This window comes from Xiphophorus hellerii, chromosome 15, assembly GCF_003331165.1.
Source record: "Xiphophorus hellerii strain 12219 chromosome 15, Xiphophorus_hellerii-4.1, whole genome shotgun sequence".
Taxonomy (NCBI): Eukaryota; Metazoa; Chordata; class Actinopteri; order Cyprinodontiformes; family Poeciliidae; genus Xiphophorus; species Xiphophorus hellerii.
Genome location: NC_045686.1, coordinates 25,538,708 through 25,610,796, shown reverse-complemented (window position 1 = coordinate 25,610,796; position 72,089 = coordinate 25,538,708). Strand labels below are relative to the sequence as shown.

General features: G+C 39.2%; 1 protein-coding gene and 3 long non-coding RNA genes across 6 annotated transcripts; 2 read left to right on the top strand and 2 right to left on the bottom strand.

Annotated features, from left to right (window-relative positions):
- Positions 1 to 16,316: 16,316 nt before the first annotated feature.
- LOC116734336 (uncharacterized) lies at positions 16,317 to 24,509 on the top strand. The gene is made up of 3 exons (XR_004342209.1): positions 16,317 to 16,328; positions 19,429 to 19,431; positions 24,345 to 24,509. It is a non-coding gene; the product is annotated as an uncharacterized LOC116734336 (long non-coding RNA).
- Positions 24,510 to 36,705: 12,196 nt separating this feature from the next.
- Positions 36,706 to 42,714, bottom strand: LOC116733646 (uncharacterized). 2 transcript variants are annotated; one of them, XR_004342070.1, is made up of 3 exons: positions 42,704 to 42,714; positions 37,282 to 37,447; positions 36,706 to 37,213 (listed from the first exon to the last, which is right to left on the bottom strand). It is a non-coding gene; the product is annotated as an uncharacterized LOC116733646 (long non-coding RNA). The 2 variants fall into 2 exon arrangements; XR_004342069.1 differs by lacking the exon at positions 42,704 to 42,714 and adding an exon at positions 38,804 to 38,987 and having other exon boundaries at positions 37,282 to 37,781.
- A 16,914-nt stretch (positions 42,715 to 59,628) lies between these two features.
- On the bottom strand, positions 59,629 to 64,316 carry LOC116734622 (uncharacterized). Its single transcript, XM_032586110.1, has 3 exons — positions 63,478 to 64,316; positions 62,972 to 63,048; positions 59,629 to 62,815 (listed from the first exon to the last, which is right to left on the bottom strand). The coding sequence occupies exons 2-3, from the start codon at positions 63,037 to 63,039 to the stop codon at positions 59,629 to 59,631; spliced, it is 3,255 nt and encodes a 1,084-aa protein (XP_032442001.1). The 5' UTR covers positions 63,040 to 63,048; positions 63,478 to 64,316.
- Positions 64,317 to 64,326: 10 nt separating this feature from the next.
- LOC116733645 (uncharacterized) lies at positions 64,327 to 66,460 on the top strand. 2 transcript variants are annotated; one of them, XR_004342068.1, is made up of 3 exons: positions 64,327 to 64,460; positions 65,684 to 65,870; positions 65,938 to 66,460. It is a non-coding gene; the product is annotated as an uncharacterized LOC116733645 (long non-coding RNA). The 2 variants fall into 2 exon arrangements; XR_004342067.1 differs by lacking the exon at positions 64,327 to 64,460 and having other exon boundaries at positions 65,634 to 65,870.
- Positions 66,461 to 72,089: the final 5,629 nt, after the last annotated feature.

Genomic DNA, 72,089 nt, shown 5'->3' with positions numbered 1-72,089 from the left:
TTTGCAAAAAAGGAGGACACAGATTCCGCCTAGAACCAGCATTTACCACTCTCAGCTTTAATCATTTCGGAAAGCAGCTGTATCATTGAAGAGCCGTCATGAAAGCACCTGACACAAATTTGCAATCGATGCATGAAAGCATGGAGTGAATTCAAGTTAAAAACAAGTGAATCAAAACTCACCAACAATAACAATAACAGGCTGATTGTCCTGTTATGAAAATTTCTGATGGTGAGTGAATGATTTCAACCTTGTCTGACTTTGCAATGCATTCAGCATTGTGGACCGAAATTGTCTCCATGCACAGATAGAGGTGGGGAAATGGTTTATATACTAATCTCTATAAATACAATAAATGAGTCATGTTTGCATATGTTTTAACTGAATTGCAGAATACCACATTACTCACTATCCACTTTATTGGTGACTGTTGATGTCATAGAGTTTAGTGCACCTGTGGGCGGGTGTGTGCGTGTGTGTTGATAACTGTAGGGACAAAAAGATCCTTCATAGCACCCTCAGTAAATTGCTTAGCACCTGCAGAAAAAAATGTCTGGAGGTGTCACTGGTGAATACATTAAAAAGTTTTGGATTTACTGATTTAATTGGATACTTCCCACTTGAGCTTCTGGTTTTTGACACTTAGAAGGTCACACCTTTCCTTGTCTTTCACCAGGTCTTGTCACGGCAGAATTTTCTTTTTCCTTTATTGGCAGTAACACAACAATGTGCCTGACATCTCTGTGAAATATTGTTGAAGATAACTTTATTAGGAGTTTTTTCTCCTTTTTGTTTGTCCTCCACCTTTCACAATTTGCATGTGGTGACTTGAGTAAGTTTTTACATACACATCTCTCACAATCCCCTTTTCATCACTGTTTACAACAACCATTTGCCAAGTTTTCACTGACCTCTCAGGGCATTTTGGTCTGCAAGCCAAATGATGATTCCAGTGGTCACATGCCACTTCTTTGAATGCCATTTACTTCTGACAAACAAATTTGACCCAGCCAGTTGACTTCACTTTCTCCATAATCTGTTCACTTACATTTGGATGAACTTTAGTCTCTTGAGTAAGGGATGTTTAAAGTCAAAAGCACAATTATCACCTCTTGGACTGGTTCTTCCAAGAAACAGAGAATTTGGTGTTATGTAGATTATGCAGTCTTGTCTTGTTCTTGTATCAATTGGTCTTTCATTAGCCAAACATTCAGGAATGTTTGAGATTCACCCTATGTAAAAACTTCATCCAATCCTACATTGTGCAAAGCTTTTTTGACAATCTTTACAGAGGCTTCTGCTGCCCCAATCTTATGGAGGGAGTCTACGGAATGTATTTTCCAGCTCCATTCAGTTCCATGTTTCAAAGTTTTATGTTAAATTTGTTCTTTCTTTAGTTGTTTTTGCTCCAATAAAGTTTTTTTCCGGCATTTAACCACAACTCTTTTGGATGCTGCTTCAAGGTTATAAATCTTTGGTATGCCAACAAAAATGATTCATTTGACTGATCACTCATAAGATCTGTGTGAATAGCTCGAGATGACATGCAATAGTTGCATGTAATTGCTGTATTTGGTCTCTAATTAGTTTGGGAATGATTAAATGTGTTAAATCAACCAAAAAGTTCTTCTAGAAAAAACGAGCAGTTTGTGTGATGTAACTGGAGGAGAACGGAGCCCAGCAGCTGCGATCTGATTGCTGAGCTCAAAGAGGTTATGTTTGCTCACGCTAACCTCGTGTTATCTATTTTTGTGATTTTTTTAGTTTGGGCACATCCAAATCTGGACCGAGTGATGTGTGTGTTTGAAGTTTAAGTAAAAGTTTAATTACAGAGAAAAACACAAACAAAATCCAGTAAAAGTTAAAAATAAAGACCACCCAAAACTAGAAAAAGTAAAAATCCAATATAATATGAAAGTGGAAAAGAAAATTCAAAATCTGTGTAAAGCCAAAGGATGGAAATAAGCATTTATGGGACGTCCTGACGGGTTGTTGAGGTACATGACACATCTCCTCCTTATGACCTTTGTTGCATGCCATCCCTTCCCTTTCGGTGATCTGGACTGTCACTTCCTGCTGTCGTTGTCCAGCAGAGCGGAAATGCCACCAAAAATCATCTAAAAAACGAAAAGAAATAAAACAACAACTGAGAATTACCCATGACAAGTCAGTGAAGTGCTTCAGAAATGCCTCACATCACACTTTAATTTCATTTCTCCCTCCACCCCGGTCTCCCAGTCCTCGATGGTGCTATGAAGGCAGTCAATAGATTTGCGTGAACAACTGGAAGCGGCTGTCATGTGAAGCGTCGCTTGCTATATTGTTCAAATTAGCAAGGCTCATATCTGATATCCAGGCAGAGGCGGTGGTGTGAAGTCTTGGCATATTAATTGGACTGAGTGCATGCATGTTACCAAGATGACTTTGAGCTGGAGCGCAGAGAGTCATTAGAAGGGGAGCTGTCGGCTAAGTGTGTGTTGATAAAGTGTCAGGGAGGCCTGGAAGCACAGAGCAGGAGGAGAGCTGCAGTGAGTGGAACTGCCACCCCACTTTAATGATCAATGTTCTGAGTAGCTCATCATCATCACATCAGCTTGGCTCAACAGCTTGTAATATAATTGACAATGAAGGAGTTTTTGACATCATGGGTTCAAAAGGAGCATTAGTTTATTCATTTTTACAATCACACCATCAAACAAATGAGTAATTAGACAGATGTTGCTAGTTACAAGCAGATCATCAGTAGCTCTGCTCAGCTCAGGTTCACAGAGCTCTTTAGCTGCATCTGGCTCATTATCTTGCCTTAACAACCAGCACACCCTCCTACACAAAGCCTGAATCTTAGTTTTAAAAAAGCCAAATATCTATGTATATATTCTGCAAAAGGTGTTTCTTATAGTCTTAAAAATTTAGATTTTTTAAAAATTTAACCTTTACTATAACAAGGATATTTTTAAGGAGAAATAATGACAAAATAATATAGCAGAAACTAAAATCAACATTTAGCTTCTTTAGCAGCAAGTTTGTTATATAAACAATAGTCTCCATTTGGATTCGCCTGAAAATGTACGTCCTTATCTGAACCGTCAGCTCCAGCTGATCCAAAACACTGCAGCAAGAGTTCTCATGAAAATTTGAAAATAAGATCATATTTCTCCTATTTTAGCTGCCCTTTATTGGCTCCCTGTTAAATCCAGAATAGAATTTAGAATTCTCTTTCATACATCTGAGGTCTGATTCCTTCATATGTTCCTCACAGAGCACTTAACTTCTAGAAGTAAAATGGGAGACAAATTCGTGAGGCAGACACTCTCTCTTCTAAGATTAGGCTTAAAACTTTCCTTTTTGATGAAGCTCATAGTTAGATTGGCTCAGTTATCCTGTAAGCGTCCCCTCACTTTTTCACATTCTCCTACTACTCTTGGCATAATTTGGAAACTTAGCACACCCTAATAATGCTACAACTGTACAAAACCGCTAGGAGCCTAGAATTTAACAGTGGTACACTTCTCTACCATGACAAACTGGATAAGTTTTACTTTTGGTAAAACAGAACAAATAGAGATGAGTCTGAATGTCACTGTTCAGTCTAATCCATGATCCCAGAAGAAGATGTGAATATTTTGCTGGCAGGTCTAAGATTAGGGAAAAAAAGTGTTAAAATCTCTTGCAAAATATGCTAGCTCCCTCTTGACAAGCCTTAATGAAAACAGATGCCTGGGTAGCCCAGATGGGACCCATCACCTTTCCTCTATTGTCTCCTCAGAAATGTACAGGATCTGCTCACTCTGATCCTGTCCATTATATTCCTGCTGATGGATATGAAGATATCTGTTCTAATGCAAAATGGCTATGGACAAATAGCAGAGTTCTTGCTGAAGCCTGTTCTTCATTGGTTAGAAACGATGTCCCAGTTTATTGTTCGCGAGAGAGAAACATAACATGAGGTAGAGGTGAGCTGATATTAAAGAATGTAACAAATATATAGGACATGTAAGAGATTAGGCAGGCATATAAGTGTAAGAATATCAGGGAGTAAACAACAGTGTGTTGGCCTGATAGTTTAGATTCTAGTGGTGTCAGGTTAATATGCACTCAACAGGATGTGAGGACCCTGGCAGGCTGGCTTTGTCAATGTGAGTAAAAATAGCAACTGGCAATCCAAGAGTTCTGATTTATGAAGCATGTCAATACCCAGACTGCAACAATACACTGACTCAGTCTAGATTGCTGGTCTTACAGGTAGAGAATAAGCACAACCTTCCTGGCAGACCGACACTTTAGCCAGCCCATGAAGGTATTATCTCAGCAGTTAAATGAGACCAGACCAATAGTTAAATTTTTTCAGTATCATTTCTTAACAGAATCTCTGGGTGAAAACAAAACCTTACTGTAATATTCACAGATAATTTCATGTAAAAAGTTGGAGTGATTACTAATCATTACTGACACATCAGTACTGGTGACAAAACCATCTGTTAACTAGTGTGTTTATATGGGAAATAAGGATTCATAAGTGGTAGACCATGGTCCAGATTGAGAGCCAAGATTGGTTGTGATAAAAAGTGTTTAACTGGGCATGTGATAGTTCATTTACAGTAATTATGTTTGAGGTGTGAAGCTTTTTTATATTGTCAAAGTATTTGTGATAACAGCCCAAGGCCTAAGGAAACTAAACGTCTGATAAGGGCCAGGGGCCACCAGGGGTCACTTTAAGTGAAGCTCACTTTTTTATGTGACTATATCAACAAAAACACACAATTTCATTATAAAATTCTGATTTTTTTTTTAGAATAATAATATATATATGATCATGCAGAAATCATTCTTTATATGGGCAGAAAGAAAAAATAAATTGCTCTTGGGGTCCCTAGTGGCTGTGGTAGGTCATGCTTCGCCGGTAATATGAGCTGCAATAGCATCCAAACCTCCAAAGCTCAGATGAAATTTAAGTAAGCAAAACAGTGTTACATAAAATAACTTATCCTTCAGGGACAGAGAAAAGAGGAGTAGCAGAAAAAAAGCCAACATAAAGGTATGTTTGCATGTGTCTTGGAAATGTAATGTTAACCAAAACGATGTGTGGAGCTGCAAATAGAAAATTAGCTTGATAGCGACCTCGAACACTGCAGTTCAACAGCCAAACATTTATGCTAGGGTCTTTGTGTGAAACTTAGTTTTAACTTGAAATGAGTTGATTGTCATGTTTGACCTGTTCTTCTGAGGGTTTTTTTTACTTAATAATGTTTGATAATAATTAAAACTCAACATTTGACATTGTCTAGTAAAATGTTTTTATATCGGACTACATTTATTAATGCTACTGTACTATTACAGTATATTGATGAGCTACTCTAAGCTGTAGCTCACATATCATGAGATAAGAGATATGTAACTTATAAGTTACATATCTTATAAGTTATACGACTTATAAGATATGAGTTATGAAACATCTCCAGGAACACTATTAAAATTATTTGAAGGCACTGAATCATCCCAGCACCGGTCCACGCTCTCAGGACTCACCTAATATAACTTTAATTTTTAGCTTTTGGAATTACACCTATGAGAAATTAATTCAATCATAGTATGTCATGAATATGTGTGTATTCCATCTGAACTTCGTGCATACAATTTTTTTTGTTGGTTTGACTACCTCTAGATGATACATGCATATAGGATACAAAGTCAACAGCGCTGTCAGAGATGCAGTAAGTTTATAGCAGGTGTGCAAATGATCTAATCATCTGATTTTTGATTGTAGCAATCCACATTATTAGCAGAAATAGAGGGACCCAAAAACAAATTTCACTTAGGGCCCCTTGGAGGCTTGGGCTGGCCCTATGATGCCCTCAGTGATGCTGCCATTAGGTAAGTGCCCTGAGAAAAGAGGTTTGATGAAATAAGCCTGCATGCCTGTTTATAACAATAAAATAAGCTTTTAATTGAAGAAAATATGAAATAGTGGTGAACCTGGCGAGGAACGGAAGGCTTACCAGTGTTACTCCACAAGCACATTGACAACATATAGGCAGTCCAATGGGACCCAGGACAACATTTACAGCCACACAGACCTCACAGGCCTCAGTGAAGGGTTAGAGAAGGAATAGAGAACTGGGTAAAATGGCTTCCATGGAGAGTTCAATATACTGTGGACTGAGGGAACAAAATGAAAGTTTCTGAAACGTGTTTCAGAAACATCATACGCACAGTCAAACCTGCAGGTGGTAGCTTGAAGATCTGGACTGCTGTGCTTCCTCAGGATCTGAAGGATTTGCAATAACGTTTGGATCATAAATTCAGATCTTTAACAGAAAATTCTGATGCTGTCAATTTAACAACTGAAGGTAACTACTTCTTTGTTGATTATCTAAAAAATATGTGTACAAAAAAAATGGGTAGGAATCCTTTTATAGTGCTTTATAAATGTGTGCTGTAGTTAAAATAACAAAAATAATTGATCAGTTTAGTTTATTCTACTATTTAGTGAGGTAAGGCACAGACCTTTCTTAATCCCCTACAGCCTTGAAAGATAAACTCAAGGATTCTTATTCTCATGAAAGTGGATAATGTTTAATACTTGATGCAGGTTTTTAAGGCACTTGAAATGTCAATGTTCAGATCAGCCAGGTTTAGTCAACAGTTATCCTATTGCACCTTGCAATGACATCATCTTCATGTTTTAAATGTTATTTTATATTATGTATGTACTGGTACTGTTATTGATGCTTACTTAGCATATATATATATTTATATATATATATATATATATATATATATAAATATATATATATATATATGCTAAGTAAGCATCAATAACAATAAATATACTGTATATATATATATATATATATATATATATATATATATATATATATATATATATATATATATATATATATACTATTCATAGAAACAATGATTCAGGGTATAGCCAGATTGTTCTGGTGCCAAAATTTCAGAACAATAGCAGCTTGTTCAATGCAGAAAGAAGTCTATTGGGAATTTGGATAGAACAACACAGCTGATACTTGCAGCTGCACTAGTCTACATTCTGAATGGTGTTTTAACAATTTTAACCTGCTTGATGGGAGACAACCTTCTGCATATTAAGATTCATTCCCATTTACACACAACAGAAGTTTAAATGGATACAGTAAAGTCTCTTGTCAGCTATTGTTTGTTAACAAAAGATACGAATCTTTTGTTGAAAAATTGTTCTAAAATAAAGAAGAATATGTTCATTTGCCATTCTAAAAGGGACAATAATGTTATGGCACAATAAAGTAACTTCAGTTATTAGAAAAATTATGTATATACAGTATATGTCAGGTTCTGGGTTGTTTTGAATTGTGTCAGGTTTGACACCTATTAAAGACAAGTTGAACAACACAGAAAAGACAAGAGAGTTAGATTCTTTTGTACTCGCGAGGAGAACGGACAGAGATGTGTTTACAGTTACAAATCTCCAACCGCTCTGAAACACATTTGTCCGCTCCTCTCTTTTTATTATCTTCAGAGTCCCTATCACAGAGAGCACTGCAACTCTAAGGGGTGGGGTCAAAGCATTTTAGTTGCAGTGCTAAATGACAATCACTAACTAAACACATGTTATCTTGCATTAGAACACAGAGTAAAAACAGAACAGGTCGTATATCTTCAAGGCGACGATTCGTCAGCTATCTAACAGCTCAAAGGAAGAAGAAGTCCTGGCGAGCAATGAACCCCGTGAGCACGGTTATCACTGCTTCTCTTCAGGGAGGCCCTCTTGTGAAGACGGAGATAAAGTAGATCAAAACATACAGAAACAGTCTTTATGTTTAGGGAAAAGAAAACAATCATGGAACATCAAATATGAAACACTATTGTTATAAAGGAAACAACAAATATATGATAATATATACATTTCACCTAACAAATTGTCTTGGGGGTTTGATCATTGAGTCTGGTTTAATTATTATACTGTGTTCCTTAGACTCTTTCAGTCTTGCTTCTGTTTTACCTTGTTTCAGAACTGTAGTTACTTTAGGTTTATTATGTCTAGTTATTTGTTAATGTTAAATTCATTTTCCTAATTACCCTCACCCCCTCTGCCATTTTCTCTTTCTCTCTCCCTCACTTTCTCTCTGTCCCTCTCTCTCAATTGTACTATCAAACCAATGGTCAGGATGTCATTATTTACACACAACATTTGTGTCTAACATTAGCTTTGTTGTCATTTTAACATTACCTGTAACTTATCACTATGCTGTGTACCATTTTTTTTTTCTCTCCGAAGAGTTTTTGCAGCGCTAGTGGCTCGTTTATTAAATTTTTTTATTTTTCTACAGTAGGCAGACAGGAAGGAGGGTGAGGGGAAGGGGGGAAGACATGCGGCAAAGGTCGTCTGGACCGGGAGTCGAACCCGCGACGTCCTCCAAACGTGGGGCGTTCTAACCCCCTGCGCCACCACAGCACGCCCCTGTGTACCATTTTTTAGTAGAGAGAAGGAACTGATGTCTCAATCAGACAAAGTCTTTTGGAAAATTCCTCTTGATACTGGTACTGGTTGGTGAAGCAGTGGTCTGTATGTGTTCCAAAAATGGACTTTCCCCACTGCTGTGGGAACATTCCTGAGAAAAATACAACGTAACCAGACACTTTGATTAAGTTAGTCTAGATTCGAAGGAACTCAGTGTTTCAACTGTTTTGCAGGTTTCTGGAAGTTTGTTCCAGATTTGTTGTGCATAGAAGCTGAATGATACTTGCCCATGTTTGGATCTAGTTCTGGGGATGCAGAGCAGATCAGAACCATTTAATTCTCATTTCATAATGGACAACTCATATTTTCAACATATTTCTTTTTGGTCTTCATTTACTTGAGAAAAAAATACTTTTTGAAGTCATTTAGCAATGTGATTTGTATTTCATTTTACTTGGCTAATTTGCATTGTGTTTATTTACATAACATGTGAGTAAACATTTGTTGGTGTTGCTTGCAGTTAAATATGCCTGCCCACATGTTGTGCCAGAATGACAGGTGGTCTGCCTGATTTACATTTCATATCTCTCCTCTAAACAACTCTGTTTAATCACACTTCTTAGCATTAAGTTATTTGGAATACATGATGTTTTCCCAGTTTCCTAATAAATAGTATGAAATATTCCTCTTTAAAATGCCTTTGTTCTCTTGTCTTATCCATGAGTGCATGAGTGGTACAAATAGAGAACACACTTAATTCTGTAGAAGTACAGAAACCCAGAATCCCCACCCCATGGTGAGCTGCAGAATGGAGGAGTAGTATCATTCCATGCATTATTCAAGAGAGTAAATTAACCCTGAGTAGACATAGTCTATCAATCAAGGGGACTGCCATAACAGCGCACCGGCTGGGGGCATGCAAGACAGATAGTCTGTGGTGAGGTGAATGATGCTGGTGGCCTGTCAGATAGGTGGTAATGGAGAGGCAGTCTGAAGTCACTTCTAGAATTAGCCACCCACTATTTCAACAGGTGGCCCTGACATGTGGACTGTCTCTGGCAGAGGAGGCAAGTCCAGACCCACAGATGACCAGGAGCAGGGCAGGACTTTAGAAAACTCATTCCTATCTGAAACAGAAAATATGTTGTTTAACCACTGAGGCTTTATTTGCATGTCATTTTGTGCAACACCAAAATGACATGCAAATAAAGACTAAAAAGATAAATAAAGAAGCAAAGGTCAATGTCTTGAAATAAAAGTTTAAGTTTTTCAGTTAACGTCATTACTTTCCAAAAAAAGCCAAGAGATACAGAAAGTGAGAGGAATGACAGTTAATCCAGAAAAGCATCAGGATTTTAGATTTGTTGCGACATGGTTTAAGTTATAGTCCCTGGCATAGGAAAAGGTGATTTTCCCATTAACACAAACTACCACGAGACATCCAGGAATACTCTACTTTGTCTTTCTTTTTAGACTGATCCTGGTTTGTTGATTTCCCTCCTAGCCTTCATTTTCTCCCTGTACATTTTTGCAGAAAATCATGTCTTTGTTTGTGACTGCTGGCAGAACTGACCTGCCCAGTGTCAAGTGGTTTGTTTGTTTTCACTCTTGCTGTTTCCCATTCAGTCAGGGCAGATGGTCGGTCTTTCTGAGTCTGGTTCTGCAGGAGGTTTCTTGCTGCTTTATTGTCCCATTGTTGCAAGTCTCTGTTCAATGAGCACTTGGAGTTCTCTATATGAACAACACAGACTATTCTTTATGCTAATGTGTGCGGTCTAAGTGGAACGGAAATAATTTTTACTTAAAATTCACATTTAAATATTTTGTTATAGCAGAACTGACTTACACAGTAAGAATCTTTACATTTAGGAATGTGAAGCTTAAAAAATTTTTTGTGCACATCTGATGCTATGGCATACACAACTTGTTTTTCTGTTAAACCAGATTGTAGGAGGTTTTTCAACAAGTAAAAGAATTCTGTGCAATGAGCATTGCTACTCTGAACAATACAAATACCCCACATTACCCTCTTGCTATGGCATGCAGATGCTCTGTCTGCACTTGTGACAGACTGAGCCATCTCTGAGGTTGATATTGATAGTCAGACTAGATAATAAAATCTTTAAAATTACCATGTTTAAAATCTTTAAACTTGGTAAACTTAACATTGTTGTGCAGCAAAAATCCACTGTCATAAAAGAAAGTGACCCTGATAATGACAGTCTGTCTTGACACAATAAAACACGGTTATCACAGTACAAACAGACTACACAGAGTAAAACCGGGGCAAATCTCAAGCAAGACACTGCAAATCTTCTCTTCCAACAGTGGTTTAACTCACACTTGAACTTGAAGAATTCCTATAAAAACCTTCCCAAAGAACATATAAATCCCTATGGATTGAAAATGAGGTGTAAAATAACTTTATATGTATGAAGATGAGTACTTTTTACAACATGGTCTATCACCTCATAAAACATAGCCTTTCTATATCGACTATTACAGATTATTAAAACAAACTTTGAAGGTTGATCAGCAGCATGTGTGAGCTGTGAAGAAGATAAAAGGCTAATGTTGTTTAAGGGAACCTATAAACTATATTCTGTGGACTACAGTCATTAAAACAACCAACTGGGTTTTTGTATTGCTATACAGCACAATTTTACTGTCTTACTGGGTCTTATTTGATCTTTTGTGAGAGATTCAGTGATGTATGATCAGGACATTTTACTGTTCAAAGTGGTAGTTTGTGAACATTCATTAGGCTTCTTGTACTATCATCCCTGACCCAACAAACTGAGTAAGAATTTATTGTCCAATGTTTTACTGAATATTTATCTGCTTTTTATTCAACCCTAATGTTGTTGACCAAAGTTATAGACATGAGGGTATTTTCACACCTGATAGTCTGGTAGACTCGGTTCGGTTCGGTTAGAGACCAAAATTGCAACATTTGTTTCATTTTAATTAACTCAACTTTCTATAAGCAAATGAACCAGAGTTCAATTAAACTCAACATTAGAGTTTAAGCAGGGATGGTGTGAACGCACCCCTAGTGTGTTCCAATAAAGAGTTGACTTTTTAGGATTCCCTGATCTCCAGTTTGAGAAAGGAAACCACACCAAACACTGAGCAATTACTGCTTGCACAAAATTTTGACTCTGTACACTGTATGACTCTGTAAACTCATGCATAATCATATCAGTATATGTTTTTTTTAAATCAAGATAATAAAAAACAGCTCAGATGCTACTCTGATCACATTAAAGAAGCTCTATGAACCACTAAAGTATTGGGTTAACTCTCACCCCAGGCAGGTATATTGACGGGTTTCTTAACGTTTTTTAGTCCATCTTCTGTGAAGAATGCCATGAAGTTGTGTGAACTGCAAGATGAACAATGTTGCCAGACATTCCATGGTGCAAAAAGTCTTTTCTTCTTCTCCATGAATGTATTCATATCCTGAGAGATTCAGAAAAATATTTTATTGATTGCACAATAGCCATGTGTGGACAGTTCTTCAGACATTTTTGCACCAACAGTTTTTCTCATAGTGTATATCTCTTTCTCCTTTGTTTCCTTTATGCAGAAGCAGAAGTCAGGAAAGGTGAGCTGGAATGCTCAGTTTGCTGGATTGTAATGCTGTGTGCTGTGGCAAAGATGTATTACTGTCTAGAAGGTGAATGTTGTTTCCAACTAAGACTGCATCTAATATGAAAAAATAACCGAGCTTTCTCACCATTTTACCGTAGTGCAGAAAATGAAGCTGCCCCAAAGGAGCATTAAACTACACTCCTGTGTATGCACCTCATTACAAATTCAAAGTATTATTCAATAGAAAAAAGGCCATTAACGGTGCAGTTTTCTGGGATGTGAACCAAGTCAGATCAAAATTCTGGTATAATAAAATCCCCTCAAGAGTGTTCAGATGGAACCAGTGCTTTTCCCCTTTGATGAGCCAGACGTCCAGGCATAATGTTTTCACTCATGGTGGTTCTGTTTAAACTAGTCTGTGTTAAACACCATATGTGAGGATGTTTGCTGTTAAAACTGCCAGAAAACTGCAGAGGTGTTGATGAATTGCTGGAGAGGTTTCTTGGTGACTCCCATTGAGTGTGCTGGCCAGCTCTCTGCATGTCAGAACAGTGAAATCCTGACTCAGATATGGTTTTTGATGTTACCTTTTTTTCATAAGCAACAGTGAACAGAAACAATATTTCACCCTATTTATTTTCAGTTTTAGACAATTGCATTTTAATGCCATGATAAGATTATTGTGCAATCATATATTTTATTTGGTTAAAATAAAAACTAACAAGCTGTTGATGAAGTATCTCTGTTGTACCTAAATCTATCTCATAACTGTGATTTGCAGAGCCTTACAGGAAAATTTATTCCTCTTGGCTTTCTCCATTTGTCCCATTCAGCCACAAACATTAATAGAGGAGGGATTTTCATGACAGTACAACATACCACAATGAATAATCACAAAGTAAAAATGGAAATGATATATGTCATGTAGTATTGAACATTGATGGTAGACCCAAATGCAAAGTGGCAGAGGCGGTGAGTGTATTTCTAAATTTAATGAAGAATAAATGAAAAAACAAATTACAGAACACAGGGAGCCAGAGCCGAACAAAACCAGGAATCCAGAATAAGACAGCAGGGTTACACAGGGAAGAAACCTGACAAATAATTGAGAGGAACCAGCAAGGAGTCAGAGTAGAAGAAGTGTATGATTACTGGGAGAGTGAATTTCGGAACTAAGGACCTGGGCTGATGAGTTAACGAGTTGCAGGTCTGAGGGGAGAGAATAGAAGGCAGGCTGACAAGAGAGGGAGAGGGACTAGGAAATGAATCTAACAAAGACTAACTAGACATAAGAAACATAATTAAACTAGAGTAACAAAGAATAACTAGAAACCAGAAATAAACATAATGAACTAGAATCACTAAGAAAGGACTGAACTGAAGTAAACCAGAAACAAGACTGATCTAAACAAAGAAAGAGACAAAGGAACACAGAATAATAATGAAAATACAATCAATAAATAAAGCACCTGAACAACTTAAAAAAAACACAGGGTCCTGATAACATGTTCCCTCTAACAGCTTTATGTCCTATTTTAATTGTGTTTCACTTATTTCATAGCAATCACACCAGGATTCAGACACAGTGTTTTCCAGGTAATGTGCAGTGTTGGTTTTCCAGTGTGAGTTTTTAATTTTGTTCTCACTTTGATCAAAGCAGCATCTTCAGATGTACATGTCTCCTTTATGGCTTGTGGTAAACTCCAAATGAGAGTCATGTTGCCAGATGAATATCTAACATACTTTGTGAACAAATAACCAATGATTTCTCAACTTTATTTAGTTTGTTACATCTGACTGGTAGGAATGCACGATATATTCTGTACATGTGGATATGATAGGAATTTAACCTACCATAAAGATCTGTAGTCTACCTGCTAACTATAGTAATGCTTGTTGATGATGTAATCGGATAGCGTCAAAACAGAGCAACCCGTGTGCAGCATGGTGGAGAGCGCAAGGGAAGAACTTGTTAAAAGGGCAGGTGCAAAAACATTGATTAACAGACCTGGTCTGGGTTTAACCTCTTGGTCTTAGCGCAACGTGCACGAGGAGAGTATCAGATGTCGCGGTCAGACATGTACATGTGTGACTCATGAACTTTTCTTAACATTTCACTTCTCAATTTATGTGGTACTGCCAACCTTGAGTTCTTGAATACGAGTCCATCATATTCATGAACCGTACATTCAATTCTTCTATAAATGTCCAGTATGGTTCAATTTTATCTGGAATCTCTCTGGGTTTATCAGGCCAATCTTTTTTAATGGAATTTGTGACCAGTTTTAACTCATCACCCTCTATGGTTGCTTCTTTGAACCTCAACTTTTCTTCTCATACCGGGAGTTGTTGACTTACACAATTGACCTCCAGCTCATCGTCATGAAAAACTTCTTTACTGAATTATCTACTCAGAGCCTCAGCAACATGCATTTCCTTTCCTAATTTGTACTTGTTGATGGCGTACTGTCTTGACTTCAAGACTGTATTTTTGCAGTCTCATGAGCATTCTTTGTAATATTGCTGGAGCACTGAGGGGTGATTTCTTAAATATCTCTTTCTACATGAACATGTCTTCATTATAGATACTGATGGAATTTTTCACAATCAAACACAATTGCAAACATTTCTTTCAGAAATTCTTCAGTCTTCGACTGGCCCTGCATGATGAGCTAAATCTGCTGCACTGTGTAACTCTGCTTGATACAGAGAGAAAAACAGGGAGATTTAATTAATTTGGCTTTGGTGGCTCTTCCATTTCAAGTCTATTGAGTTTTTAATAAGTGCTACAGAGACTGTTCAAGTTTCCAGAGCTTTATGGGAGTTTTCCTGATATATGCGTGGCCTCGCACTGCAACTCTGCCTGAAAGCATTTGATATGGCGCAGTTTGATGCAATGTGTCAACGCAAAAAATAAAATAACATACAATTTTTAAAAAATTAAACAAGCATACTGCACGACTACGAAGTGAGTACCTTCATGGGCTGAACAACTGGTCCAATAATGTACATCTAACCGTGAGCACATCCTTAAACTTTATTAGTGCAGACGCAGAGGCCAACGTGCGAAGGCGCCAGCAGAGCGATTGGTGCAGTCTCCCTGTTCAGTGCAGCAACTACAAAAATTATAAACCCATCTTTCAGGAACAATTCTACTCTGCCGGTAAAATGCCACAGCGCAGCAGAGGCGCTGGCAGTCCGGCCTATTTGTTTTTGTGTTTTTTTAAATAAAAATAAAAGCAAACAGTGTTTAGCCTTGTTAGGAGGGGGTGGGGGGAGCAACTAAAGCCTGGCGGCTCTCCAGTCTTATAATACACCGGGGGAAACCCTGGTATTGCAATAATCCTGTGAACTGTTAAGGAAAATCATTATTTTGGTGCTAAAAATACACTTAGTCTTACAACATGTGTAAAGGTATATTGAGCACACACATATTTGAAGAACGGGCTTTGTGTGACCCTTCGGGAAAGGCCCGAAGGAGACAAGCAGACGCCTTCCACTGTCTGTTTAAGAGCACACAAAAGCCATAAAATTAGCATCTCCATGGAAACGGCGCTGGAATGTGGGGGAACAGACTCTTTGACGCCTCTGCCCCAGATGGAGATGATCACGGAGTGGTCCCCCCCCCCCTTTTGCTTGGACAAAAAACAGACACCTTTGCCATAATGAGGGGAGTTTCCAAGTTCTCTGAGTGCTGAGGGAGTTTCTAATAGGTCAGCACGAGGAACGCCTTCTTTGCATATATTAAATAGGGAAACACCTCTTTAGTTTATAATTCCAGGTCAGCACCCGAGTTTTTGAGTTTTTTCCATCTTTTTCTCCACGTGGGCGCCTTTGTCTGTCTCTGTGTTTCGTGTTGTCTGTTTCCCCTTGTTGTGATAAAATGTATATCTCTGTACCTCTGCAGCTTTGTTAACTGATACATGCGTGGCTTTGTATGAATTAAACTCTGTGATCTGTGACGTCAACACGCCTTGTTGTAGTTTCGCTTTACAGCTGCCCCGCTGCTCGCCGAGAGGACCCGGCTTTTAAGGAAGATACGAGCCAAACGTTTTGTTCAAAGTTTTAATAAATATTTCTTCCTTTACAGAACCTATAAATTGACCACACCTTCTAGACCAGGGGTCTCAAACTCCAGTCCTCGAGGGCCGCAGTCCTGCAACTTTTAGATGTGCCTCTGCTGCACCACACCTGAATACAATAATTAGGTCATTAGCAAGGCTCTGGAGAACTGATCTACACAAGGAGGAGGTAGTTAAGCCATTTTATTCCAGTGTTTTGTACCTATGGCACATCTAAAAACTCTAGGTCTGCGGCCCTCGAGGACTGGAGTTTGAGACCCCTGTTCTAGACCTTCTAAATGTCTAGCTATGTACCTCTGGAACACTTCAGGTGCTGATGATAATCCAAATGGAAGTCTTAATTGAGTCTTAATTTGTATCTCCCAAAATGGAGTACTGAATGTACACAGGTATATCCATGGTTATGATGCAAAACTGAAAAAAGTCCAGCATTTGGCATTTTAGCAACCACTTCTTCAGTGGTGCATAGTGGTTAATGTTATCTATTGATGGCTTTATTCAGGCTTTCTGGGTCAATGCAGATACTTTATTGGGTTTCTTTACAGTAACCAAAGCCAATTTGTTGGCTTTATCTGGTTATCACACCCAAGTTGTCCATTATTTTTAGTTTTGCTTACATTTTCAGGGAGCATGGACTACTGTAGTGTTGTCTGACTTTGTCTGAATATGGTATACTCTTGGTATGCAACCTAATCCAGAAAAAATCCTCATATTCACTCAGAATGTCATCCTGTTTTTCAAGTGCATGTAATCTCCAAACAAGTCCCATTGTTTCACTTGACAAAAAAATGGGACTCCAAGAATAGCAGGTGCAATATTTTTTATGACCTCAAATTTTAGATCATACTTTTTATCTTTACTGACATGTCAACATATTTTTTCCTTTTGCTTCATAAGCAGCAAACTTAGCGTGAGATATGCTCACCTTTTTTACAGTCTCAGCTTTCTAGGTCTTTCATGCAGTCAGCTCCAGTATTCAACCTGACTTTCAAAACTTTCTTGTAGACAATCAGATCTTCATGTAATTTTTCTGCCTTGGTAACTGTTATGTTATTTTGTGACACTGAGTGAATGGAGCCAATGAAGAATTCCTTCTCTTCAGTTTCTGTATTTTTATATGCTGCACTTCCTGGTTGTTTGTGTGCTTATGTGATTTGTACATTCTTGCATAGTAATTTTTCCCACAGCAAGCTTTATACACTTGTCCATAATCAGGACATTTTCTTGGATCATACCTGTAACCACATCCAGTGCAGCTTCCTTGATTCTTCACATTTACACTCTGTGCTGTGGCTCCACTGTCTGTCATACTGTTTTTTTCTTTGTGACTTTATGAACAGGGATTTCAACCTCCTCATGTAAACTTTTTATCTGAGTCTGACTACACTCACTGGCTCCGCAAATGTCTTTTGTTTTATCCAGACTGAGCTCAGATTCCCTCCATAAACATCCTTTAAAATAATCAGAGATTCCACATATAATTCTATTTCATATCAGTGACCCAGTAAGTGGCTTAAACTCGCAGTCTTTGGTTTTATTCTTTAAATCAATCACATATGAATTAATAGTCTCTGATTTACCTTGCACTCAAGTGAAGAACAGGTGCCTCAAATACATCATATTTTTCCTTGATTCACAATATTTGCGGAAAAACTCTTCATTGTAGTCATAAGCGTCCTCATCAAAATCAGAAGATGTTGTATACCTTGACTGATCCATCTCTCACTACATGCAGAAACATGTCTCTCTTTTTTTTTTTTTACTGCATCTGACTCTTTCTCAATTTGGCTAGTAACAAGGTACAGTTCAAATCTATTGATCCAGACTGTGAGAGATTTCCTTCTAGTCTTAATGAGGTCAGAGGCTTCATCTATGAGGGGCCGTTTAGGACAAAATTTACGTTTTGTCTCTCACACACTACCAAAAAGTCTCGCATACTCCAAAAAAGTAGCCACGCACACTCCAAAAAATTACGTTTTGTCTCTCACACACTACCAAAAAGTCTCGCATACTCCAAAAAAATAGCCTCGCACACTCCAAAAAATTACGTTTTGTCCCTCACACACTACCAAAAACTCACGCATACTCAAAAAAATAGCCTCGCATACTCAAAAAAATTACGTTTTGTCTCTCACACACTACCAAAAACTCTCGCATACTCAAAAAAAGTAGCCACGCACACTCCAAAAAATTACGTTTTGTCTCTCACACACTACCAAAAAGTCTCGCATACTCCAAAAAAGTAGCCACGCACACTCCAAAAAATTACGTTTTGTCTCTCACACACTACCAAAAACTCACGCATACTCAAAAAAATAGCCACGCACACTCAAAAATTACTCACGCACATTCAAAAAATACTCAAATTGCGTATACACACACTACTAAAATGTCACACACACACACACACACAAACGTTAACTTTCTCGCTCACATACACTACTACCAGCTCGCTCACATACACTACTACCAGCTCGCTCACATACACTACTACCAGCTCGCGCACATACACACAAACGTTAACTTTCTCGCTCACATACACTGCTAACAGCTCGCACACACACAGACGTTTATCTCTCACATACACAAGACTAAAGTTGAACACACACACAGTACTAAGACTCGTTTTATGTATGTGTGAGAGCGAGACTTTTTATGAATGTGTGAGAGCGAGACTCTTTTTGAATGTGTGAGAGTTGTCACGGAAGAGGCGGGGCATAATTTTTGGATCAAACTGCGCATGCGTAGATCCTAAACTATAAGTTTCGATTGTTGACTCACTGTATGTTCTATTACTTAGTATATTTGTGCTTTTAAATATATATAGAACGTTTAACTTTCTTGTAGATTAAATGTGCTATAGAAATAAATGAATCTGATTGATTGATTAAAAATAGCAAAATTGCTGTAGTACAATCTGTCCACTGGGTGCCAGATTGTAGCACTGCGGGCAGTCGTTGAATCGTTTAATGCGCCTGTCAAAGTGCTGGTTGCCTCCGGAGAAGATAGAATGGTGTTTAAAATGGCAGCTGCCTGACCAATTCTCTCTCGTTTCGAATTAGAGTTAGCCATGTTCGGTATAGCAAACTCTTTCTTCTTCGGCACTAGTTGGCGCCGGTTAATAATTCCTGTAATACTGGCACCCAGTGGACAGATTGTACTACAGCAATTTTGCTATTTTTAATCAATCAATCAGATTCATTTATTTCTATAGCACATTTAATCTACAAGAAAGTTAAACGTTCTATATATATTTAAAAGCACAAATATACTAAGTAATAGAACATACAGTGAGTCAACAATCGAAACTTATAGTTTAGGATCTACGCATGCGCAGTTTGATTCAAAAATTATGCCCCCGCCTCTTCCGTGACAACTCTCACACATTCATTGATTCATTGATTGTGGGATGTTCCATTTCTAATCCACTATAAGAGTGTTTGTCACACCATTTGGAAGAAGAGAAAAATGGAAGCAGGTGTGGAACCAAACACCTGCTTGGTTCCACACTCCTCCTACAATCATTTCTTGCAGGAGGAGTTTATATAATACATGGCCTGGTAGACATTTGAGTTTGGGCCTCAGAAGGAACAAAATCCTGGAAGAAAAATAATCAAGCTATCAGCTGAAGTCTGAGAAATTTTTCAAATGCTTAGCCACATCCTACAGGGACTTTTTACTGTTTTCTTTGAACAACCTCTTTTTCTTACCAATTTTCCATAAAGGCCAGCTTTGTAAAGCCACCTCATGCCATCCATCCTGTGTTACAGATACACAGGATGGATGCTGTGTATCTGTAGCACCCATCATGAAATGTTTTCATTGGCATTTAGATCAGGGGAACTTGTAGGGTGTTGTGTATCCAACCTCAGCAGCCTATATGGTTCAAGAAAATCATCTCTTTTCACCTCCAAATGTCCTCCTGTACGTGTGTGGCACATTGAGCGGCCATTTTAAAAGAAAAAAAATACACAGAGAATAGGCAACTTTGAGACAGCAAAGATTGCACATCTGATAATGGTTAATTTTGAGATGTGTTGCTGAAATAGGTGTGCTTTTAAAATATTCTATCCAGGAAATTTTTGCAAAAATTCTAGCCATTATTTCCACATGTCTCCATATAAGAGCATCTGCCAAAGACAGATGGTAAAACTGCCCCAAACTGAAGCAGCAAAGGCAGCAACAGGCTGGATCACATTCGTAAACACCCAGTCCTACATCCCCCATAATGGAGCACCTGAGAGTACATTTAATCCACCAAGATTTTTTGCTTTTCACCTGGAATGTGGAAGCTGACCTTCTGCCCGTACAGACAGATCTCGTTGTCAAATGTTTCATATCAGACCTTTTGTGGTTGTAAATGGCTTTTAATTTGAATATAAGCAAAGGTAAATAATGGGGTTGGAATTAATATTTTGTTAAAAGTACTTAAATAAAAATTGCTGCTAAATCTGCAGCCCAACATCTGACACCCAAAGCTGTCACTCACACCGACGGAGAAACATTTTATGTGCTGCAGTTAAGAGTTTGACCCTGGACTGAAGGCGAATCCTGGAGGAAAGCAAAAGTTGTTTTGTAGAGTCCAACAAGATCAGTTCTTATTGGTTGTTTCTAAGTCAAACAGAAGGTTGAGAGGTGATTGAGTCATTTCAGCTACTGCCTCTAAACTTTGGAATTAATTGCCTTTGAAAATCATACAGACTGATTCAGTTCTGTTTTCATGCAAAGATATGTTTTAATTCATTCATCTGACCTCTGAGAACACATAACTAAAAAACATAAATGATAGTGTCCATCAGTTATGCATTCCAACAATTTCCACTAATCTCAAAACTGTTTAATTATTTTCAGTAACTTGTGTTACAATAAATCTGCCATAATTGAAAAAACGTACAGCTACTGGAAGCATAAACACGTATATACATATAAATGCTCCCAGTTGCCTGTGTCACCTAAATACGTTCCACCATATGCTATCTGTCAATCTGAAGTTGAAGCATAAATTTGCTTTTCGTGACAACAGATGCCCACTTTCTTCTGTGGGTGAAAGGCTCTGAAAGTGTCATGTCCCTCAGCCAGTTTCACCAACAGAATTTTAATAGCGGGGAGCAATAGCCACTGACACCCTGAATAAAAAAATTGACATGGCACCATGTCTACACAGCCTTGACAAGCAAGTAAGGTTCCAGCAGGGATTTATATAATTGCCCATAGACAAGAGACAATGACGGAGAGGAAATTCAACTCCTTTCAATGGTATTAAGTGGGACAAATATAAGAAGTTTTCAAATGCAATAGTGAACATTTTTGTTGTGTCCAGCAAAATGGTACATTAATCCTGAGGGTCTTTACAAGGACCATCAACTGTTGACTGATGAAAAAGACAGCTGCAAAAAACAGGAGCAAGACCTATGCCTAGCAAGATTTTTTATCAGAGTATTTGTCCTGATTTTCTCTGACTGGTATTTTAAGGATGTCTCTGTTATTAGGGTGGCTCTAAAGATAATATCAAGAGCTATTGCTGTTGTGTGTGTTGTGTGTCAAAAGTGATCTGGTCTGCTTGGAAAGAAGTGGACCAGATCATTCTTGGTGCAGCAATATGTTTGACTTTGACTCTGCCAGGTTGTTTACTTATTTCATGTGTTACATTATTGCTATGTTTCAGTCTGTGGTGGCTTTCTTGCGGACATATGCTCACTACTCGCTACTGGTGATCAAGTCTGTGATGGCTAATCTTCAGTGTCATTAAAACAGAGTTACATTTCCAATACTGCTTTGTTGAGCATGAGTGATCATGGAAGCATGAAAGCAGGCTGGTCGATCATTACAGTATGTAAATATCTGGTTTCAACTGCTTGATTCACAGGTGTTTCAGTCAAAGATGGACAATCTGTTTGTTAATATTTTCTGTTCTTATTGAAGAAATAGAAAACTGATTGGCAACTATGTGTTTTTCTCATTTAAATGTTACAGTTTCATAGAAACTTCACCATATCAGTACATTTTAAGTTTCCCTGAATATCTTTTAATTAAGAACTGCATATGTAATGTTGCAAATATTGTACGCCATAATTAATTTACTGTTGTCTAGTTAATTCTCAGAGCTAGATGTAAAACTCTTGTCCACATAATGCTTCTGTGACAGAGAGGAGCATGAGTATTGCAGTCTCTAATTCCCATTTTACTTCTATAAATGCTAAGAATAAAACCTTCAGTTTGAAAGCAAAATTTTCTGCTGGGATAATCTTATCAGATGCTTAAGACATGAAGCTTAGCCATCAACAGCTCTCTATATTGAGCAGGGGATTTTTATTCAAGTCTGAAGCATAACGAAAGTCAATAAAGAGAAGCTAAATGGGAGAAATATGGTATCTGTTACCTAGCTAATGTTATTGCACCAATTTAGAGGAACATGCCTCTGGACTGACATGCCCCAATAAAAGCAAAGGTACTTCAAGACTGAAAAACCAGGACTATCTGGGACCTCTTCTCAGAGTCCTTAGAAATAAATTGTTCAGTTTCCTTTTAAATTCCCTCTAAAGTGAACTTCGATTCACATCGTTTCCTAATGCTTCTGTCATAACTATATGCCAGAGACTTCAATGAATTTTACTTGATAGATGAACACAAAGCAATTGTGCCACAGAAGATGACCTATGACTGCCATGCCAGGTGTCTGTTATTACGCAATAGCCAGCCCCGCCCACTCCTCACAACTCTCCTGGGCTGACTACTGACCAGTTCTCTGTCTAACAGGTCCGGAAAATCTCTAAGACCTGGGTTTTACCCTAAAAGAGATCTATAAGAGATAATCTATTCAAACTGGTGGCGAAAGCGATTCGTCTAGCTCTAACTACCTCCGATCCAGAAGTTACAACCCTTTACAGTTAAGAAACAATCAGCTGAGTAGCCCTTGCAGCTGCATAATTCCAATAACCACTTCTGTTAACGGTAGCTCGCTTCCTAAAATATAACTCGCTCTTGGAACCGGCTAGATTAAATTTAGTGACTTAGATATAAGTCCCAGGGTCATTATTTGCACTCACTAAAGGAAATTATGAAGCCACCTATTTACTAGTATCATGTACATTAGTTTTACCTTAATTAAAAGAACTGAAGAATAATCAAATGACTCAATTAATTCCAATGTCCACCAACCTTATTAGAATTTTATAGTATGAATTTATTAAGCAAGCTTAAGCAGGGATATGTGACATACAAATCAATAATTAATTGCATATAATTCAAGAACAGTATAATAAAATCAACATGTATAACCATACTATCCTGTCTCTTTTCCCTAACCTATGTCGCAAATTCTGAGATGGACTTTTATGGAGCAGATTCAACTCACACCCAGTTGATGGTGGATCTTGGCAACAGAAACATCCAGAATTCTTGGTCAGAGTCTTTGTCCTTGTGTGGAAAAATCCTCCTTAGAATAGAAGCAAAGCAGAACGGGTCCAAATCCTTCGAAAACCCAGCTCTTTATCCCTCAGGGACCTTTGTCTTTTCTCCAAGTCTGTTGCAGTGTTTGAGATCGTTGGGTTGAGGCAGGGCCGACGGTCGAATCAGGAACCAGGGCTGGGGCTGTAGGTTCTTGTCCCTTCTTAGCGGCGCGGAGTCTCAGCTTCCCCGTGGTTCTGAGGCGCGGTCCTTTGCTGTTTCCTCAATCTGCTTCTCCGTGCCGACTCGTCTCCAACGCCGCGGACTAAGAACAACTGCTTCCTCTTTTCAGCCCCTTTTTATATTCTTTTTATCCATGTGTGTGTATGGACAACTTGGTTTACTATTTTTTTTTCTGAACTTCTGCTTTGTTTTTCTGGAAAACCCCGCCGGTCCCCAACCTGTTTTGCTGACTCTCATGGAAAGTCCCATCTCTCCCCAACTTGCGACATTTCCTGACAGCAGGACCCATCATGCTGATCTTAACGTTATAAATCTGCTTTGTCTCTTATAGCTCACTCCATTATGTTATAATTCATTAACCATGTTCAACCTATATTAAAACATTTGATTTACTTTTCAAATCATCATAGCTCTGATATTCATTCAGAATTAATCAAAGAATTAATCACATTAATCAAAGAATTAATCACATTAATCAAAGAATTAATCACATTTCATACTTATTATAAACCATCAACCATAATCATTACATTGTTGTTATCATTACAGATCATTATTCAGAAATACATTTCAGAAAGTTATTTAGTGATTACTTATACCCTTATTACCGATTGTATTCATACATATTCAACTTAATTATTATTTTAATCAAACCGCAAGATTGCTTTATTTCTCCTAGGCCTTTATGTACCTTTTCTGCGTGTACCTGGAAAGATCTCACAACCCCATGCCAGTTTTCTTGACACAGGTTCAGTACAAACCACATCATTAAGTATGTGGACAATACGACGGTGGTGGGTCATCAGGGACAACAACAAACTGGTCTACAGAGAGGAGGGGAAACATCTGGTGGACTGTTGTGATGCAAACCATCTAATCCTGAATGTCAGCAAAACAAAAGAAATTATTGTTGATTTCAGGAAAAATCAGCCACACACCCCTTCTCATCAATGATGCTGCAGTCGAGCAGGTCAGAAACATTAGGTTACTGGGGACCCAGATAACTTTGACCTGGTCCCTCCACACCTCTGGTCTGGTGATGAAAGCTCAGCAACATCTGCACTTCGGAAGAGAAGAGCAAATCTTGATGTTTATTTTACTCTGCTGAAAATGATGAGCCAACTCATATCCATTTCTAGTAACTGCACAGTATGTTTAAGTAATAATCTAATATAGAGTATATTGTTCCTAATTTTGTTTGTTTTTATATTTTTGAAATATAAATCTTTGTGTGATCCTAAATGCCAGAGTCCTGCTGTTACACCTGAATTTACCCACTGTGGGAGAATAAATTATATTTCTACTTTATTCTATTCCACTTTGGATAATCTAGAGATCAAAACTTCTGATAGTTCAATGTAAAAGAAAGACATGACAATTTATATGCTTTTGGACAAAGGTGCTCATTACAGACACTTCTTGTAATGAGAATTGCCCAATAACTCCACCTCCTAAAAGTTTTAGGAGCTGTCTCAATGAATTACCAAAGACATCTGTTACTTCAAAAGTCTCTTTTTATTCCCAGCCAATGTGCTTTAATAAGGGCAGAACTTGGAAAACTGTTGTGGTTAGTCTGTGTCGCTGCAGCAGCGAGAAGAGACCAGCAGATGTTGCCAGTCAGTGTTCAATCCTCAGATTGAGCTCACTCCACTGTATGAAAGCGGTGGCAGTGGAACATCAGGCCAATTGTCTGTCCCATCAGTCAGGAGGATGTTCTTCCAGCGATCAGTCAGCAAGCTGGAGGTGGCACAGCCATCATAAGAGACTGACAGAAAACTTGAAAAGCCTGTAATGTCCTCTTCCTCCTGGAGTTTGCTCTGAACACTCAGATATTAAACAGTTCACACCGACAGCTCACTTCTAATCAATAATCTGCAAAGCTGACAGGTCCTTCTGATCTGTCCTAGTTTTTTTTCTTTCTTTTTTGGCAGGATATGATTTTAGGTCTTTTATGAGTTCAACTAAACATATTTTTGCAGCTTTTGGTCCAGGACTTCTATTTGAAACACATGAGGTAATTTATATCTTTTTACTGCAGCTAAAACAATTCATTGTTGTATTTTTGTCTTCTGTGCAACATGCTGATAATAGTAGTACATTCTGGAATTTCAGCTAATTTACTAAACCTGCACTGATGATGACTTTTAAACAACCACCTAATACAGTCAGCAAAGATTAGCAAACAGAAGATCTAAAGTTTAGGAGTCATTAGAAGGTTAAAAACAAACATGTAAAAGATTACTGCTGCCTTTTATTTACCGGAAGTTGCCTGCATTGTAAACAACCATCCTCCACCACGAAGAAAGAAATGCTGATCTGAACGAGGCGGCTGTTAATGTTAATGTTAATGAAATATTTTTCATGTGTGACCAACATGGACTGAACTGCTTCTTCACTTCCTCTATTGCTAAAATTACAGGCAGACTACAATTCTAAAACAGAGCAGAAAGAGATGTCATTGTTTACAATTTCTTCTAATGTTGCTCATTGGCACGGTCAAAAATTGACTGGAGGCAACCTGAGTCAAGGGGAGAAAGCCCAGACTGTGCTGGAAGCAAGAATTTTTTTCCAGTGTAATTGCACAGAAAGTCAGTGGCAAGGCTAATCATTTAGCTATGTTAAATCTGAGTTAGAACATAATCCTTTTGGATATATTAACTGTTTACACATTGAACAGTCAATATTTTTTTCTGTTAATTCTGCTTCCTTCATCTATATTTCTGTTGAATTTGTGATGTTGAGAATCCTGTTGCTTTCTTTGTGGATGTTTCCTATTCTCTTATTAAAACAGTGATGCACAAAATCCCCATTTGGACTCTGTGTTCTCTGCTGGGCCTAAATCTATCAGTGCGATACCCGTCTGCAGCAAGGTGCCAGCTCTGTGTCTCGTATTCAAATCATGTCATGAATCTCAGTGGGAGTCCAGCGGAGGACAAAGTGAAGGGGGCCTCGACCATGAAAAGAGATTACCATTTTACAGATTTGAATTCTGAGTGGCTGTCGCAATTGTTTCCAACTAAATGGATGAAGTGTTTGTTTACTTGCTTGTTTCAACACTGATTAAAATGATAATAACCTATGAGGAGTGGAGTAGGTATAACGGTGGCTTTGCCATTCATCTGCCATGAGTTAAGGGCTTGTTAAGATGAAAAAGCAGTGACAGCTCCATTCAGACCCAACAGTTTGAAAAGCTGCATGTTGTGAGTGTTTTAGAGCTGACAGCTGCTTGTCTTCATGCAAGTGTCTTACACAAAATGTCCAATGACACAAAGAGAACATAATGTCCCTTTGTGTCATGAATACTCTTAATGTATTCATGTGAACCAGAGAAATTAATATTTATAGTGTCTTCCATACCTGATGTACGTATTGTTTTTATCATAGTAAGGAATGAAAGGATTAAGACAATATTTATCTATATAGTAAATACTGTACTATTACCATTCAACTCATCTATGAGTTTCATTCATAAGCTGTTTTGAAAGTTTTGTTTTACCTGTATTTCACTTTTTGTTTGTTTAAAAACTATTGTGATGGCTTGAGTTAATTACAGGACCTGTAATTAATTAATTGTGATTACTTGCATTTCAATCAAAAACCATATATCAACAAAATAAGAAAAAATTGCAATGAAAAACCTTTTGTCCTACATTGCACAAACATCAGTTTTTAGTTGTTCTCTGAGTCTCTTAAAAGCTCATCCATTGTAAGATGTGTAGATCAGATATTCATCAAACAGATGTGAAGAGAAACATCTTTAGAAAAGGTCTGAGAAGTAAAGAAGACTGATAGCCACTTGAGCAGGAAACATCTCATCAGGGAAGCTTCACATGGCCCACAGGACACTTATTACCTGCCACCACAATGGCCTGTTCCATCCATCATGAACTCATTCAGTCTAAATGTGAACCTGGTTGGAGAGACAGTGGATTTGTCCACTGCAAATATATGCACCACATTTAACACAGAAATGTGCTTCTAGAGGAAAATGAAAGTTGCAAATAATTACATGTGAAACCAAACAGCATCCATAGTATGTTCTTGAAGCTGAAGGGAATTTTTAAAAGTTAGTTATGAGAAGCTTTAGAGATTTACCAAATAAAAGCCTGAAATAATAATGATGATGATAATAATAATAATAATAATAATAATAATAATAATAATAATAATAATAATTTCATTTATAATGCACTTTTCATCTAAATCCCAAAGTGCTACAGAATTAAAATAAAAACATGAACCAATGTAAAAATAGAAACGTTTTTGCTATTTATTTTTGCCAATAAAGTATATTTAATGGAGGTTTAAAAGAATGACAACAAATGCAGCTACGAATAGAATAAAAATTGAGGTAAAGAAAGAAATAATATTTCAGTCAGAGACAGCATCTTAAATAAGCCTGAAGACTTGAGTAGCTTGCTTTGATTCACCCAAAGTTTGTCAATGTTGTCGGCCTTTCGTTGCTTACACACTTGCTCTATGTTTCACAGGGGCATCTATCTACAGACAGGTCTCCATTAACTTCAGGTGGATCACGTCTCTCAGCCCCCGCGGAACTGTCAGTGTCCTGCAGAACAAAAGCATTATTGGTAATAGTTGACAAGGTTTTAAGCCTGATATTAAGCAGAGATATTTGTGTAAGAATTGATCAAAACAGTCATTTTATGTTTTATTGATTTGGAGAAGTCGTACAACCAAGTCCTTCAGGGCCCCTCAAAGTGATCTGTGTTGTTTACTTTGAGTTTGAGAATGCGGTTCTGGCTATGTGCTGAATACATCCAGTATAATAACTTTATTTGTATTGCAAGTAATAAGGTGGACTCACTTCTCTAAGCTGTTAGAATCTGCTGCCCCTGTCCTCTTTGTCATCAATTGTATTCTGAACTTTTATGGACTGAGCTTCTTAGTCCAACCTACAGACAGAGATTTCCAGGTTAGGAGCTCTCACAGGAGCTCTCATACTGCTTTCTGAAGATAATATAATTCTTTTGACCTCATTAAGCAGGGACCTCCAGCAGGCACTGGAGCAGTTCACAGCTGAGCTACACAGCAAGTCAGAGGCCATTATCCTCAGAGGGAGAACAGTGGTCTGCCAACCTGGTGTTGGGAATGAGAAACTGCTTAAAGTGGAAGTGCTGAAATATCTCAGGGTCTTGTTGACAAATGGGAGTACAAAGGATTGAAAGGGGAGCATCAGCAGTCATGTGTATACAGTTGTGGAACAAAGGGTGGTAATCCTTAGTTTTAATCACATATGGTGATTGAGAAAAAAATATCAAAAATGCAAGCAAAGGAAATTAATTTAATATACAAAGAGGCTAGCTGCAATTAAAGGGACAAGGCTCAAAGAGTCAGGGGACAGATGCTGGTGATCTGCACTGAAAGGAACCAAATGAAATTGTTTAGGAAACCAATAAAGAAGCCCTCTGCATTGCTTCTGTAAAGGTTTCAAACATGTTCCACCAGTCCCAGTCTCAAGGTGTTTAGATCAACCTGAAATTTGTAGGAGAGATTTTGGGTCCAAGTGGTGTCAGCATTTCTTAGGATTCATTGAAATGATCTGCACAAGAATCTAACCCCAGACTTCCAGATGCAGGTTCTTGCAGATAGGTATATTGTAATTTTTGTACTTTTTAGCCATCCTGGCTCATTGGGAACAATCCAATCTGAATCAGATGTTAATTTCTGTGGATATTAACAGATACTAACAGTCTTTAGTAACAGTCTTTAGCTATTTAAAATGAAAACAATTGCTCTTGTTTTCTCCGCTGAATGGTTTAGGAACGTGTAGGGGAATATTTTGACAATAGTTTGTGAAACACAGGGCTGTGCAGTTATTTCCTGTACTGCCAGGCCAGCTGAAATGACTGCTGAACACATTTTGTGGATCATCATGCATCAGTCAGTATATAGCTTTGCTCCCATTCCCAAACACATTTAGCTAACACAGTCTAATTTAGAATAGATGGATGGTCATGATGCCAATAACAACTTAAGAATAAAAATTACTATACTAACAAATTGTTGTCATTCTGTGTGTTGTACTGATCACAGTAAATAAGATGGAACTAAATGACAATGTTCTGTTATCTAATAAACTTTATTGAGACTAATCGTTTGTTCTGAAATAGCTACTTTTTCCTCTTTGACAAAATTTACAACTTTGACTATTACTGACTTTGAGACTCCATTCAGATCGTGACATTTTCATAGGCAGCTGGCAAAGATTCCTCCATGATCACAGTTTGCTCCAGCCAGAAGGTGTGTGTGGCAGTTTGCTGGAGGAGGTTTTGTGTGAGGCAGCTATTCTGCAAACGTGGTGCTCTCCTCTGGCTTTATGGGAGGTTGGCCACAGATAAACTGTATGAATTGATGGGTCTATTTGAAGCGTTGCCTCTTACTCTCGAGAACATGCAAGGCACACACACACACACCCCTTCTTAACAAACAAAAAACAAAGATAATATGATAGTAGTTTTTCTCAAGAATTTGGTGGTTTTGGGGGACGTCTTGTTTTCAATCCAAGTGATAGTGAGTGATAAAATGCTTTTGTACTTGTGCAGCAGTGCAGCTACCCATATGACATATGAGTTGAATATTAGTAATATAAATCTTGAAGACTTTTGTTTGAAAAAGCCATGTTTAACCTCACAAATTCAGGGAAGAAATGCTAACAATACAATGAAATTATAGGAAACCACTGCGTAGCCAAGTAACAAAAGCAGAGCCAATACCAAGATAGAAACAAGCGCAGATGAAATCAAATGTAACAATGTAAATATTTAAAAAGATTCATTGGAATGTTTAAAATAATGTGCACTTTAATAATCCCTTTGAAGATATTATGTTTAAAAACATTAAGAGAACAAATACTTGTACATTACAGTGTAGCAAAATATGTTATAGCCCAGTTTAAGAAATATGATGCTGAGCTACTTTCCTTGGAAATGTGACAGCTAAGGAAGGCTTTTGGGAACCAGACTGACAAAAAAGAAATGTGGCACTCTGTGTTTACACTCCTTTTAACGACCAAAGGGAAAATGATCAAACGCAACCATTATCCTGGATTTTTTGTCAATTTAAGCTAATGAGCAATCTTACTTAACTACAGTCTACAAATAAACATCTAAAGGTTTGATTAAAGGCAACAATCGGAGTCATATGCAGAGGCTACTCTGTAGTGCTACTTTACAAAGCTAGGCTGGTTAGTTTGAAGTTGGGGTGTTAATGTTTCATCTCTATTTTCTGTCAGCATTTAGTTATTCAGTTATGTATGTACTCAAAAAAGTTAATCTGACTGTCATGGTTCAACAGACAAAAATGATCAATCCAGGAAACATTACTGTGCTGATAGAAAACACAAACACATGACGATATGTTTAGGCTGTTGGTTTTCCCCATATAATGATCCAGAATACCAGGCTTTTGGAGCAGAGATGGTAAAACTTTCACAAACCTACATCAATTTTATGTTTACAAGAAGCAACTGAAGGTTTATGAGCACAGTGTTTCCCAACCCTGGTCCTCCAGGCACACTGTCCTGCGTGCTTTAGGTGTTTTGTTGCTTCAGCCCAGGTGATTTCAATTGACAGGTGTTTGCTGAACTGCAGACTGCTGAATCAGGCATAGTAAAGCAGGGAAACATCGAAAACATGCAGGACAGTGTGCCTTGAGGACCAGGGTTGGGAAACACTATATTAGCAAATGCTCTGTGTTGTTGTTGCAAATTCCCCACCAACCATCAGATAAATTACAATTAGAGTTGAAGGCTGCGGGCGTGCCGTGGTGGCGGAGGGGTTAGCGCGACCCACATTCAGGCAAACGTAGCCTCGACGCGGCTGTCGCGGGTTCGACTCCCGGACCTGACGACGTTTACCGCATGTCTTCCCCTCTCTCCTTCCCCCTTTCCTGTCAGCCTACTTTGAAAAAGGGACACTAGAGCCCACAAAAAAGACCCCTTGTGGGGCAATTAAAAAAAAAGAGTTGAAGGCTGCACAGAAAAGTGGCTCATCCACACTATACAGTTGCCAGAAGCCTGGGACTCAACACATTCCAGCCAACTGCTGCTCACTCCTCCTCTCTGGCTGTCATGTCTCTTTAAGGCCCCTTTTTAAAATGTGCCTACATTTAAAAAAATGTAGGCACAAAACATGCTTTACTGATAAATATAAAAACATCATACATTAAAACGTGACAAATTAAAAGAGATGCTTTCTTTTGATCTTCTGAAATCACTCTGTCACCTTTTTTTGTAGAGCTTTTTAAATTCCGGAAGAAATTTCTGTTAGCCACTAAAAGGAAAAGTTGTCTTTTATCATGGAGTTGTTGCCTTTAGATCAACACCATCTTTGTAACTTTGATTCCTGAGATCATGCATGTAGCAAGTGATTATAAGTAATTTTGGCACTGAAATAATCAGGGCTATGCAGAGACCTTTGGAGGGGCAGGGGCTCAAAGTTAAAAAAGGGAACATTGAACAAGATCTTAAAACATCGCACAACAACATTGCAAAAACCCATATTAATCAAGAATTAATCATTGCCATCATGTGGGGAAATGCAAAGCAAATGTAGTCTATAATTTCCCCAACAGGTATAAAGTTTCTGTTGCTTACAGTCCTGGAGGGCTGAGTTGATCTGAGACTGTAGCTGTAAAACAAACCATCAGAGAGAAGGACGCTGGTTATGAAGTTATGAAATAAGCAAAATTGCTGCCATTTTACTATTTAAGCCCTAATAATATCTATTTAACCTCTAGAACAACCTGGCTGCAGACTGATTTATAGATCCAAAAAGCTCAAAGGGGTTAACTCTACATAATTTTTTGATGTTAGCATCTCTGAGATCTAGAATTATAAGACAGAGATATCAAGGCAAAGTAAACTCAGTAGCTCCTGGTAGGGGCCCTCCAGACATTCAGGGGCCCCTACAAATGGTTTAATTGTAACACAGATAATAGATCTAAACCTGTAGCATCATTTACAGAGAATGGCAATGTTGTTAAATTTTATTTAATGCATTCAGCTGAGAAAAACAATTGCATTTAGGATTTAATTAGGACGTTTACTTTGTAAAAGTTTAAAGAATCGTCTTGATAGTTTGATTGTTGTGTTACCATGGCTACAATATGATGTAATCTTTGTGTTTGAATTGGGTTTGTTCACAAATACATCACAGCAAATAACCAATAATCAGTGATTGATTTTAAACTCTGCCAATAAACCTGGTCTCCCTCTCACAGATTCACCTTATCTATATTTATACATGTTAGGATGCTGAGGTTCTTATTAGGACGGGTTCTTTGGGGAAGGCGGTTCTGTCCAAGGCCCCATATTACCTTGGGCCGGCCCTGGAGGAACAGCTGCTAAGATGCGCATCGCTGGAATCTACCTGGAATCCCGCGGTAGACCCTATGCCAGTCCACCGATACTTTGGGGACATTTTGATTGATTTCATTGTGGCATGTTTGGCTTTTTGCTGCGGTTCTAATTATTGCTACAGTTTTTTCTCTGATGTTTATTTTGTGAACTCTAAATGCTCTGGGCCGAATCTTCCTTTAACACTTGAGGTTCTGTAATAACTTCTATTTACAGCCGCGAACCTCCAGCCCAGATCCCGTCAGCAGCGGCTTTAACCCGCCTGGTAGAAACGTTAAGGAGAAGCAGAGCGAACAGAGAGCAGGTGGTACCGGGTGGTACCAGGTGGTACCGGGGCTTTGAGCTGCGTCGCAACTCGCGGTGACAGTTGCAGTACCGTATCTTATATCAGGATGTCTGATACAAAGACAGATATTCTTTATATCTGTCAGTGGACCGACTCAAGCTGCCTGTAGTGAGCCGGGCTTTTAGAAGAATGATTAAGTTAAAGTCAGACGTTTTCTCTGCAACCGAAGCATTTCTGTGTTTAGGGGTGAGACGGGTATTTTTCCCACTATTGCGAGGACAATTACGAAAACATAAATAGAAACAGTTTTAATAAAGTCAGCATCAGACCTACGTTTTTATTCACAAACTAGTGTATGGAAAAAATATTCTTGCCCATAATTTGATAGTTAGAGAGCACAGATCCGCCCCCTTCTCCTCAGCATGGACCTCCTCACCATTCTGGCAGCAGAATGTCCAGTCTTCAAAGGTTGATATCCGGAGTGATTTCATTGATTGATGTTCGAGTTTATTTAATAAGCATTATTAAAATGAATGATTAAAAAATGTGTGCCGCATGGAATACAACAACCTTTTTTTTCCTGGAGCTACTGCGTAGTGGCCGGTTCAGAGCGAAAAGCGGCAAAATTTACGGAGGGTGTATTTATATGCAGGTGGAGGACAGCGGGCTGCACTATCTTGTATGACAAATTACCATTAACCTGTAACAATAATAGCTCACTTTTTAAGTTAACCTAAATAAAAGTTATGCAAAAATTTTAAATAATATTCAATTAGATAATAAAGCAGCAGATCCACAAAGACAAATGAATGTCTGTGCTCCCGCTTTTAGTTTATGTATTAATCTTGAGTCACTTTAATAGTTGAACTCTCACTTTGTCCAGCCATTTATAGTTTTTGTATCCATGTTAGCGACAGGATTTGACTCCTCTGTCACATACAGAAACACATCTGTACCGCCATGACGCGCAACAACACTCCTTTGTTGCAACAGGAATGATAGGAATTTTTTTTTACAGTTTGTCCATAAAGCTACACTAACCATCAGATCCTCTTCTCAAGTTTAATGGCAGATGCCTGTCCAACTATAAAGGTGCATTTCTGCCACAAACTGAACCACAGTGTGTACAACAAGAAAAAAAAATCTACATTTGTTTTTCAAAACTTTCATGACAAAGTCTTTTATTTTTATTGTAACTACTCACAAAACTGCTTAATTGGGTAGATCACCCTAGGTACCTGCTGAAATAGATTATTTCCAAAACTTTCATCTTTACTTTTATAATTATTCTAGATAAAGTGGTTTTGAACAGAATTCAAGATCTTTAAACATAGCAGATGTCGTGTATCCTCTCATACATAGTGCATCAACTTGCCTGCATGTTTAAATTTGTCAAAATAAGTTGCTCTCCCTGATTGTGTAACCTTTCAAGCTTAAGTACTTGAAGAGGCCTAAAGAGAATATAATATTTAGTTTTACACAGTGAAGTTGTATCAGAACATACATCTTCTACATGATTCAGGTCCAGAAGTGTACATTTTCATTCTTATCAGTCAATCAATCAATCAAATTTTATTTGTATAGCACATTTCAGCAGCAAGGCATTTCAAAGTGCTTTACATCATTACAAACACAGAAACACAATGCAACATAGAATCAATAATCAAAACACAGCATTAAGTCAAGTTATGTTTGTAATCCTGACTCCTTTAATTTATCTTGGAGCTCTATGAAGGACAAACCCTCTTACTCCTAAGGTTGGGAGCCACTGGTTTAGCTAATGTGAATCAGCTGTTTTCTTGTTCACAGCATGCTTAATCATCTGACTGCTTTGGTCTTATTCTCCCTGCAGCAGTTTCCCTTGGTATGCAGCGACTACTGATTTGAGTTGAATGTCATCATATCTGAATAGAAGGCTTGAGACCAAAATAGATCCAATGGGGCCAAAGGTCAGTCCAAGTTGAAGGTTATTAAGTCACAAATTTGACAGTCATGTCTCCAGCACCTGTCCCATGGTGACATCCAGAATTAGGGACACAGTGAGATCTGAGTCTGTTTAGATCGCATTCGCTGACCTCTAGTCATGTGACATCCACCATCTGTGTGAATAATGTCTTCCCTTCATTGAATGCTTTGAAGCATTTGGCTTTTTGTATGAGTTGGCATTTCTCTTGGAGACCTCTGACAGAAAAGCTGGAAACACTGAGGAAAAAGTTAAAAATTACCATTTTCAAGGTGGCAAAATTGGTTTCTCTTTATTTTGAGGGTGACATTTTCAGTCTCATGCATCATTTATATGCCCCCCAGACAACTAGAAAACAGGGCAGGAGGAAAATGCAGCTGCACAGATGAAATTATAAAATACCAGTTCTGTTTGGATTAAACTTGTGTATGTGTGAATAGGTGGCAGTCCCATCTGGAATTTATGTCTGTGTGTGTGTGACTGCCATGGGGGGGGGGGGGGGGGGGGGGGTGCACGCATGTGTGGGATTTTTCTGCTGCATCTCACAAATATACATGAATAGAAACAGTGGGGCATTCCAAGCAATGTTGCAGGTCCTGAGGATAATTCTACCTTTCAACTGCTTCCCATTTATTTCATAGCAGCAGCACTGTCATCACACCCTGGTCAAGATGAAAAGCATCGTTGTGTAAAGAAATTGAAATGAAAATACTTCTGGACCCAGCAGGATGGTGGGGTGAGGGCTGTATTATCTATGACTCAATGGCACTTCCCTGGGATAAGATCTAATTCTTGCAGGAAATTTTCTTTATGTGGCCACCTGCTGTCGTCAGCTTTGTCCCAGGATCACAAGTTGTTCTGGGTGACTGCTCTCTGGACATGGCGAACGGAATGCACTCAGCTCCCTACTGACATTTAGATCTCTTTATTTGCTCCTTCATTCAGTCTGGACCTGACTTGGAAAGATAGATCGGGGGGTAGGAGGATGGTTTGATGGCTGGGGGTGGGGACTCTGGGTGAAGAGAATTAAGGAAAGGAACAGAGTCATCTTTATTCCAACTGTATTGGAATGGTTCAAAATGTAAAAAGTGGTTCAAGATGGTTCAAAATGTAAAAGGTGAGCTCAGCAAACAACATTTTAATTTCATTTAATTAAACATGAATAGTTCATGTAATAAATAAAAAATTAGGATTGAAAATGAGCTGAAAGAATTATAAACATATCTGCCCACTATTCGCTAAATTATAAAATTAACTATTCACCTCAGATGTCTATTACCAAATATTTCAAATACACCAAAAAATAGACACAAATCAATTTAATGCCATTTTTACTTAATCATCATCATATTTGTTTTGCTTTCTCTCTTTACAAATATGTTTTAAATATTTGTTGGTAAAAGCTTATGCACTTTGTACATAGATTTTAAAATATTCATCATATAGAGTGCTCTGTCCATTCATGAAGTTTCAATAAGTTTAACAGTATAAATATTGGGCTCGTGTGATCTCTGTATGCACTTCCACTTATGACTCAAACAGCCCTCTTCTGCAAAATCAAACAAACTAAAACAAACAACAAATAAACATGGAATTTATGTGTTTTACAGATACTACAATGTCTATAGAATGTTTGAAAACTATGGAAGCAGTGAGGTTTTTCATAGAATTACAGTATTCATGTTTATTTCCACTTTTTCCCCTTGTTTTGAAGTAATGTCTTGACCCACATGCAGACATGACACACAGTTTGTTGTGATTTATTTACAAAAGAGATTGAAGGTGTTTGTGGAATTCAGGAGGTGGCGGAAAAACTCAGATTCTGTAGTGAAACGGGCAAGGTTAGTTCCAATCTGGGATGTGGAATAGTGGAGTTGGGGAAGATCTTACTTTGTCCACGGTGAACCAGAAGGGGGAGCTTGGTGCCTGGTGAGTCAGGGGAGGAAAGGTGGAAACAGCCAGGCAGAGCAGGCAGGCTGTGAGGTCTCGAGCTTTGCTTGAAGCCAGATCTATGGAGAGGATGAGCCAAAGACACGATTCCAAAAACATCATAAGTCTGTCCAGCAAAGAGAGGTAAGCATAGGAAAGTGCAACCATGAAAAAACTCCTATATCGTTCACCTTGGACATAAACATGACAAAGGCTTGACTTTAACTATGTGGGACCATGAAGCGAGCAACTGCTCCACAGCTTCTTATTACTTCTGCCTGCTGATTGTCAGAACCAGCAGCAGGTGTGCCAGTCTGCATGGTTTACACAAAGATCCTGTCAGAGGAAAGAGCACTCACACTGACACAAAAATCCAAGAACCTGACACCTTTGTAAAGTGGTATTATTTTAACAATTTTAATAACGTCTTGGGAAAACCCCTTTAATAAATGAGAGATTACCTCTCATTTATGACCGGTGTCAGAGTCTGGTCCGCATTGCCGGCAGTAAGTCGGGCTCGTTTCCGGTGAGAGTTGGACTCCGCCAGGGCTGCCCTTTGTCACCGATTCTGTTCATCACTTTCATGGACAGAATTTCTAGGCGCAGCCAAGGTGTTGAGGGGATCCGATTTGGTGGCCTTAGGATCTCATCTCTGCTTTTTGCAGACGATGTGGTCCTACTGGCCTCATCAGGTCATGATCTGCAGCTCTCGCTGGAGCGGTTCGCAGCCGAGTGTGAAGCGGCCGGGATGGGGATCAGTGCCTCCAAATCCGAGGCCATGGTCTTGAGCCGGAAAAGGGTAGAGTGCCTTCTCCGGGTCAAGGGGGGTGTCCTGCCCCAGGTGGAGGAGTTCAAGTATCTCGGGATCTTGTTCATGAATGGGGGAAGAAGGGAGCGGGAGATCGACAGGCGGATTGGCACAGCGTCTGCCGTCAAGCGGGCGCTGTACCGGTCCGTCGTGGTGAAGAGAGAGCTTAGCCATAAAGCGAAGCTCTCGATTTACCGGTCGATCTACGTTCCCAACCTCATCTATGGTCATGAGCTTTGGGTCATGACCGAAAGAACGAGATCGCGGATACAAGCGGCCGAAGTGGGTTTTCTCCGTAGGGTGACTGGGCTCTCCCTTAAAGATAGGGTGAGAAGCTCAGTCATCCGGGAGGGACTCAGAGTAGAGCCGCTGCTCCTTCACATCGAGAGGAGCCAGTTGAGGTGGCTCGGGCATCTGGTCAGGATGCCTCCTTTACGCCTCCCTGGTGAGGTGTTCCGGGCACGTCCCACCGGGAGGAGGCCCCGGGGAAGACCCAGGACACGCTGGAGGGACTATGTCTCTCGGCTGGCCTGGGAACGCCTCGGGATTCCCCCGGAAGAGCTAGAAGAAGTGGCCGGGGAGAGGGAAGTCTGGGCCTCCCTTCTGAAGCTGCTACCCCCGCGACCCGACCTCGGATAAGCGGAAGAAGATGGATGGATGGATGGATGGATGGACATATATATGTAAATAACTCAATAGCTAAGTCTATAATATTCTTAATAAATGTCATCTTAATATCAACATATTTATTAGAGACCATATTTGGACATTGATGTAAAATTTATAGTATTTCACTCTTCTAATGTTGACAGTATATAAGACAAATAATATCAACATTTCAACTATTTCTTTTCTTATAATAAATTTTAACTTTGGGTATTTGCAAAACAATTAATACAATAACTTAGCATATCCTTTTGTTGTAGACATATTTGTTGTCTTTAGCAAAATAGTTTGGAATTTTAAATTGTGCTTTGTCCTTTTTGTATAACTTTGTTACTTATCTTCAAACTTTTTTCTTACTATATTATTGTCCAACTATTTGCTAAAATATTATTTTTTTCTATCTTCTTATGCTTTATGTCAATTTATTTTTGTATTACTTATACCTCTCTTCTGAATCTTTTGTAATTGACTTTAAGAAGCTTGAAGCATTTTTTTAAATAATTTTTTTTATCCAGAGTTTATTATTATTTTTTCTTGATATTGCCTCCTATTTTGGTCAGCTTGCAATTCTTATTATACAAAATAGTCAATAAATTCATATGAGGCATCTTTATACACTTCATCTCATCTCTGTTTCTTTAGGTCTTCTCTTAAGAAACAGATCTAACAAATCTATTCCTTATAAATATCTCTTTTGGATATAGTACTGTATATATGAGAATATATAGTACTGTGCTGAGAATATATGGGAAGATGATCACTCACACTAATCGTTAAAATCCCAACTAATAACATTCCTAGTATTGACAGAGATATTATTAATAACAGTTTCACAATGTGTCAGAATTCTAGTTGGTTTAGTTATCAAAGGAAACACCTACAACCACTAAAATCTGAAACTACCATAAAAAATAATAACTTCTTATTTACATTTACATGCTGGAAAGGCCTATTTTTTCATTGATTTTGTTACCAAATCATAACACGAACACTTTTCTTTCAAAATATTTTTATGTCACTCTTTGTGATGTATCTTTTTAGAGAGCGGGTTTTTAATAAATGTGTTTTAGTAGTAGTTTGATATGTTTTTCTTCACCCAAACTGTACAGTTTGCACACTTTTAAGTTAAAAGAAAATGTTCACTTGTCCTGCTCAGCGTGTCAAAGAAATCTTGTAATCTTGATGGTGCAAAACAAGTTTAGCCATGGGGAATAATACGATAGTAGAATCTCAAATAGCAAATAAATATGTTGCCGAAATGACATCAATAAAGTAATTACCCAGGTAGCAAAATATGAGTGAAAAAATGTTGAAATATTGAATCCACGTTGAAGTCAGATATTGAAATGAAATTGAAAGTGGTCGGTGACTTACATGTTGAATCAATGTTAGGTTTTCAACCTTAACTGAGACGATATCAATGTTAATTCAACCATTAACTGAATGTGGATCTGCATGCTCTTTTGTGTTAATTTTATATTGAATCAGAGTTAAGGAATCAATGTTGATTCGTGTACATTTTTTGGTCTAATAGGTCTACATCATAACATACCACTAAAAATTTGGCAGACATTGGGTATTATGTCGTTCAACATTATCTTGCATTGCCATATTTCCAACAATGTGTGTACACAATCTTAAAAATATTACATTTTATTTAAGAAAGCAGGCGGCATAGATCTGTAAACATATTTGACTGTCAGAACAACAGTCTATTGCCCATGTAAGAAGAGGGTAAATGAGGCTTAACCTCATGAGCATTTGAAAGACACAAAGGTGGAAGTGCAAGCATTAGGACCGGGACTTAGATTTATTTCCTAGTCCCCACTGTACTATCTCTTGCCCCCTGTGCCACTTTCTTTTTCTCTCTCCCTCTCCTCAGTCTGCCTTATGCTTTCTCTTTTCACTCTGGCAATCAGTTAGCTCATCAGCCCAGGCCGTTTTTCAGCATTAACACCTCCGAGTACTTAAGCATCTTATTCTCAGTCATTCCTCACCGGTTTCTCTCATCTACTCATTATTTTTTCCATCTGTTTCCTACCGTCTTTTTCCCGCAGGTTTGTGGTTTGTGTTCTTTGACTTTTTGTAAGTTTGTTTATTTTTCCATGAAATTTACAAAAGCTCTATTTGACGCTTCTACCAGCTGCATTTGGGTCCACTTAAACATACATCATGACATTTAGTTTTGGAACGATTCTTCAAAGGTGGCTCCTGTTAGTCCCTTTTTGTCCTCTGCATGTCTCATTGGAACAGAGGGTTGTTTCTGTGGAACTGAAAACATAGCGCTCCTCCAGGATCGTCTTACCGCACTTGGCTTTGTTATCCGATATCTTTGGGCTGATGGACACAGTGCATCACAGAACACACCTTAATGAATGCAAGATGCCCAATCAGCAGCCTGTTTGGTCATCCACTGCCACCTTGCCAGTCCTCCTTCCTGCAGGCCATCGCTGTGGGACCAAAGAGACAAAGATTTCAGAAGCAGTTCTGTTTCCTCATCCTCATTGCACATGTCTGAGGGGAATCTCTCAGACATGTGCACCCAAAATACAATAAAGTCACTAAATATTCCACTGAAGTGGAAACACTGCTGACCCTGAGGTCATACTGGATTTTCAATCAGCTCATTATGAAAACTGATACTACTGTATTCACCAAATTTCAGAGACACTGTCAGGTCCTGCATACACACAATCATTTATTTACCTCAGTTTATCTCTTCTTCTTCAGCTGACACATCTGTTTTTATTCAGCTCAGTGCAACAAAATCTATATTACCTTTAGTTTTGTGAATGTACTGAAGATGATCATCTTTGAAATAACAGAGCAAAGGACATATTTTAATTAACATGACAAATGCAGAAAAAATCTTCGTTGCAGACATGGTACAGAATGAGTGATACTGAGAACATTGCTTCAGTAACATTCAAAAGGTGCAGTCGCTCCAACCCTGTTTAGTCTGCTTTAACTGAACTCTAGTTTGTTTGGGAAGGTGTAAATCGGACTCTGATGCGACATCTGGTCCACCTACCAACCTGGGTCTCAATTTGGTTGAACTGAACTCTGGTACAGCTCGAAAGCATATGTAAATGCCAAACACACTGCAGACCACTCCAAAAGCAGGAAGCAGACTATTGAGTAGGGCATTCTGGGTAAATACAACCAAAACAAACAAGCATTGGCAGTGGAAATATCTTGTAGTCTTTTGTCAAAAACAAGAGAAAATTGTAAAACCACTAAAAATCACTATTTGTGTCTACTTTTCATAAAGAAGGAAGTTGTGCTCAGTGTCTTTCATAGGTTTTTATATTGTTTCCTTCAGTTGTTCTTGGTGCAGTGACCCCAAAGATGAGGAGAGGAACAGGCTGCTCAAAAGGTTTGTTTGGTTTGTTTTATACAGTGGAGTGTGAAAGCATACTGCCCCAGATGAAAATGTAGCAAATGTTGGAATTTTGGTCACTATCAAGTGTGAAAAAACCCTAATATCAAGAAGAGGAGACAGCTTTAAGACAGAGTAAGTTGTCAACTGAGAGGGAAATTTGTTAAAGCCAGAACACTTGACCTACTTCTTTGATTCTAATTGAGCTGTTTCTGTATTTTTTTAATGAAATAATTCAACATCCTATGAAGCTGCTGAGTGTTTAAGTCATTAACACAATGTTTTAAGGTGATGGTTAAGCTTTTTGAACAGACAACCCTCTCAGTAAATACCACATTTTCCCTGCACCTCAAGTATGGAACATATCTTGAAACTGTACTTTTAAAGTTTAAGGGTTCATGCATGTAACCAGAACACCTTCAGATAGTGTCCTTTAGTGCACATCCCACTGGACAATGCCATACTGAATCCATGGATGGATACTTTGGAGTTTACCCTGGTGAACAAGAGGGTAGCCTCCCTCCTCCTACGAGTGGGGGGATGTGTACTGACTGTTTGTGTTAACTCGCTGAACAACAGTTCAGATTACCCACCCTTTTTGGAGTCCTTGGAGGGGCTACTGGAGAGTGACCCCCTGGTGGCATTGCTGGCGGTAATTCGGGCTTGTTTCTGGTGAGAGTTGGACTCTCCTTAAAATAAAGGATTTTAAATTGTTTAACATTTAAATTTAAGATTTTAAGAAGCTGTAGCAAGTTTACTTTGTAAAAGTGCAAAGAACAATCTTCATAGTTAGATTGTTTTGTTACCACAGCAACAATCTCTTGCTGAGTTTGATCTTTGAGTTTGAGCGCTGTTGGTTCACAAATACAATATATTTGTGATGGTACACTTGTTATCTCATTAAATTACAATTATCACTAATTGCTTTTAAGCTCAGCATTGTAAGCTAGAGCTGCTCTCTGGGAGATGATATTTGTAGTCAGGATGTGGAATTTATTTTATTAAAATTGCTAGTAACGATATTCAATAACTATACAACCTTTAATCAATCAAATTTTACCTGGATCTGGTGAAGTAAGTAGGATAGAGAGGGTTTATGTGGTATGTAGGAACTGAATTTGGAACAATAATATTTTGGTTTTATACAATGTTTCAACTTTTCTTGTGAAAGAGCTATATTATGTTTTGGTTCACAGCAGCAGTCGGAGTGAGTCTATGCCTCAAAGGATTAGATCAAATTTTAATGTGGTGGTCATGAGCAATAGGAATGGAGTCAAGAGGCTTCATGTATAAGAGAGTGCACAGTTTTCACACTAAAAGTTGCCATAGCGACAAATTTAGAAAAGTGCAACTCACAAAAAAATTCAAATGCATAAAACTGTCCATACATGTTGCTGTGGAACTTTCCTTTATGCCTTTTCTTTTCCTTTATAATTGGCATGAAATAGAGAGCAGCTGTTGGGGCCATGTGACCACCACCCTGGCCAGAAATACATAAATTAATATATATACCCAGAAGGCTGCCACCATGTGTCCCAATAACCATAACAATGGTTCCTCCTTGCCTCAAATAATATCCATCCATCCACCTCAGCTGATCAGGGGTCGGGTCACGAGGGTAGCAGCCTAAGAAGAGAGGCCCAGACTTCCTTCTCCCCAGCCACTTGGGCCAGCTCCTCCGAGGAAATCCCAAGGCGTTCCCAGGCCAGCTAAGAAACATAGTCCCTCCAGCATGTCCTGGGTCTCCTCCCTGTGGCATCCAGGAGGCATCCTAACCAAATGCCCGAGCCATTTCAACTGGCTCCTCTCGACATGAAGGAGCAGTGGCTCTACTCTAAGTCTGACTCTGATCTCCCACTTTCATTTTCCCTCATTCGTGAATAAGATCCCAAGATACTTAAACTCCTCCACTTGTAACCCCCGCAAACCAGAGAAGGCACTCTACCCTTTACCATCTCAAGACCATGGCCTCGGATTTGGAGGCACTGATCCTCATTCCGACTGCGTCATACTTGGCTGCGAACCGCTCCAGCGAAAGCTGTAGATCCCAACCTGATGAAGCCAATAGGACCATATCATTTGCAAAAAGCAGAGATGCAGTTCTAAGGCCACCAAAATGGATCCCTTCAACATCTTGGCTGCAACCAGAAATTCTGTCCATAAAAGTAATAAATAGAATCGTTGACAAAGGGCAGCCTTAGCAGAGTCCAACTCTCACTGGAAGCAAGCCTAACTTAATGCCAGTAATGCGGACCAGACTCTGATACCGGACCTGACAGCCCATATCAAAGCCCCTACTCCTGGAGAACCCCCCACAGGGCTCTCCAAGGGTCAAACGCCTTTTCCAAGTCCACAAAACACAAGTAGATCGGTTTGACAAACTCCCATGCACCCTCCAGGACCCTGCTAAGGGGGTAGAGTTGGTCCAGTGTTCCACAATCAGAACGAAAACCACACTGCTCTTCCTGAATCAGAGGTTCAGCTATCTGATGGATCCTTCTCTCTAGGACCCCTGAATAGACCTTGCCAGGGAGGCTTAAAAGTGTGACCGCTCTGTAATTGGAGCACGCCTTCCTATCCCCCTTTTTGAACAGGGAGACCACCAATCCAGGGGGACTTTCCCCATGTCCATGCAATATTGCAGAGTTTAGCCAACACAACCCTACAACATCCAGAGCCTTAAGGAACTCTGGGGGAATCTCATCCATCCCCAGTGCCCTGCCACCGAGGAGCCCTTTAATCACCTTGGCGACCTTGTCCCCAGAGATTGGAGAGTCCACCCACAGGGTCAACTTTTTTTGACCCTGTGGGTGGAGAGTCCCCAGGCTCCACTTCCTCATCAGAAAGCATGTTGGTGGGATTGAGGAGGTCTTTGAAGTTCTCTGTTCACCGGCCCACAGTACCTTGAGTCGAGGTCAGCAGCACACCATCCCCACTATAAACAGTGTTGGTTCTGTACTGCTTTCCCCCCTCCTGAGACTCCGGAAGTTCCCCAAGTTTTTGCCTCAGCAACCACCCAAGCCGCATGCCGCTTGGACTGCCGGTACCCATCAGCTGCTTCTGGAGTCCCACAGGCCAAAAAGACCCAATAGGATTCCTTTTTCAGCTTGACAACATCCCTCACCGAAGGTGTCCACCAATGGGTTCAAGGGTTGCCGTCGCGACAGGCACAGACAAACCTTGCGGCCAAAGCTCTGATAAGCTGCCTCGACAATGGAGGCGTGGAACATGATCCACTAAAACTCAACATCTTCCACCTCCCCCTGAACGTGTTCAAAGTTCTCCCGGAGATGGGAGTTAAAGCTCTGTCTCACAGGGGACTCTGCTAGACGTTCCCAGCAGACCCTCACAACACATTTCTGCCTGCCAGGTCTGACTGGCGTCCTCCTCCACCACTGGAGTCAACTCACCACCAGGTAGTGGTCAGAGGACTGCTCTGCACCTCTCTTCACCGTGTGTCCAAGACTTGTGGTCGCAGATCCGATGAAACGACAACAAAGTCGATCATCGAACCATGACCTAGGGTGTCCTGGTGCCAAGAGCACATATGGACACCCTTATGCTTGAACATGGTGTTTGTTATGGACACTCCATGACGAGCTCAGAAGTCCAGCTATACCAATATTATACTAATATTAATATATTTTATTTAAAAGGTGCCTTTCGGGGCACACAAGGTCACCTCACAAAAAATAAATTATACAGCAAAAAATTCCAAATAGGAAACAAAAACAACATTTAGAGAGTAAAATAATGGAATGTGTTGATTAGTCCAAGTAGAAATGTTTGAACAGCAGAGCGTTCATTCGTTCACCTTGGATGAGATACAGTGTGCCAGAGAGTTCTTTGGAGTGAGTGGGGAATGTGGAAGTTAAGTACAAATGGAGGAATAATGTATTGAACCACATCATCAAAATGCCATTACCAATTAATGCCTATTAGTACCTATTACTTAGGCACGTTTGTGCATATAAGTTGCACATTTAAAGAATGGAGAGGATTTGTATTCATGAAAGCACATTCACGGCTCGACTGAATGATGACTGTCTTGAATTGTCAGAGGCTCCAGCTGCACAGGTAACGCACGATTTCTTTAAACCTTTGAGCCCTAGAGCCCCTTGAAACAAGTGCTATCACTGGGGGAAGTTGTGCGCAGAGCGATAGAATAGACTGTCCAGCTAATCTGAAGGCTTATAAACCATCCACATGTCCTAGCAGATCAATATGGTCTCTGAACACACGCTCTCTCCGAATCCATCCGTCTTCCGGCAGTGCCAAAGTTGACATCGTTCCACTATTACGCAGACCTTTGTACAGCTACTTATGTCTATGTGTCATTGTCTACACTCCCTAAGAATAATTTGTCCTGGTCTGTTTGGAGTTAATCTGCTGATCCAACCCCGTTTTCTTTTTCAGAGAGAATAAAGCTGCCCTACAAACAACATACATTTCATGCACTTCAGCACACAAACCCATGAGCATTTACACGTACAACAAATAGTTTATTTAGTTTTAAGAGATGATTTCCGATTTTATTGTATTTATATTTCTCTGTGTGTATGTGGGTGTGTGCGGGCAATTTAACATTTCAAATATATACATATGTAAAAAGCCTAAATGTGCGGCAAACTAATGGTGCTAGAGGGCCGCACTGGGTTAACTCGGGGAATTTCATCTGTCCGTGTATCAATCGACTCCAGGCCACCTCTTGTTCTGTCACAATTATAGGTTTATTCCATTTTGATTATCATGCTTCAAACTTTACAAGGACTCTGACACAGACTGACTGAGCCAAACAATGCACAAGTGCCGCTTCCTCATACACACAAAGCCAGCAGGTCAGTAACATTCCCATTCATACTTGATGACAGCCACGCCCACATCGACACACCCACCACCCAGGTGTCAAAGCCGCCTGCTCCTATCATATCAATAATTACTTATTTCATTCATATGGCTCTTACAGAGCCTCAGTGAAAACTTGTTTATTATTATTAACTCTTCGGTGCAAAAAACTGATTGAAACGCTATTTATTCACTGCATGTTTATGTCTGTATAAGGTTGAGATGGAACTTTACATGGAAACTGCCCTTTAAACCATTCAGACTTCCAGCACAACAGAGACACAATCAAAATGGTCAGATGATTTATTACCCTGCGATAATAACTCAGAAATAGTCCAAATAGTTTGGATGTATTTTTATTTCTTTCCTACTTCCTACTAGTTTCTGTTTATATCATAGGTTTGTGGTGCAAGAAAAAGATATAAAACTTCAGATATTTCACAAAGAGATATTAACATTCATGGGATAATTTACATAACCAATATTAAAGCAGAAAGTACGGCAGTCCTTTAAGAAAGGCTTACAGTATTCTATCATGCCGCATGAACTGATCAGTACAGTATTGCAAGAAAACGCAAAATCGGAAGGGAATGCAAAAAAATTGCGAGGGGAAGCAATATTTGAAATTGTCTCCGGAGTTTTTGTCAACACCGTCAGACATAAAAAGAATGTAAAACAAAAATCAGCCATTATTGAGGGGCATCAAAAATTCTAGAAATTCTAATTTAAAAACCTTTTGATCAATTCACTAGAAATAGCCCAAAATGAATTATGTTTTTAACCAGTTGCGGCATAATTATGTTGTCTGACTATGCTGTACATACAGAAACAGATGTAACATTTTTCAAAAGTCTGTTTTTCTGACCTTCCAATAAAAATATTTCATACATCACCTCATATCAGTATCAGGAGGTGATTGTTGAATAACTGTGACTCTGATGCTCAGGTTTGCTTAGCTCTGTGTCTGCAGTGTTGCTGTCCTTCTCCGTTCTGTCTCATATCAACCTGTCCACTCTAAAACACTCACAAACATTTTCACATTTGCCTTGTATGCAGTCTCTCTGTTGCTGCTCACTCAGGGATGCACATATTCCTACTCACATCTATACTATTGCAAGAGTTTACACTTCCATGGACATGGTGAGTACCGGGTGGATGTTTTAAAAAGGCTCCTATATTTGTTGTCTGTCACCGTAACGTCAACATCTGAAGGCCACAATGGTTTGTGTCGGGTCCCTCCAGACAGTGTTGCTGGCCTTGATATTTCCTATGTTGCAGTAACATTTAATTGCCAAACAAAGAACAATTACGTATTTTACTGACAGTGTCACCATAAAATTCCAGCATGTTCTACATGTAACAGTAAAGCACATACGCAAAAAAACTGACCTTACAGCGCAACCAAACAGACTTTAGCATGTATGCTATGGATATGGAAGATATGGAATCTCACAGCTTACAATAAATTAATCACAAGTTGATTGTCGGGTAACACTGTCTGTAGTGACTTACCTTTGAAAAAAAGTAGTGCGTCGAGTCTTCCGGTACCATTTAGGTTTCATGTAGTGTTTTGTCCACCAAGTTTAAATCCACATGTAACGCTTGTCTCCCTCGAGTATTCAGTTTTTCTTTCCCAGTTCATCTCTGTACAAACAACACTATATACAGGCTGCCTCAGAAACACTGCAAACACTGGCTCTTGGGAAATTTCAGAATATCAGTACAGTCCCCCTTTCTAATATTAAATCAAGTCTTCTTGAGAAATAACCCTATTCAGAAACAGGGTCCTAGTTTATTTGCGTGATTGTTATAAATAATTTGTAGCAGAAGCATAAACATAGGGTCTTTAAGTTATAGTGCACAAGTACAGCTGCTGGAAAACTGAAGTAAAATGGTGAGGTTTCAGTACTACGTATACACACAGTCAGAAAATTTAGTTGCATGATTTTAAGCTGGAAGAAGTGGAAAATTATATTACTGAAAATATTAGTTTTTTAGAGCAGAATGATGACAAAGGGCTGGAACAACTATGTTAGATAAAACTAAACTGTGACTAATGATCCTCTGAGTCAATGTATGTACTTTGATATTCTAATTTATTGAGACATGCTACAAAACAAAAATTATATGGTGACAATGACTTGATTGAACGGGGTTATGTTGACATATAGGGTGTTTTTATCGGCTTGAAGTTGCTTTTTCTACTCCGCTGGTGAAAGTGTCACCAAATACTGAGATCCTTGAAAAGCCGTGTGAGCTCAGTTTGCAGTTTGTTAGTGATCTTTACAGCATGTGAAGTGGCTGCTGTCTCTCAGTATTCTTGCTTGTCCTTGTGTGTCGATACTAAATCACAGTGGCATGGTGCACCTTAGCTTCAAGGAGATTGTGTTACCTTCCAGGAGATGACGCAAGATTAATGGGCTGCTTTTGTTGGGAAATGCATCTGTGTGAATTCTTGGGGAAAGTAAGAAGAGAAGGGACCCTTGCTAATATATCTTGTGAGTGAAAGAGGGCCAGGGAGATGGTGTGGTGCAGAGCAGAGTCATGATTTAATGTCAACAACCTAGCTGTGTTTACTCAAATGCCTTTAGGAGAGAGAGTGCTGGGCAGGGATTGTAGGTAGGGACTGGGATACAGACACAATGAGGTAATAAAATCTGTAAATACAGATGATGAAGAGGAAGAAGAAGGAGGAGAAGAAAAGAATGCTTGTATACACCCTGAGCATGCAAAATGATAATAAAGTCAGTCTAAGTCTAAGTCTTGTATCTGTTGTACCACTCAGTGAGTAACAGTTACCCATCTTTTTCATCTTCATGCAGGAAATAAAAAACAGGCAACAAATGTAAAAAATTACGGAGCAAAGAAATTCCGCACCTGCTTAGTCATAGTGCATAAGGGCAGCTCTGGATCATGTGGTGTTGGTAGTGATTGTAAGATCACCTGGTAACTTCAGTGAGTGGGTGATGGAGGAAGTCTACCTTTTGCTGACTGCTTTAAGCTTGAATAATATTTGTCTTTGATCACTATTGAAACCTGCGGATCTGTTTTTAATGCTGCCTTTTGGATACCGATGTCTGTTATTCACTGATATTCTGCCTTGGATTATTGATGATATTGATGAAAACAAAACCAGCTTGGATTTACGTTTTAATCAGCTGGTGAGTTAACAATGATTCCCCTATTCAGCTGCTCGGCGACTTTGTTTGGCAGTCGCTAATATTACTGTAAGTGTGGATGTGAATACAAAGGTCCTAGATTTTCATTACTGGATGTTTTAGATGTCAAAAAGCTTTTAAATGTAACAGTCATCCATTTACAGAAATTTCTCCTGAACCAAATTGCGATGGCAGAAGATAAACTGAGTTTTCAGAACCATTTTGAATGAACGCTTGGTAACCCTAGTGAGTCACAAGCAGTCTAAATGGTAAAGTTCATATATTTTTTGGCAGACAGATGTCCATTTTTAGACTAATGGAACAAACAATCAAGGTCAAAGGAAGATGGATATATCAGCAGCAAATCTTTATTGTATTTTTGTGCTAAACCGTTCAGTGATTTATAAACTAACAACAGTATTTTAAAGTCTATTCTCTGAGCTATAGGGAGCCAATGTAATGACTTTAGAACTGGTGTGATGTGATCTACCTCCCTGGTTTTAGTGAGAACCTTAGCCGCAGTGTTTTGGATCAGCTGCTGCTGTCTGATTTTTTTAGGCAGTCCTGTAAAGACACTGTTGCAATAAACAATGCGACTAAAGATAAACACACAGATGAGTTTCTCTAGTTTCTGCTAAGATGTTAGTTCTTTAATCCTGGAAATATTCTTCAGGTGATAGAAGGCCGACTTTGTAAGTGTCTTTATGTGGCTCTGAAGGTTCAGGTCAGAGTCCATCACTACTCCCAGATTTTGGGCCTGATGCATAGTTTCTAGCTGTCTAGCTGTGCGTTGACTCTAGATCGTTTCTCTTTAGATCCAAAGATAATAACTTCAGTTTTGTTTCTGTTTAGCTGGAGAAAGTTATCGCACATCCACACATTTATTTGTTCTAATCATCAGTGCTTGGATGGGTTGTGAGTCACCTGGTGACATCATCATGTAGAGCTGTGTATTATCTTCATAGTTATGGTAGCTAATCGTACTTTCTGTTATAACTCGAGCAAGACGTAGCATATAGACACTGATTGAGAAGGGTCATAAGATTGACCCTTAGGGTACCTCACATGTGACTTCTGTCTCTGTTCTTTTTGTAAGAGTTGTATCAGTTGACTACTGGATTAGAGTCCTACCCAACTTTCCAGTTTTTTCACTAATATGTCATGGTCCGCTGACCATGACATATTAGTGTTAAAAGCTGCGCTGAGGTCCAACAGAACCAGCAGTATGGTTCTTCCATAGTCTGTGTTTATATGACTGTTATTGAATACTTTGACGAAGGCAGTACTGTAGTGTGGTAACCATGAAAACCAGACTGAAAGACATCAAAGCGTTTGGTTATAGTTAGGAAGATATTTAACTGTTGAAACAGATTTTTCAATAATTTTGCTGGGGATGGGCCTGTAATCCTGAAGCAGTGATTTGTCCAGATTGTTCTTTTTCATCAGCAATTTGATAACTGCTTGTTTTTAAAGCCTGAGGGAAAACATCTGATGAAAAGGATGAGTTTACTATTTGAATCAGAACAGAGGGAATGACAGGCAGGACTTTCTTAAGGAAGGTTGTGGGTAGGACAGGAGTTTAATTGATTTATCATTTAAAATTTGATTTATAATTTCTTTTAAGCTTTATAGTTGAATCGTTGAAACAGTAGGTCATGCTTAGTAAATTGCTTCATTGTGACATCTACATTCAAATTAATCTCAATTTTTTCAGTTTTTTCATCAAAAGAATTCAGATGAATAAGAATTATCCCATTCTCAGTTCTGTTACCATTTTCAACATCATATTACAGTTATACTATTTATATAGTATATCTCTACTCATATTATTCTCCTGTTTAGGTATGTGTCATACCTAAGCAGGAGGATATGTAAATACCTTTGTGGTTTTCTCAGAATGATTCTGAAGCCTCCAGTGCTGGATAGCAAAGAACATCATCAATTCAATATTATGATTTGTCTATATCACAATATCCACATAAAAAAAGTTACAAGTGACACGTTTTATTGGTAAATTACGCATTTCCTTTTACAAGACTGTATGACGAGATCCCAGCTACAGTGACGAAAAGCCCTAAACTCTGTCATCAGAAGACGCATGACAGTTATTCAATAAGATAACAGCAAGGGCTGTTACAGATTTTACTGGGAAGGGATTTTCATTGAAGCTGCGGCACATAAATCTGGACAAACTGCTCGCTCCGCCTATTGGGATGACACAAATCACCCTCTCGTTAGGATCAATAAAGTAAAACACAATGCTGCAAAAGCACAAGAGCAAACTGTGAGACTCTGGAGGATTCAATAGCCCCAAAGAATGTGTGGGAATTGGGAGCTCAGGTTAGAGGAGCACTTCAGTCTCACCAACTCTGCCATGAAATAGTGAGGGAAAGAGCCATTGACCCATGATCCAGGCTGAAAAAGAATTCACTTGTTCCCATAATGCCCACCTTCCATGTTGGCAGAAAGCAGGCAAATATGTGGCTTGAAGTCAGGAGAATGTTTTAAGAGGGATGATGAGGAGTGGGAAGGTTTGTCCGGCTCATAGCGGTCTCCAGCCACTGCGCAGAATGATGAACAGCCTCCTCCTCAAAAACTGCGCGCCACTTCCTTATCCAAACACAAGCTATCAGATAAACACAAACACGGCTGCATCTTGTAAAATGAATCTGAGACAAATTACCTAGCTCATTAGGCAGCTGAGGTGAAGCTACCGAAAACATTGCAGAGTTAGGGAGGGTTTGTTCAGCTCTTGTTTGTTTACCGGATACAGCCTGCTCATTTGCATCCTCCTCTCCAAGTGCAGGAAGGCTGAAGAAGATACTCCTTTCTTTTGTTAAAAGGGAGTTTGTTCAGCTTTTTAGGTAGCATCTGCTCTATGTAATTCTAATGCTCTTTCTGCAATCTGATGCAGGGAGCATATGGAAGCAAATCAGTTGTTATTATTGTTATCATTCTATAGACACCTGCATGCAAAGCATTTAGCTTTGAAATTCTGTTGCAAGTAAATGGATTTCAAAGGACTTTACCCAATAGCGTTTCCAAAAGGCCTAAAGCACACTGCCAAAGTTTTAACAGACTGATGAGGCCGATAGTGTTGCATGTTCTATCACTAATGGGGTAAACACAATCGCTACCAAAGTACACTGTGCCTTTAAAATATGCCAATTAGCTCACCCCTCTTAGTTAAGAGACATTAGCTCTTACAATGTCTTGTGTGCTTTTGAATTCTAATATCAGAAGATTAAAAGTTTTAATGTAGATGTAATGTGTAGGTTCTTGGAGGATGTTTGATGTTTTCACACCAAAGATGAATTTGTTAAAACATGGTGATTTAGTGAAAGAAGTCATTAATGTTTCATCTTGTTGCCAAGAACAGGAAGGTTGTGTTATTTACTCTGAGGGCAACAACTGTAACTTGGTACACGTTTGCTATAGAGCACACAGACCTGAAAGACAACTGACTTTGACAGGAAATAAGTACTAGGAATGTAAGCTCTGGTGTGAGAATTGAACCGTTTAGGTTGATTTCTGTGTTAAGAGTGCCTTCTCATGTGTTAAATTGGCCTACTCCCAATCTCCCAAGTCTTTTCTGTGATCCCCCCCTTATAACCCCAACCCTCTGACCCCCCTAACCCCTTTTCACTTCAAGCAGCTCCATGCTTTTGGTCATGTAATAATCATCCTCAATGTTCCATTTGATGGGAGCATCCCTCTCCTTGAAGGCCCCAAAGGCCTTCAAAGAGAGGGAGCCACATTTCCAGTCTAATGCTGCCCCGCAGTAACTCATCTATGGATGAATTGAGCTTCTTTTCTCTGACATTTTTCTCTAAACTCCTTTTTGATGATCTGGTGTCTCAATCCAAAACACCAATCCTAGTTTCACTCACTCACACGCATGCACAGCCCGCCTGGTGCAGGTTTTCTCTCTTCCTCAGATCTATCTAATGGCATGTGTTACAAACCTACACTAGCAGGCCTTTCAAAGGGGCGGGAGATGGGGAGGGAGGTTGTCCGGGTTGGAAATCTGATGGCTCTGGGATATTTTTAGAGCTGCACTATAAGAAAAATTGTTGGAAGAGATGAGTGAAAAAAGGTTAAGAGCTGACAGCTCAAATGCACTGCAAAAATGTTTACAGTCTTTGCCAGTAGGAAGTCACAATAAATAAAGAAGGAATCCATCACCAAGCTATAATTCCTGTGTTTCAGTAAAAGCCTATGAATTTTAAAACATTGTAAAAGAACTATACAGCTCTCCAGAAAGAGGTAATAATTTATAAGAAAGGTGATGGAATGGACTTTCCATGTAGTGTAAATACATCTGTGTATGCTGTCACTACTGAGAACTATAAAAAGAAAAGCTATATTCAGCAGAGATGATTGGATAATAGCCTGTTTTAAAAAAGCCTGCATCAATTATTGCTGCTGCACCTCACGACAACCTTTATGTTTCTATAATTATATCTCCAATGAGCTTTATTACCTCCTGCCAAACTAGGAGATACAGGCAGGTCTTGCCTCTATTCAGGAACATCTGACAAAGACATCAACTTGTGACAGTCGAACAAAGAACAAAGAAGTAGGCAAAAGAATAAATCAGTCATTGTAAATATTGACTCTCCATCACAGTTGCAAATTATCTGCAAAACTCAAAAAGTGACAGCAACTAATCCTCTCATTTCAGTAACTAAACTCACATCTTATTAAAATTTGTTTTGAACTGTTCAAAAATTTTGTGGTAGCCTAGGAAAATTTTCTTTTAGAGCAGCAGTTCTCAACCCTGGTCCTCAGGGACCACTGTCCTGCATGCTTGGCTGTCTCCCTGCTGCTGCACATCTTACTTAAATGAATGGGTGATTAATTTAAGTAATCAACAATTCACAGGCTTGATGACTGCAGAGAAAGTCATGCACATCAAAAACATGCAGGAGAGTGGTACTTGAGGACCAGAGTTGGAAACCACTGCTTAGAGGGTCAAATATGTAAAAATACATGCAGGTGGTTCTAAAGCAAACGGCAGGTACATAATAATGTGACAGAGGTATCAAGGTACACTTTTGAATGAATAATTTATTTATTATATTTACTCACCTAATCCACCACCCAGTCTCATTTCATGAGACCACAAAGCGGCAATGCCAATAGAAGTGAATGTACAGGGTGCTGTGGTGGCGCAGGGGCAAAGCACAAACCACATATTGAGGCCTTAGTCCTTGTGGCGGTGGTTGTAGGTTCCATTCCCGGCCTGGCGACATGTCTCTCCCTATCTCATTACCCTCTTTCCTGTTGGAACTACTTTCAAATAAAGGCCACTAGAGCCAATAAAACCTTAAAAAAACATTTACAAGTGAATTTTCACCTTCAAAAACATGGTTCTTTATCTGAACCATGTTTTTCCATGGTTCAGACAAAGATAGTGTCTAGGTCTACAACATGTTTTGTTGAAAATATATAGAAGAATGCTAACAAAGATTTTAATAGATTTCAAAGGGGGGAGATCTTAGAAGTAATAGTATGGTGAGCTTTCATACTGAAGATCAGAGATTTGTTTCTCCACCACATAATTAAGATTTCTATAGAAAACAATTCTGAATAAGCAGTCAGTAAACTTATTGGAGACAATGGGACAAAGGCTGCCTCTGACAGGTTTGTCAGCATGCCTGAGGAAATCACACTACAAAGCACTACACTCACTGGCCACTTTATTAGGTACACCTTCCAACTGCTCATTAAAACAAATGTGGAATTAGCAAATTACATGGCAGCAACTCAATGCATTTAGGCATGTAGACAGGGTCAAGATGATCTGTTCCACGTCAAGCCTTTCAGAATAGAGAAGAAAGGTGATTCAAGGGATTCTGAATATGGCATGGTTGTTGGTGCCAGATGGGCTGGTCTGAGTAGTTCATAAACTGCTGATGTACTGGGATTTTCACACATTACCGTCTCTAGGGTTTAGAAAAAATGGTCAGAAAAAAAATAAAATCCAGTAAGCAGCAGTTCTCTTTGCACACATGCCTTGTTGATGTCAGAGGTCAGAGAAGAATGGCCAGACTGGTTCGAGCTGATAGAACGGCAACAGTACCTCAAATAACCACTCATGACAACCGAGGTATGCAGTGTGCGTCTCTGAACACACAACACATCAAATCTTGAGGCTACAGCAGCAGAAGACCACACCGGCAGCCACTGCTGTCAGCTAAGAACAGGAAACTGAGGCTACAATTCACACAGGCTCACCAAAATCGGACAATAGAAGACTGGGAAATCGAAAATATTCCATAAAATAGAATATTTCTGAAAAGTTATTTTTCAGTAATTCCATCACCAAGTGAAAAACTAATTATAGATTAATTAGGGTGACTGATGTTTTAATATGTTCATATCTTTTAGTATGCTTAATACTTGATAAAAGTTTATTTTCAAAAGTACTATTAATCTGACAAGCCTCATCAGGAAGTAAATTCTAATTTAGTGAAGAAGACTGTATGGGATTCACATTTAAGTCTTGGCCTTATTCATAGCACAAAAAAGACCTTGGGGTCACATATCTGTGGGTGCATCAGCCCTTTTACCCCCATCATCCTCTTCCTTACAATACATCCCCATCTTGCAACAGAGTTACACCCTTGATGTGAGCATTTTGAGGGTAACAGTTATGGGTTCCTGGACTGCTTAGTGAGTAGGATCAATTGGAATGCTTGTGTGATTGAAATGATCTTTTTCTCTTTCAATAAAGTGCCACAAGGTGACATTTGTTGTGAATTGACACTATATAAATAAACCAAACTGAATTGAATAGACAATCCCAAGTCATATGCATTTACTTTTTAAATATTTTCTACTTAATATTTATTTCTTTTCTTTTCCTTAATTTTGCTGATGGACTCCCATTTGGTTTTCCAGACTGTCTGAAAACATTGCTGGTGATTTGAACATTTCAATTAAGTAAATCTGAAAATGAAACAACTCATCTCTCATACCTAAACACTGTAAAATAGTAATGTATTATTAGGACTTACTGTACGTCAATGTTTTTGTTAGATTTGTCTTTTATTTTTTCAAAACGGTTTATTTGCTCTAAGGTGTGTCTGATTTTTTTTTTATGAGCCATTCCAGTTCTTTTTACAGTGGAATCTTTTGTACAGATACTCTAAGAACTTCCAATGAAATTTGACAGGCAAGTCACTTTAATTTACACTCTGAATCATCTGTAAAAACAAAAACTTAAATCGTTTTCTCTATTTTCTGTGCTTGAAACTTCTGTGAGGGTTCAGGTATTTCACTAAAGTGGTTTACAAGCTTAGAAGGCAGATAGGACTAAGTGGAGATGAACAAAAAGATTTAGTGAGACAGGACGGCCTGCTCCTCTTGTGTACATTTTCTGCAGTTCTGTTAGAGAGGAACTTAATGCTGGAATGCAACACCCTCCTTTGGTGCTATGTTTATTTTCAGATATGACTGGGCATGGAAAAGCTGGAATGTCAGACTCTCCAGGGGAGCGTCTTAGAATAATTTGAGGAGAAAGCTGGATTTCATTTAGGAAAAGTTTACAGGAGAGATGAGGTTAGGAGGTCACCAGAGGATGTATTATCCATTAAAGGGGAATTACAACTGTTACACTTATTAGCAAACAATAGGGATTCCTTGACTGAATCTAGCAGCCAGAGAAACCTAATAGTGAGGAGCCATGCAGGTTCTTTTCATGCACCACGACTGGATATGAACATGGTTGCCTCAAAAAGAGCAACAGCTAAGGATGAGAGGATGAAATGGACCATTTTAATTGAATATTGGGTCTGCAGCGCAACACACTTTACCTTTTTCAATCATTCACAGATGACTTATGATCTAGAGTTTTCCATAGTTTCCTTCTACATTTTTAAATTGCTTCTTTCACTTTGTGTTCTCACTTTGCTCCAAGTCAGCCTCCCCACCCCACCAGGGTAAATATTAATTGCAGTCCTCAGGATGATCACTTGTCATCCTGGCAACAACAAAAAATGTTGCCATTCTTTTACACATATTGTTTTCCTGAAGGACTGTGTGTGTTGGCGACGACAGAATGAGTTCCTCACATAGACTAAGGTCTTCCTTGGGAGGTGAGGGAATATTTTTTATGTCCTCTCAGTTGCATAAACACAAATTCAGGGTCACATAAGTAAAGAGCTAAATATATACCTGATATAATGTTGATATAAAAATAACAGCCAAAAGTTTTGACCTTCAGTAAACCTGCTTTGAACTTTATCTACTCCAATCGCTTCTTTTTTTTTTTTTCTTTTAAGGAGAGTTTGCTTTTAGCCTGTGTGGGAGATTAAAGGGTCACAGAGGTCAAGGAGTTTGTGATATCACCGGGATGAAATGTGCCTAATGAAACCTCCCCTGCTGGGGTGGCCTGAGAAACACACATACACACTGCACAGACTAACCAAGGGAGATAACGGCAGGTTGATATTGATGCCCAAGCATTTGCATAAAACTGCATGCAGATGTTTCCTCTTCCTGTTGTTTCTGTTAATAAGAATCTGATTTTATGTTTGATTCAAATATTTAGAAGAATAACATCAAACAAATAAAGATAACTTCAAAACTATAGAGGAAAAATATCCTCTATTCTCTAAACACCATAGACTCTTCAAGTTGGTCACTAGCAAAAATAAAGCAAGTTTGAAACGCTGAATTGAAGACGAAACAGAATCAGTATATGAAACAGGTTTGTAAAGAGTCTGGGGTCCTCTGACAGATTAGCAGGTGGATGGATGGAACCATACTGTTACTGCATTTTCCATGTTTCTCCAGAAGCTCATTCATTTATTTTTAGTCACACTAATTACTGCAACAGTGTCTTCACATGTCTGCCTAAAAAATCCAGCTAGTCCAGAAAGCTGCTGCTTACATTGTCACTGTCAAGTTTTTAGTCTCTACAAAACACCTTAGCTTCTGCCCAAACTTGACAAGGCTTGCTCCCATCAAAGAAATCCCAGACCAACTCTTCTCAGTGTCATCTTTTTATTTTATTTCTCTTTTCTTTTCATCACTGTTCTTTCCAATACATGACACCTGAGCAGGTTGAAAACCTACAAACACACAAAGTACAAATTACTTTTCAAGTCATCAAAAGAAAATAAACAAAATGAACTACTTCATAAATCCATTTTGTAAAGCCAGCAAGGTCCTCTGAATACAGATTTAAAGTTCAGTTCCTACCAGTGGTGTTTCTGCAGGAGCTTGAAGATGAGGTCTTTGTTTGTAGAGATTATCTCAAACACAGGTGTGCTGAGTTGCTTTATAGGTCCCTGAAGGCCTGAGTGGGAGAGACAGGTGTGCTTGATTTTCTGTGAGCCATGTGCCAGCTGGGTGGAGATGGTATTGCACTCATACAAATACACCATTTGCTGTTTACCTTGACACCTCCCACTTGAGCTCCTGGTTTCTTGAACCCAAGGAGATCACACCTCTCTCTTTTCACCAGATCTTATCCTAACAGGATTTTCTTGTTCTTCTATCGGCAATAACACAACAATGCGTCTTACATCTCTGTGAAGTATTGTTGAGGGTATCTTCATTTGAAGTTTCTTCCTCATCTTCCTCGTTTGTCCTCCAGCTCTCACAAGTGGTACAGGGTAACTTGGATAAGTTCGTACATATACATCTCTTACAATCCCCTTCCCGTCACTGTTTACACTGATCACTCTGCCAAGTTTGTACTGACTTCTTAAAGCATTTTGGTCTGCAAGCCAAATAATGTCTCCGACAGCAACATTTCGCTTCTTTGAATGCCATTTACTTCTGACAAACAAATTTGGTCCAGCTAGTTGACTCCATTTTCTCCAGAATCTGTCCACTTCTGTTTGAATGAACTTTAATCTCTTGAGTGGATAACTTTTAAAGTCAAATCCACAGTTATCACTTTTTAGATCAGTTCTTCCAAGCAGCAGAGAGTTTGGTGTGATGTAGCTTATGCAATCTTCTCGACTTTGAGTTCTTGCATCTATTGGTCTTTCATTAGCCAGATTAGCTGCCATATACAGGAATGTTTGAAATTCACTCCATGTAAAAACTCCATCTGATCCTAGATTGTGCAATGCTTGCTTGACTATCTTTACAGCTGCTTCTGCTGCCCCATTCCTATGGGGGGAGTCTGCAGGGTGTATTTTCCAGCTCCATTCAGTTCCATGTTCCAAAGCTTCATGTTGAATTTGCTCTTTGTTTAGTCGGTCCAAAAACAGATAAAGATCAACCAGGACAGGTTTAGCTCCAATAAAGTTTTTTCCGCCATCTGACCATAACTTCCTTGGATGTCCTCTTAAGGCTGTAAATCTTTGGTATGCTAACAAAAAGCCTTCACTTGACTGATCGCTTACAAGATCTGTGTGAATAGCTCTAGATGACATGCAACAGAAGATGATGCCCCACACTTTCAGTTTAACTCTTTTCCGGGCCTCATCCCTCACTTCATAAGGTCCAAATAGATCAATAGTAGTAAACTCAAATGGTCTGGCAGGCAGTGTTCGTTCTGGTGGAAGATCACCCATTATCTGTTCACATCTTTTTGCCCTGATTTTCCGGCACGTCACACAGTTATCCACAACTTTTTTAGCCAATCTTCTGCCTCTCACCACCCATGCTTTTTTCCTCATCTGCAGTAATGTTCCAGCAATGCCTTCATGATTTACTTCATGAGCTTCAAGAGCAACCAATATGGATACCCATGAGTCATAAGGTAAAATGGGAACAGCTCTTTTGTCTTCATTAAAGGATTGAATACAACCCCCACATACCTGAAGTCCAGAATCTTGTTCTTTAAACACAACTAGTCTGTTTAAAGTTGTGTCATGGAATGAGGTATTCTCTTGTGCAGCCAGAAAAACCTCTCTCAGTGCATTCTCACACTCTTTAACACTAAGCCCGGGATGGATGGTTGATTGTTTGATGTCTGTTGAAATTTTTACTTTCACTTTTCTGCCACTATGGTGACTTTCTAAAGTGAGTTTCCAGTTTTCAACAGCTCTTCTCACCCATGCAATAACTCTGACTAGTTTAGAAAGACTGCTGTATCTTCTCTCTTGAATTAACTGCTTGGCAATGAATGTAAGAGGTGAGATTTTGAGCTCCCTGTCCCTTTCTTTACACTTTGTAGCTTTTAGAGCATTCTTTGTCACCTCCTCATCACACAATTTTTCTTTAGTTTGCTTAGACTGTGCTCTAGTTATTACTGCTGAGAAAGCTTTTCTTTGGAGTTTTTCAACCCCTTCCTTTGCACTTATAGCAATGTCTTTGGCAGATCTTTTCGGCCACTGGTCAATAGGTTGCAACAAAAATTTTGGTCCATTTTGCCACTGTGAGTCCTCTTGGAGGTGCTCAGGACATGCTCCTCTTGATGTAATGTCTGCAACATTTAGCTCACCTGGAATCCACCACCAATCTGCGACAGGCCCAGTTTTCTGTATTTCACCAATTCTGTTAGCAAAGAAAGTTTGGTACCCATAGCTGTCACGCTGAATGGCTCCTAGCACAGTTTGGCTGTCTAGAAGATGGTACCAGCCTCCAATTTCCATCCTACTGTGCTTTTCAACATACTTCCTCAGACGAGCTGCAAACACAGCACCACAAATTTCTGCTTTTACAGGTTCTCCTTTCTGGTCGAGTGGAGTAAGTTTTGCTTTGGATTCTACAAGTCTCACTTGGATCCCTTGCTCTGTCTCCCATCTGAAGTATAGAACTGCCCCATAACTTTTGTCACTCCCATCAGAGAAAGTTATTCCAATGGGCTTTCTAATCCAACTGATTGGTGTTAAACTCCTGTGAAATTTAATTTGGCCCAGGCGAACATACTCCTGGAACAATTCAATGGCTTCATTTCTTAGCCCATCAGAAAGTGGTTGATCCCAAGTATCACCTGCTTTGCCTGCAGTTCTGGTTTCTTGAAAAGCCTTTCTCACTAGAATGGCTCCTTTTTGTTTGGTGGGTGTGACTAGCCCAATGGGATCAAAAAGACTAGCTACTTGGCTAAGGAGTTCTCTCCTAGTGAGAGGATTTGGAGTATTTACTCTCACTTCTCCTTCTTCTAGGTTTTGTCCCATCTTCATTTTTTTCCTCCTTTTTGAGAAGTTGATTGATGTCATCACATATAATTTATCCTCCTCCACCAGATATCCCACTCCCAAAGCCTTATTATCATCCTCTTTCAACTGATTAGGGAGTGTAAGGATTTTGTCTCTGCTAGGTAAGGACATGTTTTGCCTCCCACTTTGACCTGATAGGACCCATGGTTTCAAACAGAATCCCCCAGCTTGTAAGATCTCTTCCACCTTCTTAATGTGTTTATGCAAAAGTTCTGGGTCATTGTCAGATGTTAAAATATCATCGACATAACAGTCTTCTTCCAGGATCCTACGCTCCTCTTTACAGCTGTCAAACATGGGCAGTTTTGCCGTCTCTCGCATTGCTACTTGGGCAATACATCCAGCAGGTCGATCCCCAATGTTAACTCTGGTAATGGCAAACTCACCGATCCCCTCTTCTGAGCCGTCTCTCCAGAGGAACCTGTGTAGATGTCTCTCCAGGTCCTCTAGCCAAACAGAGTTATACATTTTTTTAATGTCTCCCAGGGCAGCATGCAGTCCCCTTCTGAACCTGAGTAGAACAGCACGAATGGGATTTAAAACATCAGGACCTTTCAGCAGAATATCATTCATACTTAGACCTTCAAATCTTTGACTGCTGTTCCATACTAAACGCACAGGAGTGGTCACAGAATGAGGATTTGGCGCCACCTGATGGTTTACATACCATACTGGTCCTTTCCAGTTGTTTAGAGTGTCTTCTGTTAGTTTTATTGCTGCTTTTCTCTCCACCATTTCATGCACCTGGTTTGCATAGACAGTTTTCCATTCAGGCTCTTTATTTAATCGTCTTTCTGTTCTTAAGAAAGTTGATTCAACACTTTTCCTGTTATTGGGAAGACAAGCGGGTTCTACAATCCAAGGATACTTTGCATCCCAGTGGGGAGCATCACTGTGGTTATCTGCTTGCACATAGGTAAGACCTTGTTTAATTATTTCAAGTTCTTTCTCCTCCATTAATGTCATATCTTTCCCACCTGGTTGACATTTCCCACAGCGACATCCACCACACTTTGGTTCACAAGCTGCTCCTATGCTCTCCCACTTCCACCAATCAATGAGCTCTTTATTGGTAGTTGTGTTTTTGCTTTCTGCTTAACTTCTTCGAAACTGCAGACTTCTTTATACTTTACAGCAGCAATGCGCATAGAACGAGCAAAGTGCGTTTCTGACCTGTGTGCTGCCACGTCGACGTCTTCACAAAGATCCGGATGAGCTCCTCCCACGGTCATACCGAGTGGACTGTTCCACAGGACCAGGTCTCCAACAACCTTGACTCTTTGAGGGGCCAGTCTGCCTTCTCTGTGGCTTATTAGCAGCTCAATGGTATCTGGTCTTTTAAGGTCTTCCAGGCCAACATCTGGGAAAAACTTTTGCAGCTGCAGCGGTTGAATGACTTTATGCACTTTAGCAATTTCACTAAGTCCATAACAAATGAGTTGGTGAGCTTTCACTGTCCCTTTGGGGGTCTTAACTCTCACTCTTAACAGGTATCTCTTTGTTCTAACTTTGACTGACATTCCCCCAACACCATGAACAACTAATGTTATGTTTTCACCTTCTAGGCTCAACCTTTTAGCTGCTTGATGAGTAATGTAATTAGTATCAGAAGCCAAGTCAATCAAAGTGCCTATTTTCTGGCCTGCGTTCGTAGTGACTTCCAATAGCATTAGAATGACAGGTTGCTCTTTTAGTCCATATGACTCCATAAGCCCAGAGGCTTCACACTTTGTGTTTTTTGTTGAAGCAGTCACATTTGAAAAGGCTTTTCTGCATTCTTCTGCTAGTTCTGGTGAAAGTCCAGCTATGAATTTTTCCTGCTCTTCTGTCAGTCTATTTTCCCTTCTTGGTTTAACAGTCTCAACCTTTGTAAGCTCACCCTTTGGGCAAAGGAGGAAATGGTGATCTGAAAAGCTTCTTTTCTTACAATCTTTATTTCTACAAAGGTAAGTATTGATGCAATCAGCATCTCCATGCTTTCTCAAACACCTTTTACATGTGTCCAACGTCTTTACAATTGTAGCAGCATAAATGGTACGCTGCCACTTTAAGATCAATTTCAGCTGCTGCATATAAGCAGGTCTCTACCTGCCACATGACTACTTGCGTCATGACGTCAACTCATTTTGCTTAGTTTGTTTGCTGAGCTGTGCTGGGTAAGCGTGGCTGTTTCTTTGTTTGTCAGCTTTTATTAGTGATGGTGAGATGAAGCCTCATGAGGCATTGAACCACTTGAGCCAACTGGTTCGAGAAAGGGTTCATTTCTTGAGGCTTCATGTGCACACGAAACCACCTACTGGCCAGGTGTATAATCACAGCCAGCTGTATCTTAACACGTGTGATGCATTGAATTTTTGTCTATTATGGCTCTTGGGAATGACTTCACAAAAGGTGTAGGACGAAATCATTTGTCTACATAAATTATGTATACACATATGTGTATAATAAAATATTGTTTGAATGTATCCTCTGTGTGTAATTATTCCCAAAATAGTAGTGTCATGTGATATGGCATGTTGTGTAATAAAGTTTTTCTGTGACTCTAGAAAAATGGCCTGGGCTTCATCAGGCAGAGGACAGTGAAAGTGCTTGTGGAACTAGGGAGGGGGTAGTGAATAGGCTAATGCTTGTGTAACTTGGATGATTTCATGCATTTTTATTAAGAAACAACAATTTCTCCACAGTTTTTGGTTTCAAACGATTTCTCTTTTTTGACACTACATGGATGAGGTGTTATTATTGTACCCCAACTCCTTGGAGCACAATAAACACCTCACCTTTACAGAAAATAAGAAACAGTGAAAAATACAGTTCCTCATAAGCAAACATAATGCATCTGCAAATGTTCAGTTCACCTTACCTTGTTAGGGCTTATCAAATCAAAATGTTCCCACATAGGGGAAATCCTCCTCTTTCTCACCGGTTCCATCCTACTCCTATCCTGTCCTCGCGCTCCTAAATCTCCTATCTATCTATCTCTCTCCTAAACTCTCCAAACACCAAACTAACTGTCTCAAACTAAATAACCACTATCCAAACTCTGCTATCCAAACTATCAAAACTCTATCCACTCTCTCAACTGACCGCAACTCGCCTACAACAACCCACATTTTGAATGGAGCCTGTGGGGTTTCTAAAGCTGTCAAACCCCGCGCCAACATCTGAGCCACTTCCCGAAGCAGTCACGTGGTACAGCCAGGCAGCGAGGCTTCGGACGTCATCGTTTCCGGCTCCTCCCCTAAATGAAGCAAGCCTCGATACGCGCTTTACGGAAACGTCCCCCTCCATTACTCGACACACGCCTCGGAGCCTCGGCACATCACGTAACATCACTAGCTTTTATCATAGCCATTAATGCAAGCTGGTTTGATTTGTTTAGCCTCCATTGCTGTGCCTCCAACTCCTGGACCAATTTGTTCGGTTGTTTGCTGCCGGTAAGGTAAGCGCTAGCATGGCTAGGTAACATCCGTCTCATGTAAACGAAGCCTTTATGTAGTATTCTGTTACAGCTGCGCTCCGTAGGTGAACTTGTGGATCTGTTAATCTGGCCGTGTGGTAATTTACAGGTAAGCAGCTACCATAAGTCATAGTTTTTATCAGCAGTTGTATTAATAATCGACTTTATTTTTTTAGCCTCCTGCCGAGTCCCTGACAACTATTCTATTTGGATGTACACTCGCTGCTGTTTTGCCTACGATGAATTGTTTTAAAGGATTTGTATGAACTTTCCCCCGCTGCCGGGAGCATCGATGGCACTACGAACAGGATAAAAAGCAATATTGTAGTGCTATTGTATCACTGTTTTACTCGTATTGTTTCATTTTTTTGTCTTTCTTTTAGGGACTGAGGCTTCTGTGGTGGCGGTGGTGACCCCTGGTGGCGGTGTCTTGTCTCGTGTGTTTTGTGGAACACCCCTTTTTTTTGTGTGTATGTTTGCCGTGTCTTTGTAGTGTCCAGGGTGATCCCTTTTCTTCACTGGATGTTGCCCCTTTCCTCACTACTCTCCCCCCACTGGTAAGCCTCAGTTTCCTTTGACATTTAAACATTTTATAATCAACTTTATTAAAAATGCATTCACTGTTTTAACTATTCGATTTCAGGTTATTGTTAAATTAAACAACCTATTAAAGTTTAATAAATTTTTTGTAGAATTGTCTGAATCTTGTCTCATTTCCTGTAGAACGTACCTGTGTCCTTATTATTATTCTATTTTCCTGGAGTTATTCCAGGTGGCGTTGTCCGTTTCCCTTATCTTAAACTTTAACATCTTACATTTGGGTTTCCTAATAAAGAAAATCCACCCCCAGGCTGCCACACAATGTTGAGCTTTTCAGGTAAATTCATTGCTTTGAACTGTTTGCAGAAGAATATTTTATCTCCATGTCTTGCGTCTCCACACACAATACAGACATAATTCTTTCTTGTGGATCGAGTAAAAGCATGTCGTTTCTCAAACTTCTTCTCAACCTTTTCACTCACTCCAAGTTGCTCCAATTTCTCTAGAACTTCCTCCTGTGTTTTTAAAAATTTGAGAAGACTATCAAAATGGTTATCTGGTGTAACTGCATTGGCAGGATTAACCATAAAAACTAGCCAGTCTCTCTTTATAACATCAGGTAGTTTACTCTCTAGAGATTTAATAACCAGAGGATTTTTCATTGCTCCAATGTTACCTAACTCTATTAAGTCAGCTAGAGCCTTTTCAATTGCTTGAATAAGATCTATCACTTTCCTTGGCTGGTTTGCTTTCAGGGGTGGAGTCTTCTCAAGCTCTTCAATAATTTCTAAAGCAATGCTTAACTTGTCGCCATACCTATTTTCCATCACTCGGAACATATCTGCAGCAGTATCATAAGCAGACAGATGTAATTTATTACAGATTCTTTCATCCACACTATCCAACAACTGAAACTTTTTCACTTCCACTGAGCCACTTGGTTCTCCCTGCTTCTGCAGGCTTTCCCAGTCTTTTCTCCATCTGTGAAAGTTTCTTTTACAGCCATGAAATTTTGGTAGACAAATGGGTCTAATCTTTACACTGGGTGCAGGTTGAGCTCGTATAGAAAAAGACGTAAGGTCTGATTGCGCATCATCTGATTTCTTCTTCTCCTCTGCAATTGTTTGTGCTATAGCAAACTGTGATTTTCTTCTTTGAAGTTTATTTTTCATCAATTTCATTTGTTTTACTCTGTCTTCTAAATTGTCCCTTTCTTCTACTGGAATCCACATTTCCCAGGTCAAAAAACTTTTAATAGATTCCTGGATCACATTCTCCACAAAGGACAGCTGCACTTCATATGCACTTTTGTTCACAGTTAAAACTTTTATGTCAGAAGCATCATTACATGCCTTCTCAGCCTCTTGAATTGCAGTATAGAGTTCATCCTGACCATATTTTTTCCACAAATTATGTGTGACTTCTTCTAACCTTAATTCACAGTCATTAATAGTCTTTTCCAAATCAGTTTTTTGCTGTTTATCAAGTTCATCAGCTTCATCTCCCACCTCTGCCAATAGTCCAGCTTTGTAATCATCATTTGAGTCACTTACATGTCTGGCATCAGAAGTTAGCTTTTTAAACTCCTCTCGTAGTTCCATCTCTGTCATGTTGGAAGCTTTTCTGCTCAGGAAGTTTGCTTGCTTGGTGAAGGAAGACTTTGCCATGGTGCGATCCAGCTTTAATTGTTTCACTGACTTTCCAAACATTTCTTCAGCCATTGTGGACTGTATAGATGAGATGACCTGATGTTCCTCCTTGAGTTGATTCGTCAAAGCTCTTTCCTCAGGTCTTCTCTTTCATCTGATCTTCAAATTGGTTTCCAACTGGTTCCCAATTGGTTCGAACTGGTTTCCAGTGGTTTTCAAGTTTTTAGTCTCTACAAAACACCTTAGCTTCTGCCCAAACTTGACAAGGCTTGCTCCCATCAAAGAAATCCCAGACCAACTCTTCTCAGTGTCATCTTTTTATTTTATTTCTCTTTTCTTTTCATCACTGTTCTTTCCAATACATGACACCTGAGCAGGTTGAAAACCTACAAACACACAAAGTACAAATTACTTTTTAAGTCATCAAAAGAAAATAAACAAAATGAACTACTTCATAAATCCATTTTGTAAAGCCAGCAAGGTCCTCTGAATACAGATTTAAAGTTCAGTTCCTACCAGTGGTGTTTCTGCAGGAGCTTGAAGATGAGGTCTTTGTTTGTAGAGATTATCTCAAACACAGGTGTGCTGAGTTGCTTTATAGGTCCCTGAAGGCCTGAGTGGGAGAGACGGGTGTGCTTGATTTTCTGTGAGCCATGTGCCAGCTGGGTGGAGATGGTATTGCACTCATACAAATACACCATTTGCTGTTTACCTTGACAGTCACTAAAACCAGGAAGATAGAGTACATGACCCCAGTTCTAAAGTCCTTCCACTGCAAGAATAAACTTTAAAATATTGTTGTTAGTCACTGAACAGCTTAGCACCTATTAAGGAGGAAAGTTAATAGGTTAGCTTAAATTTTGGAAAAAGCATGGCTCTCCTTTTCCTCCTGGATGCCCGGGTCCCGAGTGGATGTTGTCACAGCCGGCAAGGAAACGGCAAGGCACGATGACGTCACAGAAATACAAAGTTTAATTCAATAGAAAACACCGTATGAATTTAACAAGAAAACTTCAGAGTACACAAAAGTACATTTCTTTACCTGAGACAAAAGAATTAAAAGAATAAGAACAAAGGCGCCTTTGGAGACAGCTGATGCATAAAAGCAAAACAGGGCAGATGTCTGAATTTTTATTATTGAGCATTCCTTTTTCTAGTGAAGGCGTTTCTCTTTGTTAATATATGCAAATAGGGCGTACCTCTGTTTTGACCAACCAAGAGCTACCTTGGAAAAAACTTAGACCTTCCCCTGAGTTTTAATGACAAATATCAAGAGTCATTTTAGTTATTAAAATTATAAGTTATTTTCACAAAACCTATCTTGCTCCTCTGCAGTCAGCTTCTCCAAAGATTTGAATCTTTACCTTATCACAAACAATAATGAGATAGAAGTCTTTTTCATCCTGTAAAACATAACATTCAAACCATTCCCTTTTGGGTTCCAATATTGTCATAGTTAGTACATTTTCAAATACATTTCCATTTACTAGATTAGTATTTGTCTCTTGGGTAATATACTTTAATCTAACACACTATTGCTATTAATATTAAGAGGTATATCAGAAATTAAACTAAGTGTTTTCCAAGATTCCTAAGTTGTGGTCAACTCCAGATGCAACTCTGAACTCCTGAGAAACCCCCGACCTCTGACCTGCGAGCCGGGGAAGATATTCTTTATGGCCTCCTAATTTAAAACCTTTCAAGAGCTTTGTGTTTTATGGCTGGTCTAAATTACAGCCTTGCCAAAAGAATGTTTATCTGTGAACTCCTGCCTTGCATCTGCTTTTGTCCAAATGGAATGTTGGTCTACTTAAACGCACATGGCATTAGCTTAACTATATTAAACCATCAAAAATAGCCATGATTCCTTAACACACCACAATATATTAAAGATCTGCTGTTGTTGTATCAACCTTCCAGACCTCTGGTTCTTCTGCTTCTGGTCTGTTCTTCATCACCAGAACCAGAACCAATGTTTGGTTCAGCTTCTATGCACCACTAATCTGGAACAAACTAAAAAAACTGCAAAACACTTGAAATACTGACTTCCTTTAAATCAAAACTGCCTCTGATTCTCAATAGCTGGAACATTAATCAGTATATTTGATGCATGTCTGATGATTCATCTTGATGAGTTTGATTATGGCATTTGACAAAATTTAATGTTTATTACTTGTTTCATAATTGGTGTACTTCATAGATGGGGACAATAATGTGTTCCCTTTATTTACTGTTGGATTAGAAATTCTTATCAACCAAAGAAAATGAACTAAAGGACACAGAAATGAACCAACTCAAACAACCCAAGATCCTGACATTTGGAGGTAAAATCTCAATAAATATGTGACAGTTGTTTATGTGAAACCACATTCAGAGCATAACGATGTTACACATTTTTTCTGCTTCTTGTTCAAACTGCAAAGATAAAACCAATATTTCCCATCAGCCGAAGTGATGCTGAAAGCCAATACCGTGTCCTGACCTCATGATAAGGACCAGCTGTCAGCAGCTATGAAAACAACGCCTAACTGGCACATGGTCAGGAGGCAGATTAACTCAAGAAAAATTTGCTCTTCAACACAATGGATACAGTGTGATGTGATATTATTGATCCCTTGAGAGTTCCTGTCTTTTCCCTTCCACAGGGAGGTCGGAGGTCAGGGTCGGCGCCAGAGTGGTACCCTCAGAGGCAGAGAAAACACAGGAACACTTAAGCAAGGCATCATTGTGTTTTTCTTACACTTTAGAGGCAAAAGTGTAATGAACTGTGTGTGCTCCCCCAGACAGAAGTCTCACTGGTGATGGAGTAGACGGATTGCTGTGACAGGCTACATTACTTCAGTGTAATTTAACACAGTGGCATCTTTTAATGTGTTGAATCTCTGCTAAGTGATGAAATGCATGAAAGGAGAGTTCAGAGGCAGACAGTTCAAAACAATAAAAAGCTCTCAGTAATCTAAAAAGGAAGCAAGAGCTTCTAGTCTCGCTCTATAAATGTAAACAGAATCTGTGTCTTGCTTTATTCTCTAATCTGAGTCATAAAGTATTATTATTTGAATGTCTTTTAAAAACATTTCAACAAATCATAGACAACATTGACGAGGTTATTACATTGATGAAGGAAAATAGCTGTCATGATAAAAGCAAATAACTATGCATGCCCAACTGTCTAACAGTCTAACTTACAACATTCTGCTCCAGTTTTCAGGAAATGTATTTCTGTTGGTCATGTGGTTCTGTTATGTCACTTTAAAAAAATGCATTTTATTTAAATGTTTGTTCATCCAGGAAGTCCCTTGACAACATCTCTGACCTGGCCATGACAGCTCACCAACACAAGCATCAGAGTCTTCATCACACAGATTTGTGGCCAGTATGGTCTCACAGTCTGTCTTTGGCACAAGGGGGAGCAAGCAACTCAAAAACCCAAGGAGCAAAGCATATCGCTGTCATCACAGTTTAATACAAATTTTCTCATATTAAGAACATTTTTTGTATTTTTCTTAATACAAAGAAAAATAACTTTAGTGGTGACCCAATAAAACAATTATTTTCTTTATCCCCAATAAAATCCAGGACTCAATAACTGTCTTTAAAAGTCACCAGTTAGGGCCACTTGTGGTAACCGGACCCACAGGTTGGGCCCCGCTTACTACGCTACTTTTGGTGGAGGCGATACGTCTGTTGCACTTTCTTTTGTTGACTCACAGTTGACTCCTGAAGCACTGCTTCACTCCTAGGTGTGCCACGCCCCTTTCAGCCCAATCCAGGTAAAGGAAAGAAGCAGGAAAACGCCAGCATCCCCCACCAAGACTTTTTGTTTGAGGATATGTTTCCTTGCGGTAATCACTGATCAAAAAGGAGCGTTACTTACAGGCACGGACAAAGGTTCCCCACTGCCCTAATTCCCCGTACTGAGCTGTCTGTCTTCCTTCTGGTATTCTACGACTAGAGTGCGGAAAAATCTGACCTTGGAATTCAATGAACCACAAAAAAATCATTTGAAAAGATAAAAAGTGAGAGAATCTGCCTGTATCAGAGGTATTTTTCTTAAAGGGCTGCTTACAATGGTAAGTAACAGCCTGTAATAAAAATCTCAGATACTGTGAAGGTATGTCTACTCCGTCTTGTTTTAACCA

Coding starts and splice junctions, on each gene's coding strand:
- LOC116734622 (XM_032586110.1), bottom strand. CDS start 63,039: ATGGTGGAGAGAAAAGCAGCAATAAAACTAACAGAAGACACTCTAAAC. Junction 62,816..62,971: donor AACTGGAAAGGACCAGTATG/GTATGTAAACCA, acceptor TGTTCTACTCAG/GTTCAGAAGGGGACTGCATG.